This window comes from Catharus ustulatus, chromosome 25, assembly GCF_009819885.2.
Source record: "Catharus ustulatus isolate bCatUst1 chromosome 25, bCatUst1.pri.v2, whole genome shotgun sequence".
In the NCBI taxonomy this organism is placed as follows: Eukaryota; Metazoa; Chordata; class Aves; order Passeriformes; family Turdidae; genus Catharus; species Catharus ustulatus.
The window spans coordinates 8096817-8157764 of NC_046245.1; the positions used below are offsets into that span (position 1 = coordinate 8096817).

Sequence of the window (60948 nt, forward strand, 5' to 3'; positions counted from 1 at the left end):
AGTGGACCCTGGATTTTCTGAGAATTGACTGCCCATCCACAGTGCCACAGTAATTCAATAATGGCATCCAGTTCTTGTTGCACCTGTTCCATATACAGTCCCTGTATGAGAACATCATTAATGTGTTGCACAGTCTGTACTTCAGCTGGTGCGTATGTTGTGCTGAAGTGTGGTGTTTTGCTTGGTGACAAAAAGGAGTGTTTTTATAGCCCAGGAGAAGACATGTAAAGGTGTATTTGTTTCCTCCCCAAGTAAATGCAAACTGACTTTGAGCAATACAGGGAGGAGGAATCATGTAAAACACATTAGCTACCATGTTCCTGCATCTGCCTGAATTCAGTGTACTAGTGTAGCATTCAGGAGCAGCAGCACTTACAGGGAATGTTTTTCTTGTTCACTGCCCTATAATATCCAGTCATTTCCCAGCTGCCATCTGGCTTTTTTACAGGCCAGACAGGACTATTAAAGGAGAATATATCTAACAAAATAACACCTGCTTGTACCAAATCATTAGCAGTTGCTTGAATTTCTGCATCTCCTTCTGGAAATTTATAGTGCTTAATTTTTATAATTTCTGTGGCTCTGGGGATTTCTGCTTCTTGTTGTACAAGTTCCACAGTGATGGGACCACTGTGTGGTGCCAAAAGCCCAATATGTACCATTAATTTCTAATGTAGCACCCCACAAAATACCCATTCCTAAAATGTATTGACCAACTGAAGCAACTGCAACAGGATATATATGAGGGTCCCAATCTCCCAATTTGCAATTTCAACTCAGTATCCTTCCCCACTACAGACTGCTCACCTAATCCCCACATGGGAGCAGTAGTTCCCTGTATTCTTTCTGGGTTGCCATGAATAATAGTGACCTCCATCCCCATATCAACTAAAACATAGACTCCTTGTTTATTTGTATAATAAATAAATGTATAATACATTGGGTAAAGTGACGAGGGTCCTGTCACAACATATGGCAGTCCAGTATGAAGGTTTGGTATATTCCCTATTCCTTTGTCACTTGTCCCTCTGTCTCAGCTCCAGCTTCCTTCACATCTGTCCACAGATAAACCAGTGCAGACAGATCAAATTATGATCTTCTGTCTTCCCGAACCCCGGGTACTCCACCTTCCATCCTTTCTTGCTCTGGGAATTCTATGCCATACAACATAAGACTTGTACTGGTTGTCCATCTGTATCTTTTTTGTCTGCACTTGGTTGAGGAGTAAACAAAAGAAGGGGATCCATTCACTCAGCTCCCCCTATCATTAGTCCCCTTTTGATTCTCCTTCTTTTCTGCTTTCCCCTGATCTTGGGCTGATTTCTCTGATTCTAATCCTGGTAAATCCCCTAACTGACTTAATTTTTCCATCATATGTTCAATCCAGTTCCCTTGCTCTGATAAAACTAAGGGTATCGACGATTGAGAGAGAGATGGGGACTACTGACTTGTGATCAGAATCCTAATTTTACTGTGAGCTACATATGCTGATACACCATTTTTAGGAAGGCTAGTAATTTTTCATTACATTCATTGGGTTAAACATCACACAGACAAACTTTACATTTCTACTTAGTTCAGTCTTCTTTCCTGTTGCCAATCTTGATCTAAGCTTCTTGTAATCTTCAAAGCTCTGTTTGCTCTTGCCAAGGCATCTTGGTTATCAAACTGCATACGCCAATTAAATCCACTGTACTCTCTGTCTCAACTTCCCCTTGTAGGCGCCAGTTTGACACTGTCCCTTGCAACACAGGGGGTCTGCTACATCATGCTGCGGTGTTCTGGTGCTGAGTCTGGGGACCCCTTGGGAGGGCTTTGATGGGCCATGACACTGCTGTCCTCCACCTGGATGTGGCTTTTTTCCTGGGGGCCCCCCAGCTGAGCTTCTCTACACAGTGGAAAATAGGTGGTCACTGTGCCTCTGACCAGAGGTTTTTCCAACACACACCCAAAGCCTTTTTACCCCCCAGCCTACCATGCAAGGGTCTGTTCAAGCCTGGCAGCTGATAGCCCTGGGGCTGTGATCTCCACCCTGAAGGTGTTAAGCTTGTGCTCTGTGAATGCCCCCAGCCCTGAGCTGTTACTTTATCTGATCTTCATCAGTGAGCAGTGTAGGGCCTAAGTCAGGAGGCCTCCTCAGGGTGTGGTGGTCTTCTCTGCAGCTTTTATAATATTGTTTTGCTATAATAGGCAAAAGCCCTTCATGAAAATGTCAAGTCATAAATTATAATATTTCAGTCTCTGACAGGGGTCTGTGGGAATGGGATGGGATCCATGGGGCTGTGATGAGGATGCATGGGGCAAGGATAGGATCTGTGGGGCTGGGATGGAAATGCGTGGGGCTTGAACAAGGATAGAAAACATGAAGTGGGACCAGCACCTACAGTGAGGGATCCTCAGAATGCTGCCAGGTGGCTCTGTGCTTCCTTCCCGACCCGACTGGGATATTACCAGGACACCAAATCCAATGAGGATGATGATGCTGGCAGCGATGACAGACACAGTGACCCAACACCACCTTGAGATTCCATCTGGATTCTGGTTCTGGGAAGCACAGGATGGTGAGGAGGGAGAGGAGAAACCCCATCTCGATGCTCTGAAGTTCCAAATTCCTCTCCCAAATTCCCACTTCCCACATTCCACATTCCCAGCCTCACCCCAGGAAATATAGGGAGTGGGGAACTGGGGGAACACGGGGACTTAGGAGGTCTGGGGGTCCCAGAGCCAAGAAAAGGGGAGGCTGGGGCTGGGGAGATGTTGAATGGCTGGGAAAGAGGGTGCAGGGGTGGATTGGTGCATGATAAGGGGGTGCACAGTGTACACGTTGCTGGGGAAGATGGTTTCAAGGAGTGCAGGGTCTTGCAGAGGGAATTCCAGGGTATTCTTATACCCTGGAAAGGCTGTCCAGTGCTCCCCAGTTTCAAAGAAAAGGGAGTCATGAGACAGGGAGATCTGATATAGCCAGGAATGGATGACCTGGGGGTCCTCAGTGTGAAAGAACAGGGTGTCTGGAGGCTGGGAAAGGAGGGAACAAGGATCCAGATCCCAGAGTCAAGGGGAAGGCTGAGACTGGTGATGATGGGATGGCCAGGAAAGGGAGTGCAAGGGATATTAGTGGAGGATAGCGGGTGCAGAATAAGGGGTGCTGGTGCCATATAAGGGGGTTCAAGGGGTCCCAGTGTGAAGAAGTTGGTGCAGGGGGTGCCAGTACCGGGGTTGGGGTGCAGGGGGGGTGGGTCCCAGTACACAGGAATGAACAGTCAGAGTAGTCCCAAGGTCAAGGAAATAGGGGGTACAGGGATCGGGAGGAGTAGGATGGGAGGTTCAAGGGGTCGAGCAAAGGTGAGTCATGGGTTAGGGAGAGCCAGGACAGATGAAGAGGGGGCCTTAGGGTGTTCCCAGTGTTAAGGAAAGGAGAAAGGTGGGAATGTGGGTGCAGCGGGTCCCAGGACAAAGGAAAAGGAGGGTCTGGAGGCTGGAGAGGCAGTGTGGCCAGGAAAGTGGGCTCAGGGTCATTCTGTGCCAGGAACAGTGGATCAGGCAGTCCTGGTGCTCTTGAATTGCCATTCAGAGTACATGGTTCTGGGAACTGCAGTTCAAGGGGGTCCCAAGGATAAGGAAAGGCTGGGATAAACATGGGGAGAGCCTTAGGGTTCAGGGCATCGCTGGTGTTGGGGAAAGAGGGTTTGGGGACTTGGGAAAGGCTGGAATGGGCACGGGGTGCCAGGTTTCAAGAGAAAATGAGAGACTGGGGGCTGGGAGAGGAGGCATGGCCAGGAAAGAGGATGGAGGGTGGTGCCAGGGAATGGGGTGCAGGGGGGTTTTGGTGCAGACGAATGCGGGGTTCAGGGGGATCACGGTTTCGGGCAATAGCAATTCCGAGGTTCCGGTTCCCAGGAATGGCAGTTCAGGGGTGTCCCGCTGCCGGGGGTCCCACTCTCCCCTTGCCACTCCCCAGGAACGCCCCCAACCCCAGCGCTGGAGCCATTGATGGTGCTGCTCTGCTGCAGCCCCGCCCACAGCCCCGGCCCCGCCCCCAGAGCCGCCTCTGGGCTCGCCATTGGTGCTGCTCTTTGCTGCTCGCCAATGGCAGCTGGGGAAGCTCATGACAGAGGAGACCCTGGGTGGGGCCACGAGAACCTCCAGGCCCACGTGAATGCCCCTTCTTTGCCCCAGGCCATCCCAGGGCCATCCTTTGGATAATGTCCCCATGGCCACCCCTGGGGCCATTGCTTGGGTCATGTCCTCACAGCCACTCCTGGGGCCATCGCTTGGGTCATGTCCTCAAGGCCATCCCTGGGGCCATCCCTTGGGTAATGCCCTCACAGCCACCCCTGGGGCCATCCCTTGGGTAATGTCCTCACAGCCACTCCTGGGGCCATCCCTTGGGTAACGTCCTCACAGCCACTCCTGGGGCCATCACTTGGGTAATGCCCTCACAGCCACCCCTGGGGCCATCGCTTGGGTCATGTCCTCACAGCCACCCCTGGGGCCATCCCTTGGGTAATGTCCCCATGACCACCCCCGGGGCCATCGCTTGGGTAATGTCCCCATGACCACATCAGCTGAGATCAGATGTACTGAACGCTAGCCAGTAGTGGTGATCTGATAACACCTCTCTGAGGAGGAAGGACCAGTCACCCGCTCACACAACAGCCATGGGGATTGCGACACCCAAATCACCCAAAACAGCAGGTTTGCACCCCACAGCCCCTCACTCTTCTCTGAAGGCATCTTCAGGACATCACTGCAGCTTGTCATGGCTGTCTACAAGGTGACAGTGGCAACAGGTGACATGGCAGAAGCTGGGACCAACAACTCCATCTCCATCACGTTGGTGGGCAGCTATGGCGAGAGCCGTCAGACCACCGTCTCCTTCTTGTTCCTGCCAGGGAAGGTGGGGATGGGCACACAAGGGGTGGTAGAGCTGTCCTTGGGACATGAGGGGCGGCACAGGCTGCCCCAGGGATGTGAGGGGCTGCATGGACTGTCCTGGGGATACAAGGGGATGGTGGGAAAGGATTTGAGGAAGATGGAGGAAAGAGGTTCCAGGGTCTGAATGAAAAAAATTTGGAGGATGGTGGGTAAAGGTCCTGGGGGGTTTGGAGGAATGGTGTTCTGGGAGGATGGAGGAAAATTACTTTGAGGGGATGGTGGAGGATAAGAATCCTGGAGGCAATGGAATCAAGTAGATTCTCGGCTGGTGTCCCTGGTGCCACCATAGGGTATCTGCCCATCCCCCCAGAAGCCATTTCCTCCTCTCCAGGAGAAGAGCCTGTCTGTGCACTGTGGGCAGGACTTGGGCCCCATTGTCCTCATCCGCTTGCATAAGTGGCGTCTCTTCCTGGAGGACGCCTGGTTCTGCAAGGATGTCCGTGTGACAGCCCCCAACGGCACCCTGTATCGCTTCCCCTGCTACCAGTGGCTGGAGGGGGTCACCACGGTGGAGGTGCGGGAGGGCTCAGGTATGACCCACCCTGCCCCCATCCTCTTCTGATGGCCAGAGGTCCGACTTTTGACACCCTCCTTCTTTGTAGGGAAGAAGCTGGTGGACGACAAGCTGCAGATCCTCAAGGAACATCGTCATGAGGAGCTGGCAGCACGGCAGGAGGCCTACCGGTGACAGCAGGGACATGGGGACAAGGCCTGCTTTGGCCAGGTGGGCTGGTCAGCAGTGATGCTGATGTCTGCTCCCATTTTCCCCCCCGCTCAGGTGGAAGAACTTCGCCCAGGGCTGGCCCCGTTGCCTCAATGTGGACTCCATCTTTGAGCTGGACTCCAACATCCAATTCTCCCGCATCAGGGCCAACAACTTCACTGGTTTCCTCATCTTCCAGTAAGCAGTGTCCTGAGGTCATGGAGGACCTGGGTGATGGTAGGGAAAGAGGCCAGAGAAGGTAAGGGGTGTGCTGAGGTTCCCCCTCTGCCCTGTAGAGGGGCCTCCCACTTTCTGTCAGGGTTCCTACTGAGGCGCACCTCCTGGAACAGCCTGGATGAGATGCGCACCATCTTCTCCCGGACACAGGGCAGGGACATTGGTGGGTGCCTTGTGTGTTGTCCCCTGCCCTTCTTCCTGCATCACTCAGGGCTTCACAAGATGTGCCTGGAGTGTGGGTAAGTGGATGTTGATGTCTGATCATCTGCTTAGTCCCTGAGTATGTGGCCAAGCACTGGCAAGAAGATGACTTCTTCGGTTCCCAGTTCCTCAACGGCAACAACCCCATCATCATCCATCGCTGCACCACGCTGCCAGTCAAATTCCCAGTGACACCAGAGATGGTAGCTGGCTCACTGGGAGGTGGCACTGACCTGGGCAAGGAGCTGCAAGAAGGTCGGATTTTCATTGTGGACTACAAGGTGCTGGAGGACATCCCAACTGACACCATTTATGGGCGCCAGCAGTACATAGCGGCCCCACTCTGCCTGCTTCATCAGGGCACCGATGGACTCCTGCGCCCCATCGCCATCCAGGTAGGGATGTCCCACCCTAAACCCTGCTATCAGGAGGGTGGCAATGGTTCTAGACCACAAGGTGGTGTCCCACAGCTCAGCCAAACGCCAGGACCCTGCAACCCCATCTTCCTGCCGAGTGATGATGAGTGGGACTGGCTGTTGGCCAAGACCTGGGTGCGCAACGCGGACTTCTACAGCCACCAGCTCCTCACCCACCTGCTGAGGACCCACCTGTTTGGGGAGGTCTTTGCCATCGCCACCCTGCGCCACCTGCCCACCTGTCACCCTCTCTTCAAGGTAAGGTCCCCCTCAGGGCCACCTGCTGCTCCCTGCCCCTGGATGTGAGGGCAGTTATGCCCCACCTGACAGCCCCCCTTCAGCTCCCTGAAGGGGTCCCTAGTCACCTGCCAGGTGTTTGTTCCCCCCCTCAGCTCCTCATGCCCCACTTCCACTTCACACTGCACATCAACACCTTGGCCCGCAGTGTCCTCATCAATCGGGGTGGCCTCATTGACAAGGTGAGCCCTGGGACCTGAGAGCACTGGGCTCTGCTGGGGCACTGGGGCCTGTTGGGAGCACTGAGGGGCACTGAGTGCTCTGGGGTATTGAGAGGCACGGGGCTGTACTGGGGACACTGGGGGTCTACTGGAGCCCACTGGGACACTGGAGGGCACTGGAGTCTTGGTGGTGCTGGGGTCTACTGGGGGCACTGGAGGTATTGGATTCTACTGGGGGCACTGGGGTGTCCTGGGAGCCTTGGGGTCTACTGGAAACACTGGGGGGTACTGGGGTGCTACTGGGACTGATGTGGAGTACTGGTGTGTACTGGGAACACTGAGTGTACTGCAATTGCTGGGGAGCACTGTAATATACTGGAGGAACTAGGGGGCACTGGGAAGCATGAGAGACCTGGGAGACACTAGAGAACATGGGGTGGAGGAACACTGGAGGGCACTGGGGTGGTATATGGGAGTACAGGGGCACTGGGTGTGTACTTGGAGGACTCGTACCCTGGGAGCAGTGCAGGATACTGGGGAGCACCAGGGGACACTGAAGCCTGGCACGTCTTGCCCTTTCCATCTGTGGGTGGCCCTCCTCCCAGGGATCAGGGGTGACCTATGAGGGGCTGCTGCTGGTGGTGCAGCGAGGCCTGGAGCAGGTGACCTACACATCCCTGTGCCTCCCCGATGACATCCTCCACCGTGGCATGTCCCATGTTCCCAACTACCACTACCGAGATGATGGGATGAGCCTCTGGGAAGCCATTGAGAGGTAAGACTGGTTTTAGGGGGTGGAGGGTGGTCTTGGCATGCCTCAGGATCTCACAATCATCTTGTCCCTGTGGCAGCTTTGTCACCGGCATTGTGACATTCTACTATGGTGGGGATGCAGCGGTGAGCGAGGACACCGAGCTTCAGGCCTGGGTGATGGACATCTTCACCAATGGCTTCCTGGGCAGGACCTCTTCAGGTAGCACACCTGCAGCTGCCACAGGATGTCCCCAGGGGAGGCAGGGGACAGGCAGGTCCCTGAGGCTCTTGGCTGTCCCCACTCCCACCCAGGTGTTCCCTCCTCGCTGCAGACAGTGGCAGAGCTCATCAAGTTCCTCACCATGGTGATGTTCACCTGCTCGGCGCAGCATGCAGCAGTCAACAACGGGCAGGTGGGACATGGGCCAGGGCCCCAAAGGATAACCCCAGCTGTTCTTGAGCCGTGTTGGGGACAGGTCCCCCTCCCACTCCTCTGTGCACAGGAAGGATGTCCCCATCCCTAGCCAATGTCTATGTCACACGTCTCTACATGCCACCCATCCATCCTATCTCCATGTTGGAAGGATGTCCTCACCTTACGTCCCCATCCAACAGGTCCCCATGCCAGAAGGATGTCCCCATCCATCCCCTCTTCAGACTGTAGGAGATGTCCCCATCCATCTCCCTTGCCATGCTGAGATGTTTCCATCTGCCCCCTCTTTGTGCCAAAGAATGTCCCCACCTGTCCCATCGCTGTTTTGGGGGGATGTTCTCTACAGTGACCTATCCCCCTGCAGTATGATCTGGGGGCCTTTGTCCCCAACGCTCCGTCCTCCATGCGCCACCCACCACCCAGCGAGAAGGGCCGGGCCTTCCTCCAGCACTTCCTTGACACCGTCCCTGAGGTGGCCACCACTGCCAACATCTTGGTGGCCCTCATTCTCCTCAGCTCCCAGCTCAAGGACAGGGTGAGTCTGGCCCCACAGTCCCTGTCTATCCCCCCAAACAGTTCTGTGGGCCTGGGTAACTGCATGAGGTGTCACCCACAAGGGTGGGTGTCACCACCTTTGGTGTCACCAAGCTTGTGGGACGGCCACTGTTGCTCCACACCTACCAAGGTGCCAGAGAACCCCTGAATGGCACCAAGGGGTTGAAGCTGAAGGGTCCATGTCCCTGTCCTCCCCCTCCCTGCCCAGAGGCTCCTGGGACAGTACCCAGAGGAGTGGTTCACGGAGGCAGAACCCCGGCGGCTCATCCGGGCCTTCCAAGGGCGGCTGGAGGAGATCCGGGACCGGATTGAGGAGAGGAACCACCTGGCTGAGCTGAGATACAACTACCTGAACCCACTGGAGATTGAGAACAGCATCTCCATCTGAGCATAGCAGCTGCACCCGCTCAGCACGCGCAGCACCCCCAGCACTCCCAGCACCCTGCACCTGGGCACACTCTGCACACTCAGAACCCCACATCTGGCCACCCCCAGCACCCAGCAACCCCAGTATCTGGACATCCAGCGCACCCAGCACCTCCAGAACATCCAGCATCTGGCACCTGGGCACTCCCAACAGACAGAACCACCAGCATCTGAATATCCCACCCAGTACACCCAGCACTCCCAGCACCCCTTACATGGCCATCCCCAACACCTTTGTCACCCAGTATCCCGCACTTGGACAACCCCATCAATCCCACAACCCCACATCTGGAGATTCTCAGCATCTACTCCCCAGTGGCCTCAACACTTCCCACTCCATTTTCCTCTCCCCAATAAATGCTAGCTGTCAATCAAACCCTTGCTGCTTGTATGCATACCCTAAAACCACGGGGATCCAGAGAGCCCCCACTCAAAGTGGGAAGCTGGACTGAGGCAACTGGGAGACATGACAAAGTTGCCAGTGCTCCCAGTGCTTCCTCCCAGTGTTCACAGTGCTGATCACTGGTGCCCAGTGACCCAGTGACCCTCTGCACTGATCCCCTTGTTGTGGGCAGAGTGGGTGCTTCAGACTGAAGTTTATTAGAGAAGCTCCTTTTGAGATATAAGGTACAGAAACGACCCCCAACACACCCAAAACCTACCCAGGATGATCCAGTTTTCTAAACTTCTCAGAACAGAATGTGGGAGAGGCTGGATCTAATCCAAGTCCAGCTTCCTTGGCCTCCTCACAGGCAAGATGCTCCAGCCCCACCTTGGAGGGCCTTCATTAAATCTTCTCAGGCTTACAGACATCTTTTCTGTCTGGAAACCAAAACCAAGGCACAGTAACCTGGATAATCCACCTCCTTAGTCTCCCAGTCACACAGTCCAGGATGCTCCTGGCCTTCCTTGCTGCCAGGGCACACGGCTGCCTCCTGCCCAGCTCCCTGTCCACCAAGACCTTTCCCACAGGGATACTCCCAGCCAGACAGCTCCAGTTGGTGACTCTGCAGGGGCCGACACCAGCATTTGTCCTTCTGGGATTTTATGAGTGTGTGGACTAAATATATGCAGGTAACCAAGATGGCCAAAATCCATGAAGTGTAAAGAGGAGATTTATTCTATTGCCACACTAGCAAAACGAGGACACATACAATCCTAAACTTACTCGGTCTTAACAGGGGCAAAAAGCACACATGCCAAGCCTGTTCCCCTTCCGTAACATACCACAGGGCCTACCACAGGCACATTCCTCTACAAAGCTGTACTTTTGCAATCTCCGAGCTTCTTATCTGTCTTCCCTCTCACCAGGAGGCCTAGGCCTGTAAGAAATGCTTTTTAGGACTTTTTTACAACATCCTGTTATCTTCTGCAGAAATTCCACTTCTCAAAGCAGGCAGAAAACACCCTAAAGCAACCACAACGAAATTTCCCCCACCAAATATCAGCATCTTTCAGCTTCAAGGTCATCTTTGAGTGAAAATAGTACTTATTCTTATTTTTTTCTTTCTTGCAAAAAATCTTATGTTTTTAACCCCTTCCTCCCTTCAGTGAGATTCCTGCCAGTACATGCATTCCTCTTCCTTCAAACCCTTCACTGAATGCAGAGATCTGAGAGACCTTTCCAGTGAAGACTCAGGCAAAGAAGCCTGCACAGCACAAAAAGTTCACAGAAATTCTTTGTCTGTTGCTGGCCTTGTCACCTCCTGTCAGCGTCTTCAGGGTGCGTGTTTGAAACCTGTCCTGTGACATTGCAGCCCTGCTCCCTTCACAGCCCCTGTGCAGGCCCGGCCCAGGACAGGAGCACTGCGGGTGGGAACGGCCCCTGTGCCGCGGTGCCCACAGCAGCCCTGGGGCTCTGTGCCCCATGGCCTCCCTGCTGGGCAGCCTCTGGCAGCTCCTGCACAGCCCCTGGCACCTGTGGGCCTGCACTGACAGCCCTGCCCCGGGCTCTGCCGGGCTCTGGGCCAGCAGAGAGGCCGGGCAGGGATGGCCATGGTTGGGAACAGGCCCTGAGCCCCACAGGAGGATGGAGCTGGGCCACAGCCAAACTCAGCCCAGGGCAAACCTGCGCTGAACAGCCAGGGCTGGCAAGGCTGGGGACAGAGGCTGGCGGTGACAAATGTCCTGGGCCCCCTCCCTGCTCTGTGCATGCCACCAAGGGCACAGAGCAGCCTCCTCTCTCTTCGGCACTTGCCTGTTTCCAATGCCTTCCACAGGCACTGCCCCTGCTCTACAAGGTCTGGGCTGAGTCCTGCCCCTGCACACTCACACAGGCTGGGCTGTTCGATTTGTGTTAAAACCAATAACAAGGTTACAAAGAAACTTGTCAGGGGAGGGAGGCCTTGGGCTTTATGTCCCTTCCAGAGATGCCAGGTGGATTTTACCAAAATGCCCAGAGTGGCAAGATTTAAGTATCTTCTGGTGATAGTATGTCAGTTAACAGGGTGGCCAGAAGCATTTCCAGTCATTTCAGCAACTACAGGACCAGTTGTTAAAATATTTACGGAACAGATAATTCCAAGATATGGGATTGTGGAAGCAATAGACTCAGATAGGGGAACTCATTTTACAGGAAAAATTCTTCAAGGAGTTATGACTGTTTTACTGATACAACGGAACCCCCACATCCCCAGAATTCAGGCCAGGTTGAAAGGATGAATGGAGAAATAAACACCTTCTGAAGCTGCTGACAGAAACTAAGATGCCATGGATACAGCTCCTGCCCCTGGCTTTGGCAAGAATAAGGGCCAGACCCAGGGGAGATATTCAATTATCTCCCTTTGAATTGATATTTGGAAATCCTTACCCTTGTAATTCTCAGCCTAGTGGCAGGGTAGAGATAAATTATGTATATTTGAAACAGTATGTGGTTCAGATACTGTCTCTTGTGAAATCTCTTAGACAGGAAGCTCAGCAGGCACAGACCCTGCCTTTGCACTTTGCTGTTCACAACATCCAGCCAGGAGATTGGGTCCTAGTTAAGGAGTAGAAAGAAGCACCACTGGTAGTGAAGTGGCGTGGACCTTTCCAGGTGTTGCTAACCACAGAAACAGCCATCATGGGTGGACCCATCACACTGGGGTCAAGGTGTCTAAGGCCCCAGAGATTTGGACGTCTCAGCTGGAGGAGAAGGACGGGAAGCTGTGACTGACACTCCACAGAAATGGACCGGAGCAGCAGCCAGTGCATCAACACTGGGGGAAGCCTCGTGTGCCTACCCACAGACTGGCTGCTGAAATAGTCTGTGTGAGCATCCCTCCTCTCAGATCTCCAGCCATTGGGGGCCAACCCTTGCTGTCATTGTTTTCTTTAGGTTCAGCTGTTTCTGTGCCTTCACTCGCCACAGGTGGTGCGGAAGAAAACGTGAAAGTGAAAATTAAGTTAGGAGATTAGATGACACCATTAGAATGTTTCTCTTAATAATCTTACTTTTATATTGCCATTTAGGTTGGGACCAAAAACAGGAAAATAAGTTTTTAACCTCAGGAGAAGAAGAAGCAAAAACCTTAACCTTAGCAATTGTTGGGACTGTGGAGGGCCAGGGGGATCTGAAAACTGGCCATGGGTGGCCAGCCCAGTCGAGCCTAAACGGAGGGTTAGCACCCTGAGTGAGGTCCATAATGGAACAGGATTTTGGGATGAGGAAGGAAGTCCATGGAGGCTTCATTCTTCTGAAATAGGCACTTATTGTCTAAATAGAACAGGAAGCACATACATGAGAAAAAGTGTTTGTGACTGGACTTTATCTTTGGGTTTAGATTATTGGACCCCCAACTGCCCTCCTTATGATTGTTCCAGATATCAAGGGAGATGGACTCAAACGCATGTTAAACTCACTAATGGTAGCTGGGTAAAGTGTTCCTACCACAATTACCAGAAGGATTTTGAAGGCAGTAAAGAAGTGGGGAAGGGTAAGTTTTTTGACCCCATATTTTTAAGCTGACCCTGAGATAATTCCACAAGTAAGACACATGTTGTCCATGACTATCAGTGGAAGTTGCAACCCTTTTTTAATAGGTTCTGGTCCAGATCTAACAAAACAGATCTGGGATGTAACTTCAGGTGAAAACTTCGTGTGGGAGCTTGAAAATGCAAATACTGTGATTCATATGGCAGGGCAACTATTGTTGGGGGACTACTAGGCCCAGGAAGCAAGTTGTATTTTGACTCCCCAATTGATCATGAAAATTGGAAAGGTATATGATGATCTAATTAGAGAAAAGCGGTCAATTGAAGTCCCTGGCTGGAGGGGAGCACCCAAAAGTGGGGTGATGATGAATGGCCACCTGAACAAATCATACAACACTATGGACCAGCCACCTGGAATCCTAATGAATTAATATCAGGCACCAGAGAACCCAATTATAATTTTAATTGGATAATTAGGTTACAAGCTGTCTTTGAAACAGTAAGCAACCAGACAGCTACAGCTCTTGACCTTCTTGCTGACCAGTCTACTCAGATGAGAAATGCAATATTACAACACCAGATGGTCTTAGACTATTTATTAGCAGAAGAAGGGGAAGTGTGTGGCAAATGTAATGACTCAAACTGCTCTTTGCAAATAGATTACAATGGAAAGGTGGTGAAAGAAATAGCAAAAGGAATAAGAAAGTTAGCTCATATACCAGTCCAAACATGGAAAGGATGGGAATGGGACATGTTTTTGTGGTTACCTGATAGACTATGGGTTAAACGAATGCTTTTTTTCCTCTTATGTGCTGTAGCAACTCTAATCTTTTTACCATGCATGATCCCTTGCTTAGTACAACTTGTTCAACATGTGATCAAAGGAATGGAGGCAATAGCCATGCCTACTGATCCAGAGATGGCTACAGGACAGAAGCTGATGTCACTGCAAATAATTGCAAAACCAAAAAAAGACCCAGGAACAAGAAATTAAGTCAATGATAGATAAAGTTTGTAAAGACAATTACTAAAAAAATAAAAGAGGAGGGATTGAGATGACTGAAGGATTTGTTTTTACAAACGAGCTGAGAGTCTGCTGGTAGATAAGACTAGCACTGAGAGATAAAAGAAACAATGGGATGGATTCCACTGATTGATGAATAGAAAAAGATATTTGCCTTTACAAACAAACTGTAGGTTTGCTGATAAATGAAACTGGATATTGAAAGAAATTGGAAGAAGCAATGGAGAAAACCCATCAATTCTATAAGAATTAAAAATTAAAAGAAAGGGTTATATATTAGAGGGGGATCTTAGGTATCAGGTGTTCCAGGAAGTCTGTACTTCTTAAGTACCTAAGCCAATGGGGAAAGAGAGAGGGAAATGCAGCCGGGAATATAGGATAAAAAGGAGGCCTCATCCTCCAAAAATTCGAGAGATCTCAGGGGAATGCCCCATGGCCTCTCCTTTTATTCGAATAAAGTTAAAGGACTCCTCTGTCTCCTTTTTGGACAGAAACCTCTGGTGTTTGTGGATTAATTTTCCGGACACTGCCTTATCTTCAAAATCTGCAGTCTAATATAGGGCCAGCTGCAAGTCTTTATATTCCCGGGCTCCAGGAGAGGGCAAGCAGGAAGGTATTGTTCCTACACCCTTACCCCTCCCTGGTCATTACGGAGCCAGGGTGGAGGATTTGGGTTTTCTAATGGGTTCTTCTATAGTGAGGAGTGCCGAGGCCGGGTGTGAGAGCACAGGATTGGCTGCCCCTGTGGGGTAGGTGTGGGACCGAGCCGAGGCTGCGGGACAGCCGGGGCTCGGCGCTGGGCAGTGTCCAAAGCCACCAATCCCGTGGGCAGGGGCTGCAGTGGCCCCTGGCCCCATGAGGCTATGGAACGTTCCATCCGCCAGCCCGTGGCTGTGGCACCGCCGGCTGTGCCCGCCCGTCGGCAGCCGGTGCTTTACAGAGCTTGGGGTGCTGCGAGAGCAGCCCGGGGCCCGGACGGGCGTGCTGGGGCAGTGTCTGGACACTGCGGCTGGACGGGAGCAGCTTTGGTGTGCAGCGCAAGCTACAGCGACCGGCTTTGGGCTGTGGTGCAGAAGACAGTGTGTCACCAAAGCCTGGCCTGATACATGAAGGGATTTTGTTCGGGTCACTGGAGAAATTAGTGATTTTGAGCTGTGGGAGAATGAGTTCCCACACGCAGTAGCAAGAGGGCTAGAAAGATGTGAAAGAAGGGATGAGGAAAAGGTAAAGAACAGGCAAGAATAATGGCAGTTTTTACAACCCTCGATGGGAACAAGTGCAGGGAGGCCCAGGACCAAAGGGAAGGGGGCGACCACCACGACAGTGATTGGGAAGGAATGAAACATTAGAAATGGGTTGTTCAGGGTGTTGGGATCTGCTATCGTAATTCGAATTTTATGCCACAGGGGGGAACAATTGTTCAAATGTTCTTTTCATAAGTGGGAAAGATTGTGCATTAATTTGAGTTTTGCCAGAAAATAAAAGTAACACAGGGATGCCCATGAGAGTTTGCTGAATGTGTGAGATGGGTTTGAAAAGCATAAGTTTCTGATTACTCCTAGCTGTGATTGCAGTTTGCTGGGAGGGGGTTTGTTGACTGGAGTTGGGAATCCGAGTTGGTGTTGTGGGGAGTAATGGGGAGGCTAACACTGCTGTGAATGCTGCAGTGAACCCAGAAGTGTGGGCAGTCCCAGGGGAATATGGAAAACTGGATATGGAGCTTCTCCACAGTACTCTGAGACAACTGGTGTCTAAAAAGCAATAGCCTCTTTCAAGGGAAGGAATGAAGGGGCTGCAGCCTGTTGCTAAGCTAAGGGCAGGTCTGTTGGAGCCATGTATGTCCCCCTACAACACTCCTACCCTGCTGGTTATAGTGCAGGACCTGAGAATAGTAGGTGAAACTATCAAACCCAGGCACTCCACGTTCCCAGGTCCTTGTACCATCCTGAGCTGGGTTCCCTTTTCACACTGGTGCTATTCAGTACTTGATTTAAGGGATGCTTTCTGAGGATGCCCTCTTACCGAGCACAGTAAACAGTATTTTGCCTTTCAGTGGGAACAACAGGGAAAAGAGGTTAAGTTACTCCATCCCTAGAAATGAGGCAGGAAGCTACCATGCACATGGTCACAGAATCACAGGGTTGGAAGAGACCTTCAAGATCATTGAGTCCAACCCAATCCTAACAACTCAACTAAACCTTGGCACCAAGTGCCACATCCAGTCTTTTTTTAAACACATCCAGGGACAGTGACTCCACCATCACCCCAGGCAGACCATTCCAGTACTTTTCACTCTGTACAAAAACTTTTTCCTAACATCCATCCAACCTATATTTCCCTTGGCACAGCTTAAGGCTGTCTCCTCTCATTCTGTCAGCTACTGCCTGGAGAAGGAGACCAACCCCTACCTGACTACAGCCACCTTTCAGGGAGCTGTAGAGAATGATACCTCCAAAGTGTATCAAGGAAAGGTAGTGAATATTTGCAGATTGATTCAAAGTATGCATGTGAGGTGGTAGATGCATTTGGAAAGCTGGGAAGAGAGGTTTGTTAACTTGCAGGGAAAACATTCACTCCTGAGAGCTCAATTGCTTGTTGGAGGTGGTGAATTCACCAAGAGGAAGAAATAAGAGCTGTTAAGGGAGATCCGGCAGTGTTCAGGAGAGACAACAGGTAATCAGCTGGTCAGTGGAGATGTTCAAAAAGCAGCACTTTTACCAGAGGTCTCCGGAATCCCCCCTTTGCTCCCTGTGGCTCAGGTGTTGCCAGGGGGAGGGAGGGGTGGTAGTGCTGTCTTTTCCACCAGAGGAGTTGGAGATAATTAAATGTGGTGGGGCAGAGGAAAGAGGGAAGAATTGATTTACAAAGGCCAGTGAACATAGAATGCCAGGAGTCTTGACCTTGCAAATATTGGGACAGTTCCATGAGGGGAGTTGTTGGGGCTCTCTAGGGTTGGCAGAGATGTTCTTCAAGAAGTACTCCTTTGGGTCTTTTTGTTTTTGCAAAATGAGCTATTGAGGGGTGCCTGGCTAAAGTTAATAGTCAGACTTCAGAGGTGATTGCAAGGTAGGGGAGTGACCTTAGCCTCTCTGACCTTTCCAGAGATGTTGGGTGTACTTTGCTGAGATGCCCTGAGCAAGAGGGCTTACATATTCTCTGGTAGTGGTATGCTGGCTGGCAAGGTGGCCAGAATTGTTTCTAGTCACTTCAACAACTATTTGATCAGTTAACAAATGATTTCTGAAATCATGGGATTGTGAAGGCTCTGGACTTGGACGGGGGGAACTCATTTTACAGGGGGATCCTTCAAGGTATTATGGCTGCTTTGAGAAATTCAGTGGGACCTCCATATCCCCTGGCACCCTGAGGATTCAGGTCAAGTAGAAAGGATGAATGGGGTGTGGTAAGCAAATATTAAAGTTTTGGCTTTTGCAAATATTAAAGTGGATGCTATGTGTCGTGCATTATATTAACTTTTGCAGAAGTAGCTTTGTTATGAAGATATAGTTGTAAAATAATAACTAATGCTTTTATTTTTGTGGCTAACTAGCAATAATCAAAATAACTCAGACATATTTGTGAAATAACTGATGTTGCTTCAGAGTACTTGTGGTTCACTTGCAATAACTGAAATAACTGGACCGTTTGCTTTGAGGAACAGGCATAATGGAGACACCTGCTACTGACACTTGACTATTAACAACTGTCACCTGCCAAAACCACAGAACAGGGGACTGTTGGGGGGATGACACACGACCCTCAAAACCACAACCAAGCTTACTGCTCATGCTATAAAAAGGCGGATCAGAGCAGGAGCCATGCTAAAAAGTTCCTGGAACACCCAAACTAGTTTGGGGAAATGTTTGAATATGTGTAATTGCTTATAAATATGTGTTTGACCGATGCAATAGAAAGAGTAGACAAGAAGAGTTGTTATGGCTAGCTGGAGTGCCTCCGGCTACTGCTATGCATCCGGTGCTGTTACTTTTGCTTTACTGATTTGAAAACCCTCCACCAGCACCCCCTCCCCGCCCAGACAGGAAAGATGTGTGCTAATGTCTTTACAAACAATTCGATGGGGGATGGTATGGGGGTTAATGTCTTTGAAATTAGTCTTAACGTCTACCAACCTCAAGCCGCAGGTTTGTTGCAGAACCCAGACGGTCTGACTCCTGACACAGACAAATGGGTGCACACAAGGCTGAGTTCCTGAACTTTGGGGAGAAATGCCAGGTTCAAGGGGTGGGGATATGTGGTAGGTGGGTCGGGAAGGCTGTACATTCCTGGTACCTCAGCCCTTGGGCAAAGGAAGAGGGCAACATGCGGCTGGAGTTTGGGTTAAAAGAAGGCTGCGTCCTCCAAAACCTCGAAAGAGAAAACCCCGCGGGCATACGCTCCAGTGGACTCTTTCCCTTTATTTGAATAAAGCTGCAGGACTCTAGTGTCTCCTTTGTGGACACTGGATTTTCATAGCGTGATTTTCCGTACAACCCCCCAGAAAAAAGCCCAAAAACCAGAGATTCCCTCAGATGTTTGGTCAAACACCCTCCTCCTCCGAGAACGCCCCCCGGTGACCCAGCCCCCCCGTCCTTAGTGTGGGGATCCCAGCCGCTCCATCCCCCGCTCCTCCCTCGCTGCCCGTCGTGTCCCCCGCCTCCGCCGCTCACCCGACAGATCCTCGCCCGCAGCCGGAAGAATCCGGGACGAGGAAGACGAGGAACAGGAGGAAGAGGAGGGATAGAGGAGGAGCAGGAACAGGAAGAGGAGGAAGTTCCCAGTTCCACCGCTCCACCAGAGACTCCAGGCCAGAAGAGCGGGTGCAGAGGGGGAGGGAAGATACGTTAATGATTTCAGGGAAATTATTATCATTATGTGTGTTTCTTCTGGGAAAACTATGAATATGTATGTATGATTCGGTATCTAAACAGCAGCTTTTTGTGTCCGCAGCATGCACGGTATTTCACATGAGGCATCCCCTCGTGCATCCGGCTAAATAAAGAATGTCTGCTTCTTAATACTACATTGGCGTGAAGGAGTTTCTTTTATTTTTAGCGATTCTTGGTAGCAGTGGAACTTGGTCTTCCTGGGCTCAGGCACCGCCGGCTCCATTGTCAGCCCAGTACAGGAGGTGGGGGGACACCGGTTTTGGGCTCCTCCCGGAAGAACGGGGTAAGCAGGAACCCTGGGACCGCCAGAGGGAGAACAGGGGAGGGGGCAATACGAGATCTGGGGGACACCAGGCAGCCTGGGGATGGGGGGATGGCACCAGGGAGGGGGGAACTCCCGGGACCCCTAAGCAGAGAGTCAGGGGAGAAGGAACCCTTGGGACCCTCAAAACCCCTGGCATCTCTAAGCAGGAACCCAGAGTGCAGGGACCCCTTGTACTCAAAACACCTTCAACAGCCTGGAGAGGGAGGAACTGCAGAACCCCGAAGTGGTGAGACCAGAGAGGAGGAACTCCAAGAGAGGGTTTTTTGGTCTTATCCTTTTGGAGCTTTTTGGGTGTGAATCTTGGTTTTCTGAGGGGGTTTTTGGGCTCAATCCTCACAGTTTGGAGGGTTTCTTGGCTGAATCTTGATGTTTTTGGGGCAGTGTCTGAGTGTTTTGGGGGCTTCTTTTGGTCTGAATCTCTGGCCCACAGGCAAATTCACTTCCTCTCCTTCCTTTCTCTCTTTCCTTCCCTTCTACCCCAGGCAATAAGCTGCACATGGAGGTCACAGCAGACAAGTTCCCCCAGCAGAACCTTGTGAAAGAGGCCTTTTTGAGCAGCTCCACAGCGCAGAATCGGTGGGAAGGAAAACCCACAGAGATACCCCTGAGGAGGTAACCTCAAACCCACTCCATGGTGCTATGAGGAGGCAAGACCTTCCTGTGCCAGGAAGGCAGCTGGAGCTTCATCCAGAGCTCTGACCCGGTGGTCCACAAATGGCTTCATTCAGGGCAGAAGCCCTGAAAGTACTTGGAATGTGGGAAGAGCTTCAGCCAGATCTACCACTTGGTCCACCACCAGAACACTGACACAAAGGAGGTGTCCCACAAGCACCCTGAGTGTGGGAAGCATTTCCACAGCTTTGCCTTGAAAAAACACCAGTGGACCCTCTGGTAAGGGAAGCGCCACGAGTGCCTGACTGCAGGGAGAGCTTTGTAGAGACCTGGTGACGAATGTTCCAGGTGATACATGTTGGATAGAGACCTTGTGATTCATGTTGACTAAAGACCTGTTGAGGAGCATTTTTTAGTTATCGATGTTGTGAAGAGACCTGGCTGGTGGTCTCCACATCCTCCTGGTTCCCTACAGGGAACCAGATGAATGCAAGAGGAGGAACACCCATCAGGATTCAGTCTGATGTTGGAAATTCATTGGGAAGAACAGATTTGTTGACTTTTGACCCCAGAAAAATCTTAGCTGCTCCATCCAGTCATTCTCTCTGGTGGCACCAAGCAACACTGGATGGTCTTCAAGGACTTGTCCAACCTAAACAATTCCATTATTCTAATTCTCCATGGCCCACAGGCATCTTACACAAGCAAATGGTGATGGATTGGTGCAAAGATGTAGTTTTTGGAGACAATGGGTTGGAAACCTCCCCAAAAAAGGCTCTTCCACCCACTAACCAAACCCATTGGATACTTACATGATGCCAACACTGATCCTGTTCATCCCTTAAAAACATCTGGGGTTGGGGTAAAAATACAGAGATTGAACAAAGATGTATAAAATCCCATTTTACTAGGATTTTGGGGGGAATTTGGGGTTCAGGGGAATATTCAGGATGATTTAGAGGTTCTGGGGAAAACTGAGGGAGTTTTCTCCATCCCTTTGCAACCCAAAAGCCAAGAGGGGTCAATTTGTTGCCTCGAAATTACTCAATCTCCTTGAAAATGGCTTGATTCTGCCTCAAAGTGGCTCAGTCCTCTTCTGATCTGATTAATGAGCGATACCTCTGCTTGAATTAAGGTGCAAACACCACCATATGGGGAAATCAATAATACGGATTATATTTAACAATAAAATGTGAGGTAGAGAGATAAAAAGAAAGAGAAAGGAGAGGAGAGAGAGAGAGGTAGGGAGCAAGAGATCCAGTAGGAGATCATCAACATCTGTGGATCCAGTGGTATCATATTGGCCCTTCTTCAGGCTGGCCTTCTGATGGGTGGGTGTGTTCCAAGCTCACTGAAGACTTTTCATTGGGTTTTTATTTTTATTTTTATTTTTATTTTTATTTTTATTTTTATTTTTATTTTTATTTTTATTTTTCATCACGATAAATGTTCTTTGGCTACACAGCTCTCTAATGGTAATTAGTACTAGCTCTGAGTTTCTTTTCTTTGGAATTGGTGATTTCTGGGGTTAGTGGCTGTGAGTTAATGGTCACTATCTGCCCCACCAGAATTCGTTTGACCCAGTCAGAGCTATTTCACACAGGGCTTTCCTTGTGGCCCATAAATTCTGCATTCTTTGTGTCCCTTCTCAGTGATCCGTTCTCCTCCCCCACCTTTGTTAACCTCTCCAGGCCTGAGATAACACCTGGACAATTGTCCCACCTTGATCTTAGCTACAGTCCAAGTGCCAGGTATCCACTGAGGAATATCGGAATATCAGGGGAGAAGGAGGGGGAGGGCAGGAGGGAAGGGGGAAGGGAGGATTCAGTGGTCAAAGTGGTGGCAGCTGCCAGTGTGTCCATAACTTGGGGTGAGCTTTGTTTGACCAGTGATGTGCATACGAGCAGTTGCTTCTTTACATACTTTGCCACAATGGGAATTTTTGTGAGCATGCATTTCCTAGCATGTGCCACCCAGATCTCGCCTCTGCCCGGCCTGGAGTCAGCACCTTCCTGTTACTCCCTTCCATGCTTATCTCATGGCAAAGTCCTTCTGTGGCTTTGATAGTGTTTGAGATGAGCAACCTTGCTCCTCAAGTCCTTGCACTGGTGACCCATACTGGGCAGAGACCTGGTGACCCGCGGCAGGGTGATCTACATTTGGCAGAGACCTGGTGACCCATTATGCTGCTTCTGCCTGGGTTAGAGTTGACTTTCTTTGCAGGGGCTGGTGTGGGGCTGTGTTTGGATTTGTGCTGAACACAACATAAAAAACACAGATTTTTTTCTTGGGTGAGGTATTGGGTGGGGTGAGATCTTGTTCCTGATGGCTTTCAGAATAACTCCCAATTGTTTTGGGGTATCCCCCAGTCCTGAGTGGATTATTGGGTATACACAGAAGTGAAAATATGGTTCCGACACTTGGAGTGGGGTCCCTTGGAGAGCCCGATTTGCGGAGGATTTTGCCGCTTTCCACGAATTTTGAGGATAATAAATATGTCTTGGGGGCTCCCCCTAGGAGGGGAGTTTGCGGGGGGGGCAGGTGGAGGCGCCCAGGCCGGGCCCCCCACGCTGTCCCGGCGGGGCCGAGTGCCGGCGGGAGCCCCGCGGGGCCCGGCCCTGCCCGGGCACGGCTGATGCCGCCCGCCCGCGCTTCCGACTGGTCCGGTTGGTGCTCCCAGCGCCGAGCCGCTTTGGGGACCCCCCCAGGGCACAACGCGACTGCTCTGGGGCTGGCAGCACGGCCCGGCGCTGGGGATGGGCGTGTCGGCGGAGCTGCGGCCGTACTGGTGGTACTGGCGATGCTGGGACTCCCTCTGGCTGCAGGCGGGAGGGAAGGAGTAACGGTGGAAAAGCGGGAGAAGCGTTGGAATAACGGGGAGTGAGATGGGTGAGACCCCCGTTCTGAGGTAAATTTGGGCTCTACTACCCCTAAACTGGTGATGGGGGGTAGCTGGAATTTGGAGGGTCGACTGGTAATGGTTGGAGCGGGGGAATAAGGGTAGGTGGGACAGTGGGAAGAGGTTTCTGTGGGGAGACCCGCCTGTGATCCGTCACTCGAGCCTCGGAGCTGTTATTTGGGGTTCGGGGAGAGGGAGGTGAATCCACACTGAAGGCTGCCCCAAGCTCCCGGTCCATCCCTGTGCAGGTAATGGGGAAGGCGGGGGTGGGAGAGTGATTGTTTACCCCATTCTGTAGTCAGCGCTGTCGTGGGATTAGGGTTGGGTTAGGGCGTCCGTGGTGCAGAGGGGGAGAAAGGGTAGCCAGGGAGAAGGAAGAGGAGGAGCAGGAGCAAGACCAGGAGGAGCAGGAAGTAAGAGGAGGGATGAAAAAGAGGAGCAGGAGAAAGCTCGGGAGTCCACCGCTCGCTGTACCGCCCCCGGGAGCACCATCTCCTTCCCCTAGAGATCGGGTTTTATTGGAGGTCTCCCGGCAGCTGCCGGCAGAGCCCCGGCGGTGGCGGGGGAATGCGGGATTCTGCATTGCCCGGTAGCGGCAGTGTAAGCAACGCCGTGTTTTGGGAGAGCCGAGGGGGAGAACCCCGAGAATGAAATGGGGACACGGAGGAGGCAGAACCCCCGGCAGTCTGGAGGGGAGAGAGGAGAACGGAGGGGTAAGGGAGGAGCTGGAACCCCTGGCAGCCTGAAGAGAGGGAGCCTGGAAATGGGTGTGTGGAAAAATCACCCTGTGAAGAGCCAGTGTTCACAAAGGAGACTGAGGAGCCCTGCAACCTTATTCGAACAAAGGGAGAGAGTCCACTAGGGCATACCCCCGTGGGGACTCTCCCGACTTTTTGGAGGATGCAACCTCCTTTTATCCTAAACTTTTGGCTGCATATTGCCCTATTTTTTCCCCATTGCCTGAGGTACAGCCTTCCCCAAACACCTACTGCATATTCCCTTAAAGTTCAGAAGTTCAAACTGTCTGGGTTCTGCAACAAACTCATATAGTCTGATGTTCATGAAGACCCCCACACACCTTCTTTCAGAAACTGATTGGTTCTTTCAGACCCAATATTTTGTGAAGACATTAAGACCAATTTTTCCTATCGGAGGACTCCTGGGACCCCAGATATGCCTACGCAGAGAGTTAGGGGAGAAAGGACCCTTGGGATGTCTCAAACATCTCTAAACAGCACTCAGGAAGGGGGGAAGCCCAGAACCCATAGGACACCCCAGCAGCCCAGAAAACGGGCATCTGCTGAACCCCAGAAAGGGGCAACTAGAAAGGGAAAACTCCTGGGATGGTTTTTGGTGCTGAGTCTTCATGTTTCTGAGGTTTTTAGATATACAAGATGACCAGTGACTTCTAGAGATGGACTTGGGTAGGAGGAACCCCCAGCCCAACATGCTCACACCTCGATTTTTTCACCCAAAACAGAATTTGTCATTCCCAAGCCTTGGCTGGATGGAGGAGAAGAGTGTGGGGAAGATAGTCCAGGATACCCAGGCAGAGGAGGAGGAAGTCACTGCACCTTTCCCCCTCTCTTCTGCTCCATCTTCCAGTCCAGCATCACCTCTGGCTGCAGGACAACCACACTGCCGATGTCATCCTGCCAGGGATGGATTTGAGGCGGATCTCCTTCCCCTTCCTTTTGGCATGGACGCAAATCTCCTCCCTTGCCTTCTTCCTTCTTCTGCCTCCTTGTCCTTTTCCTTCCCTCTTCCTTCTGCTTGTTCCTTCCTCCCCCAGGCTGTGGACCTGTGGACGGAGACCAGGGAGGACAAATCCTCCCATGGAAGAGGCTGTTTTGAGTAGCTCCAGGGCACATGAAGTCAATAGGGAAGAAAAGCCCTGGAGATCCTGCAGGAGGAGGCCCTGCAAACCCAGCCCATGGTACTCTAAGGAGGAATGACACACCCTGTTTTGGGAAGGCAGCCAAGCTCTGCCCTGGTGATTGACCAGCAGCTTCACAATGGGGAGATGCCCTACAAGTCCTTGGAAGAAGGTGGAAAGAGCTTCAGCAACAGCTCTGACCTCCTCATTCACCAGTGGGTGCACACAGGGAAATGGCCCTTTGAGTGTGAGGAATGTGGGAGGAGCTTCAGCCAGAGCTCCAATCTCATCCACTACCAGAAGGTCCTTGCTAGGGAGCAGCGTTCCGTGTGCTTGGAATGCAGGAAGATCTTCAGGTGAAGCGCCTGCCTCGTCCTCCACCAAAACACCCACACTGGGGAACAGCCATTCATGTGTAGGGAATGTGAAAGAAATTTAGTGACTGCTCCAACCTGATCTACCATCAGAACATCCACACCAGGAGGAGGCTCTAAGAATGTTCCAAGCGTTGGAGAAGCTTCTCCCGCAGCTCTACCTTGACCCAACACAAACAGTCCCACTGGTAAGGGAAGCTCTGCAAGTATCCTACCTGCAGGAAGAGCTTTTTCCACTGCTCCAACTTCTTCACCCGTTAGAGGACCCACATTGTATTTCTATGGTGACCATGTTAGGAAGAGACCTGGTGATTCACATTGGTCAAGGACATGGTGATCCAGCACTGGTAGAGACCAAGATTTCTGAGAAAATTTTGTGGGAACCCTTCCAAAGTAGGCTCTTTCACCCACTCAACCCCCTGAATACTCAATAAATGCTGACACATAAATTCTTTAATCTTAGCCTTCATTTTCTTGTGATCGATCCTTTAAAAACACCCAAAATTGGGTAAAAATAAAGAACCTCATCATAGATGTGTAAAACCCCACCATTTTTACAGGGACTGGGAGGGGGCAGAATTTGTAGTTTGGGGGATATTTAGGAGATTTTGGGGTTTTTGAGTGAATTTGGAGGAGTTTCTTCCATTGCTTTGCACGCCAAGAGATGAAGGGTTCTATCCATCACCTCAAAAGCACACAATGCCACTCTGGAAGTGTCTCCATCCCAGCCCAAAATGGCTCAACCCCACCTCCAAATGACTCAATATCACCCCAAAAATATGCAATCCCACAGCACTCTAAACTCTGGAGAGGAAGGAAGGAAGGAAGGAAGGAAGGAAGGAAGGAAGGAAGGAAGGAAGGAAGGAAGGAAGGAAGGAAGGAAGGAAGGAAGGAAGGAAGGAAGGAAGGAAGGAAGGAAGGAAGGAAGGAAGGAAGGAAGGAAGGAAGGAAGGAGGGAAGGAAGGGAGGAAGGGAGGAAGGAGGGAAGGAGGGAAGGAGGGAAGGAGGGAAGGAGGGAAGGAGGGAAGGAAGGAAGGAAGGAAGGAAGGAAGGAAGGAAGGAAGGAAGGAAGGAAGGAAGGAAGGAAGGAAGGAAGGAAGGAAGGAAGGAAGGAAGGAAGGAAGGAAGGAAGGAAGGAAGGAAGGAAGGAAGGAAGGAAGGGGTGGGATGTGAACCAGGAGGGGTGGGATGTGGACTGGGAAAGATGGATAGGGAGGGCTGAGATGGGGTTTGGGAAAGGTGGGATGTGATTAGGAGAGGTGGGATGGGGTCTGAAATGAGACAGCTGGATGATGAGGCCAGGGGGCTCCCCGTTCCTGAAGAGGTTGTGAGGTATCCCCCAGTTCTGCAGGGGTTTGGCTGATGACTCATCAGTGTCCAGGCAGACCCACAGCGCCCAACATTCCCCACGTGGACCCCAACTGCCACCCCCCTTACCTCCAGTGCCCTCCAGGAGTGGAATTTGGGGAGGGGGAAGATGGAGGGCACCCAGCCTGCTCCCACCCCGCTCTGTCCTGGAGGTGGCAGCCGCAGTGGGGGCCAAGTGTGGGCAGGAGAAGCCAAGAGCCCAGCCCTGCCCGAGCCCGACCTGCCCCAGCTCCATCCGTGCTCCTCCTGTGGGGTGCAATAGGTTTGGGAGGCACAGGAGACCAGGGTGGGTGCTGGTCCTGGGGGGAAGAGGAGAAGGGATGGAAGAGACTGAGAAGGAGGGATAGAGGAGGAGAATACTGGTTGGCTAAAGCACACCAAGGAAAAGGAAACAAAAATCCAAAATCAATCTATCCAAACTGAAATAAACCCAAAACTCTTTATGTGGTAGCTGAGGAGGCTCTGAGGGAGGGAAGGGTGGGGGAAAAAAAACAGAAAAAGGTAAGGAGAAAAAGGAATATGGGAGACTCAACTGGTTGAGTCACAAGAGTCAGAGTAGACCCCTGTGCAGAACTCAGCCTGGATTTGAGCAACAGTTTATGCTTAAAGGCCCATACCACTTAACTTAAACTTAACAGCACTTAACTGAAACTTAATCAGTAACTTCACACAGAATTTATTACACCATAACAGGAGCATATCCACATGCCTGACTGACTTAGAAATCTAAAGTACTTCCAACTCCAGGAGAGCAGCATTCCGAGGACATTTGCAATGGCATATTCACTGTCACACACTCATGGACAAGAGTCTGTACGAGGTCCCTGTGGGAAATTCCCCTGGAATCCAGTGGAATTCTCCCTTCGGATGCTTTTGCATCTTCCTACCAGGTGCAGGTCAGAGCCTCAAGGACTGGAGGGGCTCAGCTCAGGACCCATTATCATTCAGGGATGCCCCGAGTGCAGCAAATGGGAGAGTTCCTGGCACAGGGAATTTGCAGAGACCCCAGCACAGGGAGGTCACTGTTGCAGCTGCTGTGGCCCAGGAGAGTCCCAAGGGTCTGACTCAGGATTGCTGTTTATAGGGCCCAAGGGATGGGCTTTAGTCACAGGCAGCTTCCATCCTGGTCCCAGCTCAGGTTGGTGACTTTCTGGGAAAGGTTGAGAACAAAAAATATAATCCCATCTGGGATGTTATTCAGGGAAAAAAAGACAAATAAAAGAAAAAAAAATAAAAATAAAGTTTCCAAGGCCTTTGGAGCTGGTTGGACAGAACCAGTTCCTGGAACAGACAATGTTTGTGATAAACTCAAGAGTTGAGCCCGGGAGCTGCTTGTCAAGGCTGAAGCCTAAACAAGTATTTCTCAGGTCATGGTGTGATCTGACAGGAGCAGGGGCTGGGGAGAGATTTTCCCGACTGTGTCCACTGACATTTCAAGAGAGCCGAGATGCTCTGAACCCTCTTCCCACATTCCCCACACTTGTAAGGTTATTCCCCGTGTGCTGGTGGGTGATGAATGCGGAAGAAGAGAATTGCCAGAGCCCGGAGCTGGGTGAGAGGCAGACGAAAATCACCATAGGATGACGCAGAGCAGCTTCCCAATTGAGTACCCGAGCTGTTCCTGTCCAACAACTTCAGCCTGCAATGCTGTTCTGGAAGTGACGCTTGGCCTTTCCCGACAGCTGGAGCACCCCTCTGCGGGCAGGGACACAGGTCATGGCGTGCCCCCTGCCAGCACCCCGCTACAGAGACTTCCAGCACCCCAGAGCCGCTTGGAAGGTCAGGCGGCAATGCCTCATCCCCCTTTCCCACTCCCCTCTGCTCCACGGCCCCCGCAGCACCGGCTGCTGGGTGGCGGGGACCCGTGAGCCCCCAGTGAGCCGCAGGGAACGCCTCCAGGGGGTAAGGGAGATAGTAAGGCACCCTCTTTGGAAACCACTTTCTCGCTGTGCCACCTCCCTTCATCTTCCCTCTCCCCCTCCTTTCCTATCGTCCCCCCAAATTCCAGCCCCCCCAATCTCGGTTTGGGGCTGACCCACTCCTTCACTGCTCCGTTTCGGGGTCCCCCCCTCGTCTTCTCCCTTCTTCCCCATTCACACTGTGCCCAGTCCCGTCCCACGCGAGAGCCGCTCGCCCGCAGCCGAAGGGACGGAGCGGAAGTGGGGGAGCTGCCAGCAGAGGAAGAATAGAGGATGAGGAGGAGCAGGAGCCGGAAAAGGAGAAGTAGGAAGAGGACGAGGAAGGGGAGTCTTCATTTTTGTTCTTGCCTTGAGTTTATCTCTCCCACAGCTTCTACTGCACCAGGGCCGGGAGGTCTGCGGCACTACCCAGCTCAGCTTCTGTAGCTGTCTGATCTTCCACAGGGGAGAAGAAGAAAAAGAAGAAGAAAGAGGAAATTCGTGGGTCCACCGCGCCCTGTGTGGAGCCCTGTGTCCACCGCTCCCGGGCCGTGGAGCTTCTGCCCCGCCGCATCTCACAGGTGACAGGGGAGGGGGAACTTCTCCCAAATATCTTAGGCATCCCCGGGAGGTGGTTTTTTTTTCGGGGGGATCCCGGCCGTGCCTGTCGGCAGAGCCCAGGTTACGGCGGCGAGGATGCAGAGTCCCGGACTCCACGTGGAGATCGCCCGGCGGGGGTAGGGGACATCGGTTCTAGCTACCCCTAGCTGCTGACATCGGAGAGGGGCGATACCGGTTTGGAATACCCCCGGCAGACTGGAAAGGAGGAAGCACAGAGTTAACGGGGAGGGCAGGATCCCCTTGACGCTGAAACGGGGAACTGGGAGGGGGGGACATCCCCGGGATCCTGGAGTGGGGTGAGCCTGAAGAGGGGGAACCCTGGGACCCCCAGCAGCCGAAACAGAGACTCAGCAGAGAAGGGTCCCCTAGGACCTCTAAAACCTCCAGCAACACTAAGTTGAGAGACAGAAGCAACCCAGGAGACGGAAGACCTCCAGAACGCCAAAACAGAGAGACCAGAGAGGGGGGAATCTCGGAGGGCTCCTTTGCTGAATCTTAATATTTTGGAGGGGTTTTTTTTTCTGTATCATGGTGTTTTGGAGGTTTTCATGGACACAAGATGTCTGGTGAATTCTAGAAATGGGCTTGGGCAGGAGGATCGTCCAACTCAGCATGCTCACATGTTGTTTTCCCCCAAAACCAGGATTTGTGATTCCTAAGGCTTGGCTGATTGGAGGATGAGGCTGCAGTGAAGAGGGAGATGCCCTGGGACGCTGAGGCAGGTGAGGAGGAAGTCACTGCCCCTTTCCCCCTCTCTCATCCTCCATCTCCCAGCCCAGCATCGCCCCCAGCTGCAGGACAACTCCGCTGCCAACACTGTCCTTCCAGGAATGGATTGGGGCGATCTCCTTCCCCTTCCCTCTGGCATGGAGGCAAATTCCATCCTCTCCTTGTCCTTCCTCCCCCAGGCAACGAGCTGCAGACAGAGATCAAGGAGCAGAAATTGCCCTGGCAAAACGCTGTGGAAGAGGCCATTTTGAGTGGCTCCACAGTACAGGAATCCAATGGGGAGGAAAAGCCCCAGAGATTCCTCACAAGCAGGGGCTGCAAACAGAGCCCAGGGTGCTCCAAGGAGGAACGATCTCTCCTATGCTGGGAAGGCAGCTGGAGCTTCAGCTAGAGCTCAGAGCCGGTGAAGAAGCCTCACGTAGGGGAGAAGCCTTACAAGTGCTTGGAATGTGGGAAGAGCTTCAGCTGGAGCTTCCACATCCTCTGACACCAGATGAACCACACAGGGGAACCCCCATATGAGTGTTTGGAATGTGGAAAGAGCTTTAGCCGGAGCTCCTGTCTGATCCACCATCAGGTAATTCACGCAGGAGAATGGCCCTACAAGTGCAAGCAATGTGGGAGAGGCTTCAGTGACCACTCCAACCTCCTCACCCACCAGCGCCTGCACACCAGGGAATGGCCCTACCAGTGTGGGGAGTGTGGGAAGAGCTTCAGCATCAGCTCCAACCTAATCCAGCATCAGAAGAGAGCAGTGGAGAGCAGCCCTACAAGTGTCCCGAGCGAGCAAAGAGATTTCGGACCAGCTCCCATCTCCTCCTGCATCAGCACATTCACACGGATGAGAGGCCCTTCCACTGCCCCAGCTGTGGGAAGGGCTTCAAACACAACTCCCCCCTTGTCAGCCATGAGCATGTCCACACCAGGGAGAGGCCCTACGAGTGTCCTGAGTGTGGGAAGAGCTTCTCACAGAGCTCTGCCTCGACTTCACACCAACGTACCCATGGGTAGGGGAAGTCCTACAAGTGCCCTGACTTCAGGAAGAGTTTTGACTCATGCTCCAACTTCATCACCCACTAAAGGACCCATGTTGCATTATCCACAGTGGCCCATATTATGCAAAACATGGTGATCCACAGTCCTGGTGATCCATGTTGGGTGAAGACCTGGTGACCATGTTCCACATGATCCACATTGGAAAGATACCTGGCTGGTGGTCTTCACCTGCTCCTGGTTCCCTCGAGGAACCTGGATGAATGCAGGGGAAAGAACTTCTATCAGCCTGTGGACTGACATTGGAAATTGAAGTACTGAGGCCTGAAGGACATGCACTGTGCCAAAGTTATCTCTAGGTGAACCTTCCAACCAAACATTATATGATATTTGTATCTGCTAATTAGTGAAATATCAATGATCATTAGTGAAATATATGATGTGATACAAATACAGTAAATTCACGAATACAAACCGCACGGAATATAAGCCGCACTGCTGGTGTGTTGGCAACATTGTTGCCTTTGCTAATAGAAAAGCCGCACCCGGAATATTAGCCGCACTTTAGTTCGCAGCGAACTTTCACAAAGTCGTCATTTAGTAACACAATCGCATATTGCCGGGGTTTACTGGCTTACTGCCGACCTCGGAAACATTGTTTCCAAGTGAAAAAAGACACAGACGATAGCTGCGGCACCGTTCCCTGCAAGTTTTATTTACAAGCCGAAAAAGACAGGAACAATAGTGTGGTCATTTTGTGAGCATTCCCAACGGATCCGGGTTGCCTTTAAACAGCCGCTGAGCCGCGCGGGCGGGCAGCCAAGCACCGAGCGGAGCCACATCTCCGCGCCGGCACGGCCACCCGCTCAGCCCCGCGGGCGAGCGGCCGAGGTGCCCGAACTCAGCTCTTTCCCTGCCACACGCATCGGCGCAAATGCGCCTGTCCTGTGAGCTCAGTGAGCGCCGCCCTGCCACCCGCCCCCTCAGCCCCGCGGGCGAGCGGCCGAGGTCCCCGAACTCAGCTCTTTCCCTGCCACACGCATCGGCACAAATGCGCCTGTCCTGTGAGCTCAGTGAGTGCCGCCCTGCCACCCGCCCCCTCAGCCCCTCGGGCGAGTGGCTGAGGTCCCCGAACTCAGCTCTTTCCCTGCCACACACATCGGCGCAAATGCGCCTGTCCTGTGAGCTCAGCGAGCGCCGCCCCGCCCCCGCGCGCTCAGCCACCCCGCCCCCGCGCGCTCAGCCACCCCGCCCCCTCCTCCACGTGAGCCCAGCTATCCACGCAGCCGCACAAGGGCGGCCAACGGCGCAGCCGCAGAAAACTGAAAACACTTAAAAAAATACAGAAAAATATCACACTTTTATTAAACTTTTAAACAGTTTCATTTTTCATTCATCAGCCGCTTCATCAGCGGCTTCATCTTCCGTGAAACCGTCGAAGTCTTCGTCCTCCGTATCGGAAACCAGTAGCTGGGCAATGGTGGGATCCAGCGAACGTGAGGCGGTTTTGCCGGCACCTTCACCATCAGAGTTATCACCTTTGGTACTCCCGATGGCATTGCTGGTCAGTCCAGGAATGATGTCGGCTTTGGCGAACCCTCGGCTGATAGTTCGGGTAGTTACTTTACCCCAGGCATCCAGTATCCACTGGCACACTGTAGCGTAACTTGCCCTGCGCAACCTCCCGGTGTTGGTATAGGAGTGTTCGCCTTCCAACATCCACTCTTCCCACAGAGATCGCACTTTAGACTTGAAGGAACGAATAATACCTATGTCCAGCGGCTGCAGTTCTTTGGTCAAGCCACCCGGTATTACAGCAAGCTTCATCTTCTTTATTCTCGCGATTTTTGTCACGGTTTTCGTCGTATGGGCACGCATGGAATCCAAAATTAGCAGTCCCGGTAACTGATTAAAGAACCTATGCAATGTGCCACCGTAAACGTCCCTTAGCCAAATCTTCATTGCGTCCTCATCCATCCAGCCTTTTGAATTAGCATGAACCTTTATTCCCTTTGGAAATCTCTCTTTAGGGAGGGTTTTTCTTTTAAAAATGACCATGGGGTGTAATTTCTGCCCAGCTAGCGAAACGCCGAGGACGACCGTAAACGATGTCTTTTCATTCCCCGTGGTTCTTACCGGCACCGTCGCTGTTCCGGTGTGCTCCACGGTCCTCGTCAGTGGCATATCAAATGTGAGGGGTACCTCGTCCATGTTTATAATACAGTGCGGCTGTATACTATTTTCAGAGATCTTGTCTTTGCAGCAACTCCGGAACCTGGCTACCTTTTCTTTGTAGTCCGCCGGCAACCGCTGACACACCGTGGTCCGTGTACGGACAGAGAGCTTCTGTCGCCTCATAAAGCGGAAGCACCAAGACGCTCCTGCTTTAAATTCTTCTATATGCAATTGCTTTGCAATTGCTTTGGCTTGTATCCGAATGGCAACAGTAGATACACTTCGGCCAGCTGCCCTTCGCTCAGAAATCCACTGATAAAGTCTTTCTTCCAGCTCTGGCCATTGTGCTCTGCGGCGACGGAAACTTTTCTTTGTCTTCCTTGCGAGACGAAGTTCGTCTTCTTGCTGTCTCCACCTACGTACCATGCATTCATTAACGTGGAACGCTCTAGCTGCAGGTCTGTTCCCATGTTCTTTTGCATAGCTGATCGCTTTCAATTTAAACTCCGCGTCGTACGCTACTCTCTTCTCCGCAGCCATGCCGAGGGAAGAAGTCGCCGAGGGGAGAACGAGCCGAGAAGAGAACACGCTGAGGGCAGAGCACGCCGAAAAAGAACGAGGCGCGGGAACTCATCCTGCTAAATACCCCCCCGTCCCCCAGTAATACCGTCATCCACAGGCAGACAATAAGCTGTTCTCTGATTGGTTCATCGTCGGAACAACGGGAAACCATGGATTTCAGACTGTTTTGGCTCGGGACTGGACCAGCATGATACTAGGTAAGGGCAGATATCACATTTTTGTAAATAGATTAGCCGCACCGGAATATTGGCCGCATTTCTGGGTTTCCATCAAAATTTTAGTCTTCTCGCTGCGGCTTGTATTCGTGAAATTACTGTACTTTTATTCTTCCGTGTTTAGGGGATAGTCAAACCAGGTATCTGCTTTGTTTGAAGGTACATCATCAAAGCCAGCTCTCCCTTTCCCTCTCCTCTCCTCTCCTCTCCTCTCCTCTCCTCTCCTCTCCTCTCCTCTCCTCTCCTCTCCTCTCCTCTCCTCTCCTCTCCTCTCCTCTCCTCTCCTCTCCTCTCCAGACTAGGGAGGACAAATCTCTGCATCAGCATCTCATTAAAGAATTGATTCCACAGCACAAGAATCCATCGTGGAGGAAAAACCCCAGAGATATTCCATGAGGGAAGGCTCCAAATGCAGCTCCCCAAAGCTTCATCCAGAGCTCTGACCTGGTGGTCCTTGAGTGGTTTCACATTGGTGAGATGTGCTACAGGTGCTCAGAATGTGGGAAGAGCTTTAGATGTAGCTACCACCTGATCCGGCACCAGAAGATCCACACATGGGAATGGCCCTAGAAGTGCTTGGAATGTGGGAAGAGCTTCTGCCAGAGCTCCTGTCTGATCCACCCTCAGAAAATCCAACAGGAGAACGGCCCTTACAGGTGTGGGGAATATGTGAAGAGCTTAAGCGACCACTCTGACCTCATCAGGCACCAGCACCTGCACTCCAGGAAATGGCCCTACCAGCGTGGGGAGTGTGGGAAGAACTTCAGCCAGAGCTCCAACCTGCTTTGCCACCAGAGTATCCATACTGGGGGACGGCCCTAGGAATGTCCTGACTGTGGGACAAGCTTCACCCAGAGCTCAGCCTTGACCTTACATGAATGGATTCACTGGGAAGGGAACCCCTGTGAGTGCCCCGAGTGTGGGAAGAGCTTCATCTGCTGCTCCAACTCCATTACCTATTGGAGGATGAGCGTTGGATAATCCCCAGTGAGCCCCATAGGGCAGAGACCTGGTGACCCATGTTCCTGGTGATCTGTGTTGGCAGTGTATTGGGTTTGTGTGCTCAGGTTTCGGAACCGGGGGTGCTCCAGGGGTGTCTTCTGTGAGCAGCTTCCAGAAGCTTCTCCCATGTCCAGCTTCTGTTCCACCTTGTCCCTGAAGGTAAGCATAACCCAGGTTCTGGTTCATGGATCCACTGGGACAGGGGAGTTTAGAGTGAAACAACAGTGACTGGTCTGTGTTTATAAGTATATCTCTGTTGGGTTTATTTTAGAATCATTTGGTTGCTGTGTAAAGGGGATTTGGAGCCTTTTTGGTTACCATCTCCAGTAATATTAAAAGCGTTAAAGTAACACTAGAGAAATTGTATTAGGGAAAAGAAAGAAAGTATAAGAATAGAAAGATAAGCAGTCACCAGCCCTGGATCTGGCAACAAAAGTTTTGGTTTTGATTGCTACAATGTCCCTGCCCTTGCTCTAAAATGGTGGTCCCAGGCTGGATCCTTTGAGGATTGGGGAAGCTCAGGAAATACTAAGTTCTGAGGGTCAATACAGGTTCAGGTTTGGGTGAACGCCCAGGTACCTCCCCCACAAGGAGTTTTACACTCTCTGATGTCACACTGTGGGTTCTGGGGCGCTCTAGAGGCTCTGATGGTTTTTGTCCCCTTCTAAGACGTGGCCCTGCCTCTCCCAGCAGTGCAGTGAGCCAGGTATGGCCCATGTGAAGGGATGAAAACCTCCAGCCTTCTGTGTGAATGTCCCGCTCCTTCCCCGGGGCAGTTTCCAGAGCTGAGCCAGTTGTGTAAGGGAGGGCATTGCCCTGGTCCAAAGCCCTGTCCCACCTGGCAGCATCTGCTTCTGGTTGGCCTCTTCCCTTCCCTGGCTCCCAGCTCAGTCCCTCACAGCTCTGCTCCCCAAAAGCCAAGAGGGATCGATGGTACCTGAGAACTACTCCATCCCACTGAAAATGGCTCAATTTGACCTCAAAAACATCTCAATCCCGCCTCAAAATTTCGGGGTGTCCTCTGTGCCTAAATTGCTCCCAGTTGTGGATGTTCCTGCCCATGAACTTCACCCAGTTGTTGCCATCGAGGAAGTGACAGTGGGCTTTTCCCCAGAAATGGAACACACCTGTGTGGTAAAGGAGACAGGTGAGGGGGTGCCCCCCTTGCCCCCTACGAGCCCCCATGACCCCACAGCAGGTTGGGGGCTCAAGGGACCACTCCAGATCCCCCGTTCCCATGCCCCTCTGCCCCACGGCCACCACAGCAGTGGCTGCTGGGTGGGGCACCCCCACTGTGAGCCCCCCAAGGAGGGACAGGGGAACCCAGCAAGGTTCTGCCTAACCCCCTTTCCCCAGAGCCCCAGGGAACAGATCAAGAGAACCAGTGATAGGGACACAAAGAGACTCCCAGAGGAATCGCTTTGCCTCTGTCGCCCCTCCCCTTACCCACCTCTCAAACACCTTTCTCATCTTCCCTGCGCTGCTCCCTCTCTCACCCAAGAGCTCCTCACCCGCAGCCTGGGGTGCTCCCAGCACCCAGAGCGGGGTGATATGGGGGGACACACGCGGGTCCCCATTCCCGATCCATCCCGGGGCCGGTTCTGCCCCCTCCCATCACAGTATTCCCGCAGGGTCCCTCCAAATCTCTCCCCACTGCCCCCCAGTAAATGGGACTGGGGCGAACTGGGAAGGATTATTGGGAACATTGGGAGCAGCTGGGCGGGGGCAGAGTGACAGCGGGGCTGGGGGGGACACACGACTTCCCCAAAATCAGCGCGGGGACGGAGCGGGGTGTCCTGGCCGGGCCCGAGGGGCTGCAGCCCCAGCCAGCTCAGGAGCTCTGTGGGCAGAGAAAAGGGGTTGGCACCCGACTGGGGGCCCCGGGGGCAGCACACACGCTTTGAGGGAGGGGGAACACAACCCCCAGGACCTCTCCTTACATTCTTGTGCAGGTAGAAGCCGAGCCCCAGAGCCAGGAAGACGAACCCCAACACAGAGCCACCGATCCCCATCAGCACCTTGCTGTGGGCGGCATCCGGCGGCATCTCTGGGGGACCACAGGGGTCAGGACCACCCAAAACCTTACAGACACCCCAAGGCCCTTCAAGCACCCTTGCACCCCTCCAGCCCACCCAAGACCTTTCCTATCCCCATCCAATCTTACTAGTACCACCCAAGTCCCTTCCCGTCCCTCTACTACCCCAAACTCCTTCCCAGTTGACACTCATTCCCCAATGATACCCCAAACCTTTTCTCAGACCCTTCCCAGTCCCACCAGGGCTCACCAACACCATTGCCAGTAGATCGGAGCACACTCAATTTCCCTTCCACTCCTGCTTTTACATCCCCAGCCTGCTTCCAGCCCCTCTGTCTCCATCAGACTTCCTTCCAGTTACACCCAGCATCCTCAATTCCCTCGCAGCAGCCACCACAAAACCCCTAAATGCATCCCAGTCTTCCCAGCATCCTCCAAACCTCTTCTCTGCCCTCTGTGGCCATCCAAACCCTACTCCCAGTTACCCCTTGGCTCCTTCAAACTCCCCTCCAATCAATCCCAGCTACTACCAACTCCTCTCCCAGTTCCCCCAGTCCTACCCCCCCCCATTCCCCGGCGCAGTGGGGGCCGGGCCATACCCCCGTGCTGGCTCAGGGGCTGCTCCAGGCTGACGTGCTCCACCTGGCAGGTGTAGCTGACTCCGTGCCGTGGGGGGGTTTCCAGAAGCACCAGGAGCTGGTAGGTCAAGTCCCCGTTGGGGACCACGTCAGTGGCCACCACGTGCTCCGAGAGCTCCTGCTGGCCCTGGAACCACCTGACCTGGATCTCAGCAGGGTAGAAAACCATCACGGAGCAGAGCAGGCGGCCGGGGCCGGGCTGGGAGCTCCAGGGCCACAGTGAGATGGACACGCTGGGGGGCACTGGGAGCGAGCGGGGACACACTGGGATGAGATGCCGGTGAAATGGGAGATACGGGGGGAGGGCTTGGGCAACATTGAGAGGGATTGGGGGGAGACTGGGACGGCACTTAAAGAGGTGGGAGGGGGTTGGAGAGTGCTGGGAGGGCACTGGGAGAGAGGATGGAGGTCTGGGAGTGGACTGAGGACTGGGAATGGAATGAGAATGGTCTGGCAGTGGACTGAGACGGAGTAGGAGGGATTGAGAGGGGCTGGAAGGGACTCCGAGGACACTGGGAGGGCCTGGAGCGGCACTGGGAGGGACTGGGAATGAAGCGCGCGGCGCTGGGAGGTTGAGTCCAGCGCGGGGCACTCGGCGCTTGCGGATCTGCCCAGCAACAGATGAGTCATCCGAGAGACGCGCTGTGATTGGCTGAGGGGCTTCAGCTCCGCGCACGGCCGAGAGGGGCACACGCGCGAGGCGCTGGGAGAAAACGGGATAAACTGGGAGAGCCACAGGAGTCACTGGAAGGGGGCAAGAGGCCACGGGCATGGGCACAGGAGGGCTAGAGGCTTTGGGGTGATTCCCAGAGAGGTTTTGAGGGGCTCCAGGGCCATTCCCAGGGCAGGGCCTGAGGGGACACGCTCTGTCCCACACTCACCTCTGCGCTCCACGAGGAACGGGCTGGACAACTCGGAGTTGTGCCGGCAGTGCCTGTCCACCGCAGCCCGTCTGTACTCCATCCATTCCGGGTCGCTGTTCCAGTACCTGGCAATCTTCTCCCCATATGGGGTGTCCCCCACAAAGTGCCCCACATCGCTGTCGAAGTGCACGTACTGCTCCCGGTTGTAGATGAACCTCTTCACGAACCTCACTCGGTCGGTGCCGTTAATGAAGTGACACTCAGACTTAACGATCTCCTGGAACACCTCTGTTTGTGCAGGACACAGGTCAGGGGGTGCCCCCCCAGCAGCCCCCACCACTCCACAGCAAGCCATGAACTCAGAGAACCACCCCGTGTGCCCACTGTGCAACCCCAGCGCCCCACGTGCCAACCCTTGTAGGATCTTCTCCACACTTTCCTCCCTCTTTCCCATAACTCCTCAGTCGCCAGCACCACCCTACATCAATATGAGCGTGTCACTTTCCCCTTTTCCATCTACGCCCCACCGTTCCCACTACTTCCCTTCCCGCCCCTCCTGTTCACCCGAGAGCTCCGCGCCCGCAAACGAGAAGGCTCCCAGCACCACCAGTGGCACCAGTATGGCCCCAGCTCCCGCCACCCGCCCCATGGCCAGCGCCGGCAGATTCTGACACCTCTCCCTCCCAAATTCCGCTGGCGGGGGGCGCTGGGGGCGAGGGCAGGGCGCGGGTGGAGTCCAGGTGAAGAACTCTGGGCGCTGCGAGACTGCCTGGCAACTGAGGAGTCATCAGCGCCGCGTGCTCTGGTTGGCTCGATGTTGTTTGGACCTCTCTGGCTGAGGAGAGGCCCGGGAGTTGAAGGAAGGACCTGGAGAGATCCCACCCTGAGCACCAGCACAGGCACAACAGACCCAGCCTGGGTGCAGGGAGGGAATTTATCTCCAACCAAATCACAGCAGGACAAGGAGAAGGGAGATAAATCTCTTCAACACCTTCTCTCCACCCAACGGGGATCACCCAGACCAGGGCTCTGCCACACGGGCATCACTGGGGATCATCCAACGCCGATCCTCCCATGGGGGATGAAGCTGGAGCAGAGCACAAAGCTCTTCCTGCACTCAGGGCACTTGCAGGGCTTCCCTTACTGGTGGCTCTTGGGTCAAGTGAGAGCTCACAGAGAAGCTCTTTCCACACTCAGGACACTCGTAGGGCCTGTCCCCGATGTGGATTTTGTGGTCCTTGATGAGGTGCAAGCTCTTGCTGAAGCTCTGCTCCCATTCCAAGAACTTGTAGGGTTGTTTCCTGGGGTGGATCCTACGATGAGTGATCAACACAGCCTTCCATATGAAGCTCTTCCCATGTTCCAAGCACCAACAGGGGTGTTCTGTAGTTTAGATCTCCTGGTGCTGGATCAGGTGGGAGCTCTGGCAGGAGCTCATTCCACATTACAAGCACTTGTAGGGTGTCTCAGTTTGAGAGACGATTTAGAAGAGGACACTCTGGAATGAGTGTTGTCTCCTCTACAGGGTCCCAATAATCCCTTTCCACCAATAAGAAATTAATAATTATAGATGAAAGTGAAAAAAAAACTCCAACAGTTTATTAACAAACAGTAAGCCCACAAGGCAAGAAAAATAAAAGTAAATAACTATTAAATTGTCAGACCTTACCCCACACACCTAGGACAAAAGACTCAAAACGCCAGAGCAAAGAGAAATTCCCGCTCGCGGTACAGGTGGTGCCGGCTTCTCCCGCAGGGGAAAATCCAACCAGGGGCTCTCCCGAAGGAGATGAAAGCCCGAGGCTCGCCCGGCCTTGAACTCCTCCCCAGCTGGGCCCCGCGGGCTCGGTTCCGGCAGGCGAAGCAGCGGGGCTGAAGCCTCGGGCTGTTTTCTCTCCCGGCTCGGCCCGGCTCGCAGTGGCTTTGGGCTGCAGCGGCGCTGCTCCGCTCCTGCCAGCGCGGAGCCCCCGGGCTCCGACACAGCAGCTGCTCAGTTCGCCTCCAGGCACGCCAGGGCTCGACACTGCAGCCTCTCCGAGCCAAGGAAAGGGAAAAAAATCCTTTCTTTGTCTGGGCCAAAAAAGCTTTTCAGCCAAACAGAAAACCTCGGTGCACAGAGAGAGCGAAAAACCCGAGCAGCGAGGCTTCAAAACGCCCGCGCAGCGAACAAGGAGCCTCTCCCCGCCCCACACACATCCCATCCCGGGCTCCCGGAGTTTAGATACAGTAACCGTTCTTTGACCACAAAGCAGAGGATCATGGAAGGTACCATCACAATAACTCAATCCAAGAAAATTGTGTGTACAATAATCACATGTATCTATCTATCTATAAAAGCAGGGACTGCACTCTGGATGCAGCAATGTGCCGGTAGGACAGGAGTGGAGAGGCTGAACCCCACGGGAGGTGTGGAGTGCAGAGCCACTGCGGCCAAGTGCGCCTGATGTGCCCAAGGGTGTCCGATTTTGCCTGTGTGTGTCTGAGTGTGCCCTAGTGTGTGCCTGAGTGTGCCCAACTGTGTCCGACTGCGCCCGAGCATGTCTGATTTTGCCTGAGTATGTAATAAGGGTAAAACATAGTTTGTTCATCAAACTTAGTATAAGTTTATACTGCAGCCTTAGAAACTTAGTTTCTCTTTACTAACAAAACTCTGTTTATTGACAAAACTTAGTTTGTTTGCTAATAAAGTAAAAGCTTTAAGTTGCTTAAACTATATAGCTTTAGAAGTTTATTATTTTTTGCTACTCAGTATAACTAAGGCCCCAAAACCTTATCAAACGGGGAATAGATAAGCTTGTACGCCAATTATCTCTAACCATGTATGGTAAAGTTGTTTCAAGTTTGCCAGGACAGCAAGACCTGAGACCCCAGCCTCCCCCTTCAAGCACCTGGAAGACTACCGCCTAGCAAATGAGACCACGCATGCGAACAAAGAAGCTGAAAGAGATAACAAATCCAGGAAACAATTCCAGATAAAAGGGGGTGAAAGAAAGGGAGATGTGTGAATTGCTGGAGAAAAATGGAATTGTAACGGGTTTTCTCAGCAACACCCAGATCTGTTGGCTCACTTGTTATTGCCTGCTCTAATTACAATAAATTACCTTTAATTGACTACTGCCGATTCGCTTCAAATTTATTTCAAGTATGCGTGAGTGTGTCTGAGCGTGCCTGAGTGTCTGAGTGTGTCGGAGTTTGCACGAGTGTGCCCGAGTGTGCCTCAGTGTGGTCGAGTGTGCCCAAGTGTGACTGATTGTGACCAAGCAAGTCATATTTTGCCCGAGTGTGCCCGATTACTATCTATTATTTGGCTTTATTATCTAAAATTGATAAAGCAGATGAAATCCGAAGTGCAGAGTAACAGGGAAAGTGGGAGAAAAATGCAGAGAAAGGGAGAGATTTTACTGACCTGCAAATCCTTTGTAGACAGTTCAGAGACCCTTAATTCTTCTGAAACCGCTGTGGGGGGCCCCAGGAAAATTCTTAACATGGCGCCAACTGCATGGTGACAGAAGAGAAAACCTGGGAAAAACCCCAAGATGGCGGTGGCTGTGTGGCCATCGGCAGCAAAAAGAAACCCAGGCTCCCTCGTGAGGCATTGTCCCTACTCCGACCAGGCCCTGGTGGGCTTTACCCCGTCCTTCAACCATGCATTGGTGGGTAGTACTCCCGGCTGCGGTCCTGCCTTCGCGAGGAGGGGTCCCCACCCCGGCCTTTGGAAGGCATGCTTTTGCCTCAAAAAGAAGGCGTGCCTCTGCCCTGAGTCACCATGGAAACCCCTGCCGACTGCAGACAAAGGGCCCGCCATGATTACATCATACTAGGAGCGACAGGTGACCGAGTGTGCCCAAGTGAGCCCGAGTGTGCCCGAGAGTGTGTGAGTGTGCCGCAGTGTGCTGTAATGTGCCCGTGTGTGTTTGAGTGCGCCTGAGTGTGCCAGAGAGTGCCTGCGTGTGTCTGAGTGTGCCCTAGTTTGTGGCCAAGTGTGCCTGAGTATGCCCAAGGGTGTCTGATTTTGCTTGCGTGTGTCTTAATGTACCCTAGTGTATGTCCAAGTTTCCCTGAGTGTGCCCAAACGTGTCCGATTTTGCCTGAGTGTGCATGTCCGAGTGTGCCCTAGCGCATGCGTGAGTGTCTGTGTGTCTGAGTGTGTCCAAATTTACATGAGTGTGCCCAAGTGTGCCTGAGAGTGCCTCAGTGTGGTCGAGTGTGCCCAGGTATGATTGATTGTGGCCAAGGGTGTCCGATTTTGCCTGCGTGTGTCTGAGTGTGCCCTAGTGTGTGTCCAAGTGTGCCTGAGTGTGCACAACTGTGCCCAAGTGTGCCCGAGCTTGTCCAATTTTCCCTGAGTATGCGTGAGTGTGTCTGGGTGTGCCCTAGTCTGTGCCTGAGCGTCTGAGTGTGTCCGAGTTTGCATGACTGTGCCCGAGAGTGCCCAAGTGTGCCCGAGAATGTGTGAGTATGCCGTAGTGTGCTGTAATATGCCTGTGTGTGTTTGAGTGTACCTGAGTGTGCCAGAGAGCACCTGCATGTGTCTGAGTGTGCCCGAGTGTGTGGCCAAGTGTGCCTGAGTGTACCCGAGTTTGCCTGGGAGGGCCTGGGTTTAGTCACTACTCCTGAGTTTGTCTAAGTGTGCCCTAGTGTGCCTGAGGGTGTCTGATTCACCCAGAGGGTTCCAGAGTGTGTCCGATTATGCCTGTGTGTGTGTGAGTGTGCCCAAGTGTGTCTGATTTTGCCCAAATTGATGAGCAGAAAAGCACTCTATAACTCACAGAAATAAGTTATAAGAGTAGGTATGTATTTATTCAGCGCTGGGTGCATGGGGGATAACTCCTCCAAAAGCATGCACACCTTTGGCGACCTGTGCCTCGCCTTTTATTCTCTACAAACTAGGAATATACAATTCACCTAATACATATTCATTGCCTATCCCCGCTTCATATGGAAATTAGTTTCACGCCTCTTTGTGACTGCGCATTGTTCCTTTTTGGGTCGATCTGGTGGTCTTTGGGGGTCTTCAGATGAAGTAAATAGTCTTCCTCTCAGTTTGAACTTTTCACCTTGTATTCTTGCGCATGCTCTCTTCTTAGTCCTTCGGTCATTTTCCAGACTTCGGTATCAGTTTTCTCTTCCCAGGGACCCCCTCATCCTGTGGGTCTTTGTTCTTCTATTTTAATCTGCCAACTTCATCCTGCAGCTTGGCTGCTCTTCCTGTTTTGCAAGCACCATACATTATAGCTGACACTATAGTTTTGTCAGTTCCCTTTTCAATCAAAATCTTTCTAAATATTTGATTCTTAATTCTGAATTTCTCTATTTCAAAATGTTTCTGATTTTTTCTGAGTGTGCCCAATTGTGTGCCTGATTCTGCCCAAGAGCGTCTGATTTTGCCTAAGTGTGTCTGAGTATGTCTGAGTGTGCTCAAGAATGCCGGAGTATGACCCAGGGTGTCTGAGTGTTCCTGAGAAGGCCTGAGTGGTGTCAACTGCGCCTGAGTGTGTCTGAGTGTGCCTGAGTTTGCCTGAGTGTGTGTTAGTGTGCCTGCCTGTGGCCACGTGGGCCCCAGTGTGCTTGAGAGTGCCTGAGTATGACCCAGTGTTACTGTATGCGGTTCCTGGAGCGGTGATGGTCACAGTAACATGACAACTTTCTTACATGAGCAAGAAAGAGCATTTATTCAAAGAAATCGTGGATTTAAATAGTGTACATCGTAGAAAATGATTTACAGACATTTCATTGGACAGAGCAGAAGACACCCCTTTAGAAACACTCTGTGACTAGAGTCACGTACACTGCAGGTGTTATAATCTTTGTTTTGGGTTTCTGTCCCTGAAGAGCCTGAGGGCCAAGCTCATCCAGCCTGGGAAAATCCTGGCCGGATTCTCCTAGGCCTCAGACAGTCAGCCACAGCCCAGGGTATCTGAGTGTGCCCAAGAAGGCCTGAGTGGGGTCAACTGTGCCCAAGTGTGTCTGAGTGTGCCCTAGTGTGCCCAAGGATGTCTGATTTTCCCTGAGGGTGTCTGAGTGTACTTGAGAGTGTCCCATTTTGCCTGAGTGTGCCTGATTCTGCCCAAGTGTGTTTGACTGTTTCCTAGTGTGCCTGAGGTTGTCTGGTTTTCCCAGAGGCTTCCTGAGTGTGTCCGCTTTTGCCTGAGTGTGTGTGAGTGTTACCAAGTGTGTCTGATTTTGCCCGAATGATTTTGTCGAGTGTGCCTGATTGTGTGTCTGATTCTGCCCAAGTGTGTCTGATTTTGCCTAAGTGTGTCTGAGTATGTCCGAGTGTACTCGAGAATGCCTGAGTATGGCCCAGAGTGTCTGAGTGTTCCTGAGAAGGCCTGAGTTGGGTTGACTGTGCCCGAGTGTGTCTGAGTGTGCCCTAGTTTGCCTGAGGATGTCTGATTTTGCCTGAGGGTGTCTGAGTGTACCTGAGTGTTCCCGAGTGTGTCCCATTTTGCCTGAGTGTGTCTGAGTGTGTGTTAGTGTTCCTGCCTGTGCCCACGTGGGTCCCAGTCATACTCAAGAATGACTGAGTATGGCCCAGGGTGTGTGAATGTGCCTGAGAAGGCCTGATTGGAGCTGACTGTGCCCAAGTGTGTCTGAGTGTCCCTTGTGTGCCTGAGGATGTCTGATTTTCCCTGAAGGTACCTGTGTCCGATTTTGCCTTAGTTTTTGTGAGTGTGCCTGAATGTTTCTGATTTTGCCCAAGTGTGTCTGATTTTGCCTAAGTGTGTCTGAGTATGTCCGAGTGTACTTGAGAATGCCTGAGTATGGCCCAGGGTGTCTGACTGTGCTTGCGAAGGCTAATACTAACCAGACAGTGGCTTGATGCTGTACCTGGGTTTGTGCCCATGTGTGTCCGAGTGTGCCTGAGTGTTCCCGTATTGTTTTGAGTGTTGTGGAGTTTGTCAATGTGTGCACGCATGTGTGAGAATGTATGTGAGTGTGTCTGAGTGTGCCCAAACGTCTTTGTGTTGTCGAGTGTCCCCGACTGTATTTGAGTCTGCTTGAGTTTGGACGAGTCTTCCCGAGTGTGTCTGAATTTTCCTGACAGTATTTGAGTGTGCCCTAGTCTCTCTGGATGTGCGTGAGTGTGTCCAAGTGTGCCAAATTTGTGTGCGTTGTCGAGTGTGCTCGAGAGTATTTGAGTGTGTCCAAGTGTGCCGGAGTGTTCCCAAATGTTTGTGGGTGTTGTGGAGTGTGCCCAAGTGCATGTGAGTGTTGTGCAAGTGTGCCTGAGAGTGCTTGAGTTTGGTTGAGTGTGCCCGAGTGTGTCTGATTTTGCCCGAGTGTTTCTGAGTGTGTTCGAGTGTGTCCGAGTGTCTTCGTATGTGTCCGAGTGTGCCTGTGTGTTCCCACTTGTTGTGTAAGTGTTGTCGAGTGTGGAGAACACATGCTTCAAACTTGTGGAAACTTGTTTTTGACTCACATTTAAGGACCAGTTCTTTTTCTTTTGCAACCTACAAAGTTCTGGCAGGTCGCCGCTCTCTCTGCACGATGCTTGTCGGCTCAAAGTACCACACTAGAGCTCTGAAGTACCGAAGATCTAGGGAAATGTCTTGCGCAGCTAAATGTGCAGCAACAAAGTCACATTCCTCACATCTCCAACCCATGGCCCAAAATGTGGTGTTGTTTTGAGTGCCTTGGACACAAAGCGACCAATCCATAGAGCAATTCTCTCTCCTGCCGTGTTTCGCTGAGCTAGAGCAGCAAGAACAGTTTGTGCTCTGTGGAAGAGAAAAGATACGAGTATACCTGAAGTAAGGGAATAGCCGTACACGTCACACAGGAGGTCTGTATAGTATGCAAAGCTTTGAACGGCATTGCAGCGCTTCCATGTCGGCCTGAATCACAAATGGCAAAGAATGAAGTCTCAGAGAAACAGGCTTGGGTGTGAAGCTGTCGTGATGCTGTTCTGGGCATGAGAGGTTACCCAAAAGATTTCCCTTTCAATTCAGACGACAAAAGAGGCATGGACACTTTAGGGAACACTCGGGCTAACTGCGACACACTTGAACAAACTCGGGCAAAATCACACACACTCGGGCACACTCAAATACACTAGGGCGCACTCGACACAACTCACAAATAATAGGGCACTCTCGGGCACAGGCGGACACACGCACAATTATTCGGGCACATTTGGATACACTCACACGCCCTCGGACACACTTGGGCACATTGGAAACACTCGAACATACTCAGATACATTAGGGCAAAATCAGACACACTCGGGCACACTCGACCAAACGCAGTAACTCTTGGGCACATTCGCACACAATTGGGCACTCTCAAATACATTTTGGCCACACTCAACAACACTCACACATTCGGGAACACTCAGGAACACACAGGCACACTCGGTCACACATGGGCACACTCATACACACTCAGGCACACTTAAATATACTCAGACACACTCGGCAACACTCACACACATTTGAGAACGCTTGCACTCACTCGGACACACTCAAATACACTCGGACATAGCTGGCAACACTGACAGACATTTGGGAAAGCTCGGGCACACTCGTGCACACGCAAGAACACGTGGACACACTCCGGCACACTTGACACATTCAGACACAGTCGGGCAAACTTGTCCGTACTCACACACATTCGGGAACACTCTGGAAAACTCGTACACACTTGGGCCCACTCAAATACACTCGGGAGCACTTGACAACACTCATACATACTTGGGAACAGTCAGGCTCAATCAGGCACACTTGGCACGCTCACTCACAATCATACACACTCATCCACACACAGGCACACTTGGCCATACTCAGGCACACTGCAGCAAACTGGGGCACACGTGGGCAAAGGTGAGCACATGGGGTACCGGGTTGTGTGACACCAGGGGGCAGTCATCACAAGAGGCAATGATGTCACAAGCCTCGGTGGCCGTCAGATGAAACTGCTTCTGCAAAGTATGTGCATTCTGATGGAATAACCCATGCAATGCTCGGGCTTGAGCAAGCTTGTCAGGCTGAGGTGCCACCCAGGCAGGGTTGGCCAACCTATCAGCCCTGGCATTACCTTCCATTAGAAAACCTGTCAAGTCCGTGTGACTCCGTATGTGCAGGATGTAATATGGATGAACTCGGTCTTGAATTGTGCACCAGAAGGCCTTCAGCAGCCCGAACAAGGATGTGTTGTCAACCTCCTTCAGGAGTGAGCAATCCAAGTGCTGAGTTATGTCTGCAACATAAGCAGAGTCAGTGACCAAATCCAAAGGTACCTGTGAGAATAATTGGAACGCCATCATGACAGCCCTCAGCTCAATTATCTGAGCAGAACCTGTCTCATGGCCCTCCAAGGATTGCCAGCCAGACTCATCCTTCCAGGTAACAATGGCTTTCCCTGTTTTGTTCTGACCCATCAGTGAAGATGCTAGGACCTTGCACTGGCATCCGACTATTTTTGGATCTTAAAGACCATTTAACTGTCTTTGCCATATGCAATAGCTTATGGCTGGGCAGATGATAAGCAATCTGTCCCGTTAATTCTTGCAGGGCACTTTGCAAGGGGACACTATTAATAAAAGCCCCTTCAAAAAATTCCCGCTCTATAGGAAGTACAATCCTTGCAGGGTCTGCTGCCATCAATTGCACGTATCTTTGACGGCATTTGAGTATCAGTTGGGCAAGCAATTCAAACACTGTAGTCACTGTCTTTTTCAGCTGATGTGGCAAAAAAAACCCATTCCAAAATGTGCAAGGGATCAGACCAGGTATCATTCCATTGGCCGATGATGCCTGTAGGATGCAAATCTGGATTGACAATTACAGATTTGACCCAATGTGCATCCCCCAGGTAGCCAGAACATCCCACCCCCAGAAGTTGATTGGGGCTGCAGTGATGTAGGGCCGGACAGTAGTTGTTTGCCCTTCAGGGTTCCTGATCAGCACAGGTCCTTGGTTAACAAAGGTCTGTGCTGTACCCCCCACTCCTGTAATGGCCTGGCCAAGTGGGGCCATCGTCCAGATGGGAGGCCAGGCAGAGAGAGAAATCACTGTCACATCTGCCCCGATATCGATCAAACCTCTGAGCTGAATCTGAGGTGGGTTGGCTCCTGGCAGTGCCAGAGTGCACACCATTTGAGGGTGTTGATTGGAGATGTTCATGGTCCAATAGACCTGTGGCAGTCCTGTAGATCCAAAACCACCGTCCTTTCGATCTCACTGATCAGCCCTAGAACATAGGAATGGAAAGGCACCAGCTGAGCGATGCGCGTTCCTGTGGGAATAGTGACCGGAGGACAAGGGGTAGAAACTATTGCATGTATTTGACCTGTGAAATCTGCATCAATGACTGCTGGGTGCACAAAGGTTCCCTGGAGAGTGGCACTAGATCATCCCATGACCAGTGCACTCAACCCTGGCCCAAGGGTCCAAAGGCATCCAGGGGAACCTTATGCAAACTGGCAGAGTCTAGGACGACTGTGGTTGCAGTGTGTACATCCATGCTGGCGGAGCCCCTGGTGCGTGCTGAGTGCTGGCTGAAGAACCCTGTGTCAGTACCGGGGACTGAGGCACTGCTGGTATCTGCGTGCTGCACCCCAGAGCGCTCGGCTGTCTGTTTCCCTGGCCAGCCACAGGCTTCCTTGATTTGCATTGATTGGCATAGTGACCTGGCTTTTTGCACTTAGCACTTAGCACCAACGTTCTGCTGATGTGGCTTCTGCTGATACTTGCCCTTAGTCCTCCCTTTCTTCTGCTGGCCACTCCCTGACATCTTTTGCTGGTGCCACATGGCAGCTGCCAATGTGGTGATCTCATGGTCAATAGTTCCCACATGAACACATGCCTGCACCATATCAGTCAGTGAGGGGTCACCTGGCAGAGACTACGATTTTCAAGCAATCGACATTAGCATTGTCTCTGGCCAGCTGTTTACGTAACAGCTGCCTCAGAGTATCATCTTCGACTTGCTTCTCCAAGGCTGCTGCCACTTTTTCCACAAACTGTAGAAATGGCTCTCTAGGACCCTGAGTGATCTTAACGTATTTTGGCTTTGGGGCTGCAGCTTCAATGGTTTTTACAATCGCTGCAAACCCTACCTTTTGGCACTGCTCCAGGATCAAAGGATCCCAGGTAACTTGGAGGTCAGGACTAGAGAAACGGTGCTGGCCCATTAGAGCATCAGTCCCCACACCATATCTGGGGTCTTCCTATGGGCGCACCATGTTCTCGGCAGCTGCCTTGTCAGCCATGTGTCTCCAATTGTCCTCAAAAACTCGAAATTTACAGGCTGAAACAGCACCTGAGCTATATGTGTGATGTCATACAGAGCTAGCAGATCTGTGTTCAACACCCTAATAATTTGCATTACTTGAATAAACCCAAGCCGATATCGTGCTACCTTGTCCTGTAAATCTTGGACAACACGCCAGGCAAGCCTGTCGGGTTGTCCCGAACCGGGCACAGCCTTAAACACAGGAAAGTCTGGAGGACCGCCCATGCCCTGGGGATCCACACCACCAGCCAGTGGCAGGGGATCCTCAGGGACAGAGCTGGACTGAGATGAGTCCACCTGGACAGCCTCTTCCTCCCGAAGGACTCCTCCTGTAGGCATGCCTAGCTGTTCCAGGAGGTACCAGTCACTGTGCTGCAACGCTCGAAGCCTCACAGCTTCCCAAAAGCTGCGATGATTCTTCGGCCGCACTGTGACAGAACACGGGGGGAGAGTCCACAGATTGTTGTGGGAAGAAACCGTGGGATCAGTGCTGCTTTCCGAAGGAAAGCCATGCCTCGGGAGGGGGGGCTGCAATCCATTCCCGTCGGCAGCGCTGGGCTGAGGCAATGAAGGATGCCCCCAGCCCAGGGAAGACGACGCAGTAGCTGTGTACACAGGTGGAAAAGGCTCGGCCACGGACACAGGGTGTTATAAGTGCATGACATATGATTGGCTTTTCGCAACTATTGGGATAAATGTTATATGTATCATGTTAAAATAGCTTTTCTGTATGAATGTAGGTTTTTTCTTCTAATAGCCAAAGTTAGACAGAAGTTTTTTAGAGATAGTATGCTGAAACTACCTGTCTAGTTGAGAGAACAGCCCGTGAACGTGTGATGGGAACCCTGCAGCTGACACGACAATTATCAACACTCACCGGCTGCAAAAGGACAGGACCACCACCCAAATTAAAAGGTGATAAGAAGAGGATTAAAACCTCAAGCCACGAAACACGCATGCTCTAAAAAGGTGGACCCAAGGAGTGGCCATGCTAAACAGTTCCCAAAACTTTTTATTAAACATGAGGGATTATGAATATGCAACAGGTTGATGTATTGTGAAGTGAATTTAAAGGGGTATTTCCTGAAGAAACCGAGTGCTCTTGGCAGCTTGCCAAGCATCCGGCCATTTTAACCTTTTGCTTTATGTGTGTCTCCTATAGTCTTTTTATTAAACCTTTTTAAATTTTACCAGGACAGTGAAACGTGTTTTTCACAACTGGGGGCTCTTGCCGGGATCAACACTTTGCCTCCAAGACCCCAGGGGTCCCAGAGCGGGAGGCGCGCCCCGCCCGATTTCGGCAGCCTCGCTCCGCTTCCCCTTGTGCAGACTGGGAGTTTGCAGATCAGACAACCCGAAGGACAAGGAGATGGTAAAGCAAAAGAAAAAAAGGAGAAAAAGGCTCCCTAGACCGCGGCAGTAGCCTCACAATTCTAAGTGCACGAAGGCCTGGACAAGAAAAGAGGATTGATAAGTATTGTTCAGGGGGGCGGATCGAGGGGGGACGAGTGTGTGTGTGTCTGAGACGCGGGCTGGTTACCCCAGACCTGTGAGGCGAGTGTGGCAGTTTCCGAATGCTGCAGTTCTGACATGTCGCGAGGCACTCAGTCAGCGAGGAAATGAAGCGAGAGAAGAAAGAGTGAAAGAATCCCCTCGGGGTAATCGGGACTGGGTCCCGGGTGAGGGGTTGAGGACCCCTTGGAGGGAGCTGAGGGTTTCCTGGTGTAATCCACTGGGAAACGGGAAGTGAGGGCCCCACAAAAAGGCTGCCAGGTTGAGGGGAAATCCAAGAGCATCTGGGCTTTAAGAAGCTCCCAGACTGAGGACCCCAAGAAACTTGGGCTTTAGAGGTTTTATACCCATGGGTAAGTATTAACAGCTGACTTAAAAAAAGTAAGAGGTACCTTATTTTTTTGTTTGTGTCTTGTTGTGAGTGGGGGAGGAGAGTGAAAAAAAGGAAATAAATAAAAACGAGTGAGTGTGAATGAACGAAAGTGAATGTAGTATAGATTGTTGATCTTTATTTTAAGTGGGGTGAAATAAGACTGTTGTGTAAGACTGTTGTGTGGTGAGAGAGGAGTAATATTCCAGTGTTGGGGAAGCGGGAAAAAGGCCAGGGGTAAATAGATAAAATTCTGAAAAATGGGACAAAAATTAGTAAATTAGGCTCAGGAGAAAAAGGGGATAAAAGGGTGCCAGCAGAGATGCCTGAAGATAGCCCTCTGGGAATTATGTTAGCTAATTGGGATGCAGACGGTTCTACAAGAGAAAAGGAAAAAGTAAAGATGATCCAGTTTTGTATGATAGAATGGGCTAAAACAGAAATAAGCTCTGACCATGTCCATTGGCACAGATATGGCTCTTTTGAAGCTTGGATTTGCCAGGCTATAAACAAATTTGTAAATTCAAAAGAACCGGTTAACTCGGAAGAAGGACAATATGCTGCATGCTGGATAAGGGGAAAAGAGTCAACGGGAGTAAAAGTTTATAAAATATCAGAAAAGAAAAAGAAAGAAGGAAACTGGGACCCTCTAGATACGTTGCCCCTGCCGTTCCCGCCAGCTCCCGCACCGTTCGGGGCTGCGCCGCTCGCCCCAGCCCCGGGGTACCCCCTCGCTCCAGCCCTGGAATTCCCGTTCGCCCCGGCCCCGCTCGGTCCCACCGGCAGTGCTGGGTTCCCCAGCAGCGCCGGCCCCGCTGGGTCCCCTGGCAGCTCCAGCCACGCTGGGTCTCCCATCAGCGCCGGCTGCTCCTCCTGCTATGGCTCCCGCCCCAGCCACCACGCTAGCAGCGCCAGCGGCTGCGCTTCCACCTGCCTGTCCCACAGCCGCCCCGGCTGCCCCGTTCCCGGCCGTCCCCGACCCGGCTGCTCTGTCCGCTCTGGACCCCGCCGCTCCAAAGCACGCGGCCGCCCATGCTCCGCTCTGGTTTCCGCCGGCAGGCTCTGGCCGCTTGGCAGTTCCGGTAGCAGTCCCCCCCTACACCGCCTCCCCATCCTCGGAGGACTGTGGCTCGCCCGTCCCTGTCCCTGCTCCCTCAGCAACAATTGCCTCGGCTGCCCAAGACGCCTCTTCTCTTAGAGGGGAAGCGCCATACCAAAATACAAGAAGTTCCCTTAAACGGCAGACTTCCTTTGACACTTCCCCGAAACTAGAGAAGAGGGATATAAGGGACAGTAAGCAAGAAAACTGGGGAGGAAAGATTCATTTATTCCCATTACGAGAAGTTCCTATGGGAGGAGGGGGAACAGTTTTTGTTAACTCCCCTTTAACTTTTTCAGAAGTTAGAGAATTTAAAAATTAAAGGCTTATTAGAAGATCCCGTAGATACAGCTGAAAAATTAGACCAATTTTTAGGCCCAAATATTTGTACTTGGGAAGAGATACACTCAATAAGGACAATAATATTTTCCCCAGAGGAGAGACAGATGATTAGAAATGCTGGAATAAAGATTTGGGAAAGGGAAACCAGCAGGGACCACCGGGGTTCAGAAAATGCCAATAGCACCTCCTAATTGGTATCAAAATGAGGAGTCAGGGAGACAACATATGTATGATTATTGTAATTTGATAATCAAAGGAATAAAGGAGGCAGCACCCCGGGGCCAAAATGTCACAAAGGCTTTTGAAGCACAGCAAGGAAAAGATGAAACACCAACAGAATGGTTGGAACGTCTTTGGAAAAGTATGAAACAATATTCTGGAATAGGTCCTGATACAATACCAGGACAGGTTCTATTAAGAGTTAATTTTGTCACTCATGCCTGGCCAGATATTAGAAAAAAGCTGGAGAAAATAGAAGACTGGCACGATAGATCATTGAATGAATTATTAAGGGAAGCTCAAAAAGTTTATGTCTGGAGAGATGAAGAAAAAGCCAAAAGAGAAGCAAAAGTTATGGTAGCCACTATGAGAGAAAGTAACTTCCAGAAAAGTCTGAAGGCCCCAAACATAACTTCTAAATGATCAGGTCTTAAAGGAAAAAACAGAACCCCAGTACAAGCAACATCTCAGGGGTACTCTAATGCCTGCTTTTACTGTGGGAAGGAGGGGCACTTCAAGAAAGAGTGTCCCGACCAAAAAAGGAACCTGAAAATCTTCCAAGAGATGGGCTCAGAAGAATAGGGGAGTCATAGGCTCTATTTTCTGGGGGACAAATACCATCTAGAGACTGTGATAACTTTAAAATTGGGTCCCCAGGGGGAGGAATTAGAATTTGTGGTTGACACAGGGGCAGAAAGAACCTGCCTATTAAAAACCCAGAAGGTTGCAATATAAGTAAAGACACTGCAAAAGTAACAGGGGCAAAAGGGGAAGATTTCACATTGCCTATCATTAAAGATGTAATAATTGAAGGGGAGACAAAAATTTGGCTGGGAGATATTTTATTGGTTCATGGGGCATGCAGCAACTTATTAGGGAGGGATTTACAGGTAAAGCTAGGAATAGGGGTGATACCAGAAGAAGGGAGAAAGACAGCTAAGATTTTAAAACTTAACCAAGAGGATGAGAATAAAATAAATAAAGAAGTGTGGACTGGGGAAGGAAATAGGGGGTGGCTAGATATTGACCCCATAAGGGTTACAATTGAGAGAGAAGAATGTCCCATACGTGTACATCAGTACCCTATGTCCTTAGGAGGGTGAGAAGGCTTAAAGCCAGTGATAGAGGGACTAATAAAGGATGGGACATTAGAATCTTGTATGTCTCCTCATAATACCCCTATTCTGCCAGTAAAAAAGCCTGATGGGAAATATAGATTAGTACCAGACCTACGGGAGGTTAACAAGAGAACTCGGACTCGTTATCCTGTGGTACCCAACCCTTACACTCTTCTGAGTAAAGTCCCACCCCAGCATCAGCGGTTTAGTGTAGTGGGCCTCAAAGATGCTTTCTGGGTATGCCCATTAGCAGAAGAAAGCCGGGATATCTTTGCCTTTGAATGTCTCAGATCCAAAAACTGAGAGAAAGCAGCAACTAAGGTGGAAAAAATTACCACGGGGTTTTACAGAATCTCCAAACTTATTTGGACAAGCTTTAGAAACAATATTACAAACCTTCCCCCACTCCTCATGGAATACAAATTATCCAATATGTAGATGATCTTTTATTATCTGGGGAAGCTGAAGTTAAAGTTAGGGAGGCTACCATAAAACTTTTGAATTTTCTCGGGGAAAAGGGATTAAGAGTATCAAAGGGAAAACTACAATTTGTGGAATCAGAAGAAAAGTATCTTGGGCATTTAATAAGCAAGGGTAGCAGTAACCTAAACCCCGAAAGGATTGCAGGAATGTCTCTTCCTCCTCCCTCTTCAAAAAAGGAAATTAGAAAGCTACTTGGATTATTGGGCTATTGTAGAATATGGATTGAAGTGTACACACAGGCAGTGAAGTTTTTGTATGGAAAATTGACTGAGGGAGATAATGTAATGTGGACCAGAGAAGATGATAGTAAATTAGAAGAACTAAAGTTAAAATTCACCTCAGTACCAGCTTTAAGCTTGCCCTCATTGGAAAAACCCTTTCATTTGTATGTGAATGTGGAAAATGGGGTAGCTCATGGAGTTTTGTCTCAGGGATGGGGAGGAGTGAAAAGACCGGTTGCCTATTTATCAAAAATGTTGGATCCAGTAAGCCATGGCTGGTCGGTATGTATCCAAGCTATAGCAGCCACTGCTATTCTGGTGGAGGAAAGCCATAAGCTTACTTTTGGAAGTAAACTGATTGTGTGTACACCCCATGCAGTCTGAAATGTGTTAAACCAGAAAGCTGAAAAATGGTTAACAGGTTCTAGAATGTTAAAATATGAAGCAATTTTAATAGACAGTGACGATTTAACATTAGAGATAAATAAAGTTTAAACCCAGCTCAATTTCTAGATATGATTTGACACATAATTGTTTAGAAATTATCCAATATCAAACAAAGATTCGAGAAGATCTGGCTGAACAGGCCCTCGTGGAAGGGGAAAGAATCTATGTTGATGGTTCCTCCAGATGCATACAAGGAAAAAGAATGTCAGGATATGCTTTAATTGATGGAAACAATATGCAAACTATCGAAAAAGGAAAACTACCTTCCAATTGGTCGGCTCAAACCTGTGAATTATATGCTATAAAAAGAGCATTGGAATATTTAAAACATAAAAAGGGAACCATATATACTGACTCAAGATATGCTTTTGGGGTAGTACGCACTTTCGGAAAAAATCTGGGAAGAAAGGGGGTTAATTCAAAACGAAAGGGATTAATACACGAGAGCCTCGTTTTGGAAGTTTTGGAGGCATTAAAGTTGCCTGAGGAAATAGCTGTGGTACATATCAAGGAACATCAAAAGGGAATGACTTCAGAAATAAGGGGAAATAACTTGGCAGATCATGAAGCTAAAGATGCAGCAGAAAATGGGGTTGAGAAGGTTATGCTAATTTTAACCCCAAAAAGGGAAGAATTGGAAAATCCAAAATTCAGTGAAGCAGAAGAAAAGGAATTGAGTAGGATAGGGGAAAAGTCAGATGAATCTGGGAAATGGAAACTACCTGATGGCAGGCAATTACTTAATAAGGCACTTACTAGAAAAATATTAGGAGATATTTTCATCAAAAGACTCATTGGGGTACTCAAGCTCTGTGTGATCACTTCCTAAGGAATTATGAGTGTATTGGGATTTTTGGATTAGCAAAACAAGTAACTGAAAGATGTATAATTTGTCAAAAGGTAAATAAAAAAGTAATGAGAAAAACAATGTTTGGAGGCCGTGAGTTAGCACTCTGACCATTTCAAAGTATTCAAGTGGACTTCACTGAACTTCCCCAAGTACAGAGATGGAAGTTTTTATTAGTAATAACAGACCATCTAACTCATTGGGTGGAAGCTGTTCCCACTGTCAGAGCAACAGCTAATGTGGTCTGTAAAATCCTTTTGGAACAAATTATTCCCAGATATGAAATGATTAATAGAATAGACTCAGACAGAGGAACACATTTTACATCAAAAGTCCTACAGCAAATAGTTCAGACCTTGGGAATAAAGTGGGAATTACATACCCCATGGCATCCACAGAGTTCAGGCCGGGTAGAAAGGATGAACCAGACTTTAAAGACAACCCTAACAAAATTAATAATTGAAATCCAGATGTCATGGGTAAAATGTTTACCTTTGGCTTTATTGCTTTATTGAGCATCCAAACACAACCTAGGTCTGACCTAGGAGTGTCGCCTTATGAAATGGTGTTTGGGTTACCCTTTCTGACCACTCAACATGAAACTGTCACCTATGAAGTAGGGAAAAAGAATGTTAAAGAATATGTCAACACAATTGCAAAAACCCTTGAAAATTTGCAGTCAAAAGGGATAATCCCTCAAACCACACCCCTAGATTTTAAGATCCACGATATCCAGCCAGGGAAATGGGTACTGGTGAAAACATGCAAAGAACAATCTTTAACCCCACAGTGGGAAAGGCCCTTTTCAGGTATTGCTGATAACTGAAGCTGCTATCTGAACCAGGGAATGCAGGTGGATCCACTCCAGCAGAATCAAAGGACCTGTGGAGAAACCTGAGGAGTGGACTATAACATCTGAACCTGGTGACACCAAACTGACTCTTAAGCGAGGACCAGTTGGTAACGAATTGGGAGGACCCAAAAATCCTTCCATCAGCTTCCATCAATGCCACACGGCATATCCTGACTGACTCATACTAAATAATGGACATATTCACTGGATTAAGTGTAAAGGTCGAAATTGTAGAAGAACTGATGTTGTAATACATACAATTAACAGTCTCATTATAGGAAGTTCTGAATACCAAATCTTGTTCCTATCTTGAAAAAAACTAAGAACCACTAAAATAATAACTTTATTTTGTGGATGGGAGTTACTAATGCCTGTTGACTGGGGAATACCTGAGCTGAGGAAACAGTAGATTCCTACTACAGCTAAGAAGTGTCAAAACCAGCAAGTGACAAGGAAATAGAGGGCAAGACCGGATTGGCCTCTGTATCTGCCACCGAGAAGATCATAACACCTGCTGTGGGTGGCAACCCCATAGGCATGGTAGGTGGAGGTGTAAGTCATACCGGACTTCTATTATTCCTTTTTCTGTCACTCAGTTTCTGCCTTTTCGCTGTCAGGAGGCTGGCAAGACCATGTTACAGATGCTACCGGAAGCTGTACATGGAAAGACACCGAGGTTCTTTCCTTATTACACATACCCATGTCAACAGCCACTGTTATGACCCATCCAAATTAAGTACCTGTGAACAAAATGGAAAAATTCTGATTGCAGAAAACCCTGGAATAAGAAATAACCAATTGGAAAGTAAACGTCCAAGAGGAGAAAAATGGCTTTGTTTCACATATATCATTGACAGTAAGGCCCAAGATTTGGTAAAAGAACAATTAGTAAATATAAAAGGAATATTGCTCAAAGCCAAATGACGTATAAAAAGAAAGACTGTGGGTGTTGTTATAAGTGCATGACATATTATTGGCTTTCCGCAAGTATTGGGATAAATGCTTTATGTATCATGTCAAAATAGCTTTTCTGTATGAATGTAGGTTTTTTCTTTTCTTTTCTTCTAATAGCAAAAGTTAGACAGAAGTTTTTTAGAGATAGTATGCTGAAACTACCTGCCTAGTTGAGAGAACAGCCCGTGAACGTGTGATGGGGGCCCTGCAGCTGACACGACAATTATCAACACTCACCGGCTGCAAAAGGCCGGGACCACCATCCAAATTAAAAGGTGATAACAAGAGGATTAAAACCACAAGCCACGAAACACGCATGCTCTAAAAAGGCGGACCCAAGGAGTGGCCATGCTAAACAGTTCCCAAAACTTTTTATTAAACATGAGGGATTATGAATATGCAACAGGTTGATGTATATTTAAAGAGTCGTTCCCGAAGCAACAGTGTACTCTTGGCAGCTTGCCAAGCATCCGACCGTTTTAACCTTTTACTTTATGTGTGTCTCCTATTGTCTTTTTATTAAACCTTTTTAAATTTTACGAGGACAGCGAAACGTGTTTTTCACACAGGGGCAGGTCCCTGTCCGTCCGCGGGACTGGTCGCCGGGGCCAACGCAGCAGGCGGTGCCACCGCTCCCCCGCGGCGGAGGGATCCTGCCGCCCCACGCCAAGAGGCGGGCCGGGATCTGCCATCAGCGCTGAGGGGAGGGGCGGCACCGCCCCTACCCCAGCTCCTGCAGCGAGCTGCGTCTGCCACCCCGCCCTACGGGCGGAGCCGCGGGCGTAGAGGGAGCCGCCCCCGCGGGCGGCGGAGGGGCACCGCAAAGCCCGGAGCTCTTGAGTCGGGGGTGCGAGCGGAGAGCCGCCCGGGCCGCCTGGCAGTGGCGCATCCCGGCCCTCACAGACACGGCGGGACACGCGGGCTCCTCGCCTGTGACGACCGGCAGGACACGGGCGCCGCGGGCACGGCCGCTGCTGCGTGCGGAGCCCCCAAAGCCACCAGCACGGCATGCATTGTACTTACCTGTTGACTGACCAGCTCGGCAAGGACAAGCAAGGATCGCATGGTCTCTGCAGGCAGAGGAGGGGCAGAGGGGATGGCGATGCCGGCGGACTGCTGTTTCCCTGTGGAGTGCCCCGACTTTGGTGGCGGGGAGGGAAGGGAAACCGCGAGTGACACTGGAGCGAACGGGGGGCACTGGGCAGCCCCGGCTTCCTCCGGGGCACCTGTGCTCTCCAGCTTCGCTGGGGAAGGATAGGTAGGCTTGACGAAATCCCTCGGGGATGGATACACGGGATTTTCATAATCTTAGGGCAAGGGATATTTTACCCACGGGGGTTCCAGGAGGGGAGTCAGAGTGTCCCCACCCAAATTTCCTTGGAAAAACTGCATTTTGGGAATTTGGGAGGGGAACTGGAGGATTCCAAATTGCCCATGCCTGGAAGGCTGTTTTTCCCTGGGGATTTGGGAAGGATACTGGAGAATTCTAAATTCCCAAAGCCCAGGATGCCATTATTCCACGTGAATTTGTGAGGGGAGCTGGAGGGTTCAAAATTCCCAAAACCAGGAATGTAGTAATACCTCGGGAATTTGGGAGGGGAATGGGGGAGATTCTCAATTCCTGACACCTGTTTTCTGTTATTCCATCGGGAATATGCTGGGACTAGGGGTGAGTGCATGGGGGATACTAAATTGCTAACATTCAGAAGTTCATTATTCCATGGGAAATTGGGAGCTGAACTGGAGAATTCTCAATTCCTGACACCAGCAGTGATGTGATTACATGGGAATTTGTTTGAAATTTGAGAGGGTGTATGGGGGATTCTAGATTCCCCATACCCAGAATGCCATTATTCCATTCGAAACCGGTGGGGATTGTGGTGAGCTAGAAAGTTCGTTCAGAAGACATCGTTATGCACGAGGAGTTAGGCCCCGCCCTCTCCATGGCGTTAGCCAATCACAGCTGTATCGAAGTTACTTAAGCCCGTGTTTGCCGAGAAATAAACGCATTTCACCGTCGACTGCATCAGTGTAGCGAGTGATTTGTCCGGCGACTGGGATTGTAAGAGTGTACGTGTGTGTTCGCCGTGGCCCGCTCTAACCAGGTCGCCACTTGCCTTCGTTTCTCCCCCAACGAAGGCAACAGGGGATCTGGAGGATTCTACATTCCTGACACTCGTAATGCTGTTATTCCATGGAAATTTTCTGGGAAATTGAGAGGGCGTATGGAGGATACTAATTTCCAGACACCCAGAAGGCAATTATTCTGTGGGAAATTGGGAGGGGAGCAGGAGGATTCCAAATTACCAATCCACAGAATTCAGAAATTCCGTGATTCTGTTGGGAATTTGGGCAGGGAGCTCCGAGTCAGCAAGTCTTGCCTGGAAGGCACCTGCAAGACTAAACTCCTTGAAAGACTACAGGACAGCAGGTTCTGCGCTGTTGTCTTGAGGGCTGCTGCCACAAGGACAGGAGACTCCTCATCAAGGATTGTAGTCAGCAAATCCCTCAGTCTGGTCTCGAGGTCACCTCCTGGAATAACACTTTGGAAAAGCTTCGGATCAGACACGAATGAGGGCACTGTGTGGGAGCTCCTCACAGCACCGCTCTGGCGCGTCCTGTCCCATCACCTGCTCCGAGCACTGTGGCATGGCCGTGTCACCGGCAGCTCCTATGTCACCACACGTCACAAAGGGTCCTATGACACCCTGTCCTGTTCCATGCCATGGTGACCATCCTGCACCGTGTCACAAAGGGCTCTTGCACACACTATGTGGTGGTAGTTTGCTTAAAATACCATACAAAACACTGCCTCATCATGCTGGTTCTAAAGATTGATATTACAATTCCTAAAATTTGTACAAAACATTGTGTTAGCCAGTTCAGATTAGGTAACCAAGATGTTAGCATTTCCCACAAATGTTTCCTCCAAGATGCAATGTCTTTGGTCACTTCAGGGAGTACTTTTCCATGTTGCCAAGTGGTATGGATATCCCCTGCTGTTTGCCCTGACTGATCTATAGAAGTGCAACAACTGGTATAAATTAGAACACAAACTCCTCCCATTTGGCTGTTACCATATCTAACACTACGTGGTTTTGAAA

The 60948-nt window shown here is 51.1% G+C and overlaps 1 protein-coding gene, 1 long non-coding RNA gene and 2 pseudogenes across 2 annotated transcripts; 2 read left to right on the forward strand and 2 right to left on the reverse strand.

The window, feature by feature from the left end:
• The first annotated feature begins 4759 nt into the window (after positions 1–4759).
• LOC117007153 (hydroperoxide isomerase ALOXE3-like) lies at positions 4760–15537 on the forward strand. Its single transcript, XM_033080091.2, has 12 exons — positions 4760–4897; positions 5267–5465; positions 5538–5619; positions 5714–5836; positions 5935–6038; positions 6149–6750; positions 6885–6971; positions 7556–7725; positions 7802–7923; positions 8016–8116; positions 8501–8671; positions 8900–15537. Exons 1-12 carry the CDS (start codon positions 4760–4762, stop codon positions 9077–9079), a joined length of 2079 nt encoding a protein of 692 aa, XP_032935982.1. The 3' UTR covers positions 9080–15537.
• Positions 15538–27053: 11516 nt separating this feature from the next.
• Positions 27054–28757, reverse strand: LOC117007154. Its single transcript, XR_004420095.2, has 2 exons — positions 28429–28757; positions 27054–27543 (listed from the first exon to the last, which is right to left on the reverse strand). It is a non-coding gene; the product is annotated as an uncharacterized LOC117007154 (long non-coding RNA).
• A 1278-nt stretch (positions 28758–30035) lies between these two features.
• On the forward strand, positions 30036–31085 carry LOC117007081 (annotated as a pseudogene).
• A 4513-nt stretch (positions 31086–35598) lies between these two features.
• On the reverse strand, positions 35599–52312 carry LOC117007082 (annotated as a pseudogene).
• Positions 52313–60948: the final 8636 nt, after the last annotated feature.

Coding starts and splice junctions, on each gene's coding strand:
- LOC117007153 (XM_033080091.2), top strand. CDS start 4,760: ATGGCTGTCTACAAGGTGACAGTGGCAACAGGTGACATGGCAGAAGCT. Junction 4,898..5,266: donor TCTTGTTCCTGCCAGGGAAG/GTGGGGATGGGC, acceptor CCTCCTCTCCAG/GAGAAGAGCCTGTCTGTGCA. Junction 6,039..6,148: donor GACACAGGGCAGGGACATTG/GTGGGTGCCTTG, acceptor TCATCTGCTTAG/TCCCTGAGTATGTGGCCAAG.